Source organism: Patagioenas fasciata, chromosome 4 (genome assembly GCF_037038585.1).
Source record: "Patagioenas fasciata isolate bPatFas1 chromosome 4, bPatFas1.hap1, whole genome shotgun sequence".
Taxonomy (NCBI): Eukaryota; Metazoa; Chordata; class Aves; order Columbiformes; family Columbidae; genus Patagioenas; species Patagioenas fasciata.
Window position 1 is genome coordinate 75,618,786 of NC_092523.1, and position 60,948 is coordinate 75,679,733.

Sequence of the window (60,948 nt, forward strand, 5' to 3'; positions counted from 1 at the left end):
TTACACATCAGCTCTGAAATTAATCCTCTTGGTCTAACTGGATCTGAAGGAGTCTAACATGGAATAATTTACATGCTGAGGGGCTGAATGAGATGTGTAGCAAGAAAGAAAGCAATCAGAAGGAGGTAAGAAGATAGAAATTAAAGTAAGTGATAGCTTACTTATATGGGATAGCTTGCTTTAGGTGCAATATTTCAGATTCACTTAGATTTGTATGTGAATTTGGTCCTTACTGTCTGAGGGAGAAAGCAAGACCACATCATTATTTCCTGTTGCTGGATGACAGATGTAACAATATCGACATTTTTTTTAATTCCTGTATACCTGATTGTAGAAGGAGTTATGAAATTGATACAATTCTTCGTTTATTTTCAAATTGTATACTGGGAAAACAATGCGGTCTCATAGATATGAATAGAAATAATTGCAGCCTGTTAAATTAGGAAACATGCTTTCAAATCTTCATATAATATCTAGAGGAAGGAGGCTCTTGACTTGAATGGTAAAGGTCTGAAGATGGTCAGAGCGAGTCATAGAGCTAAGTGGGGATCCCAGTAACAGATTAACAATAATGCAAATGTTGCTGCAGAGGGACCACTCAGCTGCTCTAGCTCAGGAGCTGCGGCTAGAGCTCAGGCATAAAAATATCTCCCTTTCATTATTGTTTTGAATTATCTGCACAACAACAGCGCTGAAATACCTGCTGCACACTGAGGCCCTTTGTGCGAGCCCGTAAGCAGAGATGATGTAAGCCAAAGCCTGTATTTTTTGCCTTCTGGAGGTCTTTCAGCTGAATTTCGCTTTCATGCAGATGCCGCTCTTTCCTATTTACTCCTTATCTTCACTGGCTATTTCCCCTGCTCCAGTGAACGTAAGCAAGAGATGATTACATGATGACACCAGGGTTCGGTGCTCCAGCTGCCATCCTGGAGTTCTCACGTGCCACCATAAGACTCCTGCGTTCCTGGGAGAAGCGAGGGTGCTCTGGCCTTGAAGCACAGGCCTCTTGGAGATGAGCAGTGAGCCTTTAGCCTCTTCCTTTCTTAAGAGAGCTTGCAGGCTTGGATGGAAGAGCAGGAACCTGACAAGCTCTTTATTAAACTCAGGAATGAGACATTTGGTCCATGCTTTGGTTTTCTTGTATGTTAGACTGATGCTCAGTGTGCCCTGTTCTTGTAGGTCATCTCTGTGTTTTTCACATATACTTGGCAGGCACAATATACTTTCATGGGGAGGATAAAGCAAGCAGGAAAACTAAGCGGAAAAGGCAAAAGTTGGCAAAGGGAGGTTCAGTTTCTCTCAGACTGTCACTGAAACTAATCCCCTCTGAGAAGATCTTGCCAAAGTTATATTCTAAGTTGTGCTTCCAGCTAGAGGCTGCATAGCTTGAGACTCTGTGAAAACTTAAAATACAACTGGGTTACCTTTGACTTGGACCTACTTGACTGTGTGTTGGAGATGCTGTGCCTGTAGCACTTGGAGAATAAAAGGGACTGACTGGGAAATGTGTGGTCCAGAGCCAGGACATGTGGACCGGTGGCACAATAAATACCCACTGAGCACAGGTGAAGAGTGATAACCAGAACCAGTCAGAAACAGGGAAGTGCATGAAACCTGGCCCAGGTTTTTAGCCCCTTGGCAATGCTGAGCTGCTCTGAGAGGGTAGGAGAGAAGCATAAATAAGGTGACTGAGCCTCTCTGCACAATGAGCACCTTCTTGCCCACTGCAGAACTGTTGCCTTCAGCTTGGTCTTATTGTAAGGAGTCTGAGGAATGATTAATAGCAAAGGATACAGGCAACTTCTGACTGATGTTGCTGAAGCACCAGGATCAAGTCTTGTGATAATGCAGGTACTCCTCATTCACTTTACCTGTTTTAGTGACAGCTCTGTGCCAGAGAATCGTGTGGCAGCAAATTTCTACCTGTTACAGACTCACGAAGGATGACTTGTAGGTAGGAGGAACTAAGGTACCCTTTTGTCAACAGAGAAACAGGGAGATGAAAGCAAGAGCATGGCCTGGAAAACGCTGTGTGGTGGGAAAAATTCTTCCCGGAAAGGGTTGTCAGGCATTGGAACAGGCTGCCCAGGGCAGGGGTGGAGCCACCATCCCTGGAGGGGTTTAAAAGGTGTTTAGATGAGGTTCTCAGGGACATGGTTTAGTGCTGGAGTTCAGTTATGGTTGGACTTGATGATCCTGAGCGTCTCTTCCAACTGAAATGATTCTCTGTGGAGGAGGTGGCAAACCTGGCTAAAGCTGGTCTGGGAACAGGAACCAACCACGCTGATGTATCAGCAGGAGGATCAACACTACGAAGTGCATGTCCTTTAATAAGCGAGGAGGGGGAGGAAAAAAGTCATAGTGGCACTAAACTTATTTTAAAATAAGGGACAATTGGAAAGTAATACAGACCCTGGGAAGATGGCTCTTAGAAAGCAGCGAGGGGATAGTGGAAATAAATGCAAATCAGCTGGCCTACATCAGGCATATCCACACGAAGACAATAAAACGACAAACTTAGTGAATCGCTAATCACCGTTTCTCAGAAATCACCGAGAGCTGCAGCAGCTCCAGAGAATGGGGGGGTGAAGGGAAGGTGAAATTCCACCCTGAGCCTGGCGGGGCCAAGCAATTAAAGCCCAGTCAATCCAGCAGCAGTCCTCCGGGAAATAACACAGCAAGCAAACAGAGGAAAGAAAAATCTTTAAGGAAAGAGGAAATGATGAATGGTGGGGGTGGGGGCAGCCCTGCGCAGCTCTCCTCGAGGGGACAGGAGCCGTGCAAAGTGAAATCCTGAAAGTTCGGATTGGAACCCTGGGCTGTGATTCGTGGCTCCACGTTCTCTGGGCAATTCGGAAGGGTAGTGTAGGGGCAAGCTTTGAATGGGTGTATCTGCCAGGTGCACCTTGGTTTTGTGGTGGGGAACAAATCTTGTGGTTGGCAGGGAGGGGATGGTAAATTCCACTTTGAGAGTTAATAAGATGTTTAAACATTAATAGTAATAAATATTAATATATACTGTATAAAACCATACCAGTAGCGCTGTGCCAGTTAGGATCTAAATAAACACAGAAAAAAGGGGCGCGGAGAGTTCAGGGGACAAAATAAGTGATAAGGGTTTGGAATGTATTTTAATTTCTTCCTGTAGCTAGCCTATCTTTCAGATGTTTCCCTGATGTTATCTCTTATCAAAACATCAGCTTTACACAGCAAGGGCTAGGTTTTCAGTTAGAGTCTTCCTCTAAGTAACCCAAGGATCTGCCCCAGAAAGCCTCGCAGTTTAACCACTGGCAAAACCCAGAATGTCTCTGCAGAGCATTTAAGCTTTGTCAGGGCCTTCCCAAAAACTTCTTACTGAAATAGTGAATTCTGGTTCTGTATGGCTGAGGATGCATTTGTAGTTAGACCTAGAACATGGTGAGAATTGGATGTGGCTGAAAATAGGGGTCCTTTTTGGTCAGGTTTGATTTTTAAGCTGGATCAGGATTTGGGTTTATTTGTGCCATTGCATGACTGCTGTCCCAGCGAGAGGGGACAAGTGGGACCAAAGACCTGGAAGGGGACAGGGTGCAATTTCCCAGCTGGCATCAGCAAAGACTCTGTCAGCGTAAGGTGACGGTGTAGTTATGAGTCTGGTTACTGTTGCATGTAAATGCTTTCAGGATTCATGTTATTGAAGTCAGGCCAGGCAACAGTTTCAGTTTGCTTGGTTTTACTTTTTGCTCTTGCAGGATGTTAGCTTTTTTAGGGTTTATTTATTTTTTCCCCATGAATGTGGCTCTGAATGGCTGCAATTCAAATGCAACAAAACCTGAGTGATGCAGCAAGTATAACAAAGGAAGAAATACCAAGAAAGCTGAATAGCTGGAAAATAAGAGTGGGAAAAGTAATAAAAATGAGGATCAGATTGGAAAAAAAATACAGAACACTTGGTGTGAGGACAGAGCGCTTGGGAAGAGAGGAAAGGCACAGAGAGCTCAGAGGTTTCTAGCAGGTGTTGAGCCTGATGCACACATCCTTTGCACAGCAGCAAGTGGCTAAGCAGGGAGAATACAAAGAAGCATGACTGACATAAGCACAGTCACCATGCCAATGAGCACAAGTGCCTGTATGTATTAATAGGCCAGAGGGAAGATGTGAATGCAACAGGAATGCCAGCTACTGGAGGTGAGGTCTGTCATCTGCAATATATGGACGTAGGGTGAGAATTTGACATCCAATTGCACCACTCATTCTCTCTGGGGAAAAAGGGCTGTTCAGGCATTTTGGAAATGTGCCTCCCAAGGACAGCTGTGTACTCTACGATCCAAGCAGGGGATGGTGCGGTGGGACTGTGTAACGTGCAGCTAACATCGCAAAAATGCCCGACAGTCCTGAGCCTGCGCTGCAGCTGGGGACAGATGTTAAGAGCGTGTAATCAGGGTGGCCTTTGCGGACTGGGATGGCAGAGCAGCCACAACCAGAAGCCTCCACAAGCTCCAGCTCTCTCCAGGGCACCGCAGCAGGGAGCCTGGGCTGCTGTGGCTCCTGGAGGGGCTGAGCCCAGCTAGCCCTTGTCGCTCAGGGGGCACAGCTCAGATTTAAACTCTTTAAACAGACAGATTTAAACTCTTGCTTTGTGCTTTCCCTTATTTCTAAAATGTAGGGATAGATGAGAACACACCCCCTCTTTCCTGTCCTTCACTGGATGCCTAGGTACTTTTCCCCGTTTCTTTGGCCGTGTAGCCTGTCTCTCCCTGTGGATTATCCTGGCCCCGCTAATCACCGAGCACGGTAAACATGCAAATGGCCTGTGGTGTGTTGCTGGGGAGAGCTATTCTCGTTGTTGATTGACAGCTGGGCCTCCGCTGGCACACTGGTTTTCATAGTATGAGGGTGAATGGGTGTGTAGATAAACAGTCGAGCTTTTGTAAAGGTTTCGGAAGCTATTGTGTGTGTCTGTGCGTGTACCCACGCATGGACGTCTGCTGCACTCCACGTGGGAGACCGCGCTGCTCACTGAATGCCTGCGATTTCTGCTTTAACTGTGGCTCTTCGTTTAGTGCTGGGGCTTTTCATCCCTTCCCTTTGGCGTTAATTTGCTCATGCTCAGTAAATGGACTCTCAGTTTTATGCCCCTTGCCTGCGTCATTTCTGTGCTTTGCACAATATTGGCAAAGCCATTGGCTTATTGAGATTGTAGTAGAAATGCCTCACCTAATTTCATCTTCTTATTCAGTCTTCCTACCTGTCTATGGCTGCTTCTGGTTGGGAAACAACTGCCTCCGAGTTTTTCTCCCCAGTCAGCCTTCCAGCCCTTTTATTCCCTTGCAAAAGCCTCTCTGCTGTGTTTGCACACACATTATGTAGCACCTCGTGGCTGGAACTAATCTGACAAGTGCAAATGTGAAAACTAGATAGTTCCTGAGATATTTAGGGGCAAACCCAGTAACTTTGTCCTCTTTTAATATTTCTGTTTCTTTGGGGGAATTCCTGGCTTTGGTTACAAACACCTGAAGAAGTCCTCGGTGGAATTTTTAGTTGTTCATTTTTTAACAGGTTTCTGCAGGTCTTTGTGATCCCTATCTTCGTTCTCTTTTCTTTGTAGAGATGGATAAGGAAAACTTGCAGGAATTTGTTTTCGAAAATGCCCTGCCAAAAAAAGTGGTGAGATATATGCTGGCATCATAGCAAGTAGTGAAGGAAGGAATTTAGTAGGCTGGCGGAATTTTCTAAAGCTCTGCTAAACATTTCACATTTTATGATTCTTAATGACAAATGGTGATTTTGAATATTCATGAATTTTTCCCTGGGTTAATGTCATAACCTTTTCAGTAAAAAGGCTCTTTTCACTGGTAATAACTACCTTTCAATTTATTTATGCCTTTTTTTTTTTTTTAACAGAGATACACCCCAAATTAACATTCAAAGTTCAAGAAAGTAATTTTGTATATTTGTTTGCTTGGGGGTCGCAGGGTGGAAAATATATTTTTAAAGTTTTATCATGTATCTTTATTGAGACAATGTGGCTCTTTACTTTCAGACTCTTGGGTTTTTATCTTGGTATTTTGAGAGTACTGGAAAAGGCATCTCAGTTCAGCTTTACTGAGGAGACAATTCAGCATACAGGATGAAGAAATTGTTTGTCTTTTCGAGCATGAAGAATTTACCTGTCTTTGTTTTCCTGGTTATTCTGGGCATTAATTTAGTATTTTATCAATACACACCTTATATCCTTTCTCCCGGTCAGTATTCACTTTTCTCTTCCCTTTTTCCTGCCTATGATTGTATCCAGTGCCTTGCAGTCATTACGTCTTACTTTGCTGCACTGCATTGGATGTGTCCTTCATCTGTCCATAAGCCTAATTTATTCAAATCATTTTAAATTTGCTTGCTCCGTGCACCATTTTACACTTGTGTGCTATCAGCAAAAAAAATTCACTTTAAGAATTATATCCTCTGCAGGCCATTTATATAGAAGTTGAGCAAAAGTGGGGATGATGCTGAAATTTGGGAGTGCTGCCTTGTTCCGGTCCCTCTAGTCACCCTGAACCGTGCGGTTTTGCTGATGCTCTGCTTCTTGTCCTGCAGATAATTTTGAAGCCTTTTGCTATTTCTCTTTTTCTATAGTGTGCTCTACTGATTCTATAGATCAGTCTCTTCGTGGGATGTGACTCCAGTGAATCTCTTCCATCTGGATAAATCATGCCCATCGCTTCACTTTTGCCTCTCGGTTGAGGAAAGTACTGAAAGAACTTAGAGCGCGTTAGACAGACGTGATTTGAATCCGTCTGCCTCTCCTTCCTTTCCCTGTTTCTACATGTTGCATAACCCCGTCCCATATTAATGTTTCCAATATCCGTTCTGTGGCTGCAGTTGGGATTACTGGTGAGTGGATTCCTAAATCCTCCCTTCATTTAAATAAGAAAAAAAAAGATGTGGTTTCTTTCTTTTTTTTTTTAACATTAATATTTTTAAAAAGTAAAGCTGGAGTAGCTACCTTCTAGGCACATCTAGATTTACCTTCCTCAGGAAGCTATCAAGCAGTATTACTAAAGGTTTGCCAATTTCCCTTGCTATTTCCTTCCAAATTCAGAGATGCAGTTAATCTAAGTCTCGGGCCCTGTCAACTTTTAATAGTTCTAATTAACCAACTACCTGTCCAGATTGGATCATAAAGCCTTTTAACATTTCATTTCTTTTCCCCCTTCAAGAAAATGGATCCTTGTTTCCGGGATGTGACCTTCAGCTTCTTCTGTAAATACCCAGGCAAAGGATATTAATTCAGGCTCAGTGTAGCATCAGTCTCATCTGTCACAGACTTCTTGCTCATTCCCTTTTGTGGCCCCACTGATTCCTTCGCTAGTCCTCTGTTTTTCATACATCAGATGAAAGATCTCCACTGAATTTCTTCACATCCTTGCCATTTTTTAAAAAGCATTTGCTACTCCAGCGTTTCCTGCCAGTGTTTATAATTGCTCCATTTCGAATGCAATGTCATCGGCAGACCTGCTAAGTAATATAATAATAACACAATAGACGAAACTGAAACCGTGGTAGGGGCCCGAGTGGCGAACTTGTCTGGAACTGGATATGTTGAAGTGGAAGTGGCTCTAGTTTTACAGCGTGTGGCGTGAGACCAGAATCTGGCCTTGTACATGAAATAGCTCATAAATTACCCGAGGCTTTTTAGTACGGCCCAGCAGCGATGCTGCCTGGTGTTAAGCGCTCTAAACAATATTTTGTAGGGTGCGTTCACGAGGAAACCTGAAAGTTGCCAGAACACCTTTTGGAGGAAAGCTTATATTTCCTCAGGAAAAAATAATAATCTGACTTTGTTCTGAAATATATCCCTTTTTCTTCCAAGAAGGCTATTATTACGGTATGTCTATGCTAGATTTTTCGTGGCAGCTCTGTCCATTTTTATGTTGGATTACATGGCCGTGTTTGATGTACTGTGTTACGCTCCATCCCACTGTTGTTACAAGCTTGAATCCCCACCTGATAAACTTTTTCCTTCTTTGCACGAAGGTGTTACACCTTGCAGACCTGCTGTGAGACTCTGGGTGCACAGGGAGGGCCTGGAGGGTGGGAAGGACATTTCTGGTGTGCGAGCCAGGTGACTCCCGACAGCTCTGTGACCCGGAAAGCACCTTCCAGAGGCAGCTAAAACACAAACAGGCCGCTGAGCTGGCAGGCATTGCTCGCCTGCTTTTACAGATCATTAAGCAGATCAAGAGAGGGCAGAGGCAACGTGAAACTACCATAGTTTATCTCCGAGGTCTCCGTAGCCTGCTCGAGACGCTCTGTGCGCAGGTTTGCCAACTGGCTGCAGAGCGCACACCACCTGTCCCAGTGCTTTGTGAGCAGTGAGAGGTTTCAGGGCACAGCTATTGCTCCAGACAGACACAGCAGCTCCTACCTCTGCACCCTGTTTTGGAGAGTACCTACACCATGTAGCTGGAGTAGAGAACGTCTCTGCAAAAGCTGTTTTAGCTTAACAGTCACTACTCCTACCTTTTTTTTTTTATACCTTAATGTCCTAAATCATATGCTCTATGTTGCTTAATACCACATCTGGCATTCTTCCCTTCCTTGCCGGTTTATGTACACATTAAATTAGAAAGTGGTCCTGTACCAGATCAAGCTTTGCTTCCTCCGCTCAATGTAATCCAGTCTGAGGTCTATATAATTAAACTCTCCCACTGTCGCTGCCATAGTCATTCTGCATGTTTTGCTTCTTATATGCTGTACCTGGTCAAGCTGTGCACAACACATTCCTTTTAGTACATCTCCAGTGTAGGGTAATCCATATAATTCTGCTACAACCTAGTTTATTCCTGGCTTTGATTTTCAACATGGGCCAGATTCTCTTTTGGGAACATGGCTAAGACTCTGCAGCTGTGGGAATGGGAGAGAGGGACAGAGAGTGGTCCATGCTTTGACAAACAACCATCACTTTTTAAATAGCATGCATAAAGAGAATTTACAAAACTGTGGAATCAGGCTCAAGACATTTGCCTGTGTCCTTTCGTCTGTTTTAAGTCCTGGTGAGCGATAGTCTCATACTATGTCCTAAGGATGATCAGAACAATTTGTTAGGCTGGGCCAGCTCTATTAGAGGGCTCTAGAAGTGAAATAGGAGGGGAGGGAAAATCAGAAATGCATTGCCAATACACTGAGCACAAAGTCTGCTTAGGCCTAGCCAAGGCTTTCTCAATTTAAATTCAAAATTTTTGCAATTTTGTTTCAAAATAGAAATAAGGTGGTGTACTACTGTACACAGTTGTTTTCCCAGCTAAGCCTTTTCAGTTAGCAAAAGTGTAAATAGTGTAAAATGTGATGTCACTTGAGAAAAAAAAAGCCGATCCTCTTTGTCCTGTTCTGTAGCGGCAATACCACTAAACAGCATTAGAGATTTAAGTATGCTGGTGTATCTCAGCACGACTTGCTCCCAACTTATTCTGAAAAAGAAATACAGAAAATTTGATTTCATTTGTTTTGAATTTTGCTGTATGTGAGTAAGTCTTGTTCTCACCCAGTGTAGGTGTTTTTTAGTGTCTACAGGGTGCTAAATATCGGTATTTATGTTAAAGTGCAAGCATTGCCTGGTTGTACTTTCACACATCACTTGCTGTTTCTTTCCCACATGGGAAGGCACGCTGCTGTGTTTGTAGTTTGGTTTGATGAAGGTGGTTAGGGGCCCGTGTAAGCAACAGCAGCATTTTGCCTCAAGAACTGATACTATTTAGAGGCCAAAATAACAAGCAGAATTCCCTAAGATGGGAGTATATTGTGTTTGGTCAGGATTCCCGAGGAAGGAAGTACTTTGAATGTTGTTTGTGTAGAAATGACATCGCGAGACCTCTCTGTGTGGCTCACGCTGGAACCCTGGGTAGACAAGGAATCCACACCAGTGCCTGCCTGTTCTGCTGCCCCAGCCAGGGACACTCATGAGGTCCTGGTTGTTTTCTGCTACTCAGCTCAACACTGAGATTGGCAGAAATGCCTTTTTTTTTCCAGCTAAAGTGCCTTCTCAGGGAGTCCCTTGTGTCCTTCTTCCCCAGCAGCAGCCAGCCCATCGAATCACCCAAACCTCTTTGCTCACAGAACAGAGCCAGCTGCCTCGATACCTTTTTCTCGCTCTTGCTGTCACACTTCCCAGCCACCCTGGGAAGCTGGCAGACGAAGCTGAGACCCAAACATGTAATTTGCAACGCGCAATTTGTGTTGCATCATACCTAGCTGGAGCTCTGATTCCTGGAGTACCCAGAATATATCTACAAATAGATCATGTTGTGTCAAAAATCAAATGGAAGGTGATATAATTGTGGCCTATATAATTAGAAAGCAAGAATCAGAATGTCTAACTAATGGCAACACCTGGAATACCTGCACAAAAACCTAATCAAAATCCAGGGAAGCTTATAAATGGCTGTTTCTGCCCCTTTAAAAAACTGCTCAGAATATTGCAAATTACACTTTGATCACACTTCTGCTGGTGTAAAGCACATCCAAATCAAGCATAATACAATAATCTGACTTTTCCAGAAGGTCACATCCACTTAAACATACAAAGTGGCACACAGTAGGTTTTTCTAAAGGTAGACACCTACCTATAAAATCATGGTGAATCCAAGTTTAATAAAGTTTGCTTGATGTTATGGAGCCTACAAGGCTGTCAGAGGTACAGGGAAGGAGGAGGAGGGAGAAGCAGCTTTAGGGCTGTGTGGAAACAAAACCTTTCTTCTCTCCTTTTAAATATTTCTGCTCAGCCCTGATTGAACATAGGATGAAAAGCCGCTGTCTTGAGATTTGAGGAAAACAAAGGATTTCTGTTTCCACTATTACATTGAAAAGTTCTTTACTGCATGAAAGGTCATCCCTTCTAAACTTCCGCAGACTTGTGGCTTAGGTTTTGGAGGAATACAGCTGCTGGTACCATGGAAATCTGTTATCACGAAGATGTGGTATCTCAGAATAGTCCATGTGGTTGGGAACACTCACTCTGTGTTCTTTGTATCAATTTTACATTGTATCTTGAGTGAAATATTTGGAAAATGAGGTTTTAGCTTTTAAAGGTACTGTGGCAGCGTAGAAGGGTGGTGTGTTTTAACCCCAATTCTCTGTTATTACGCAGTAAGGATGGCAGAGCCATGGCCTGAGGTGTTGTACTGAGGCTGGCAGTCATGATGCCAAGAGGAGCAATGGGCTCTTCCAGAATTGGGCCCTATGATTTGACATTGCTTTTGAGCTGATGTTTCTCTCTATTATCTGGCTTGTCAAAAACAGCCCTAGCATCCATTAGAGCTTGTCATGACAATTGTTTGAAGAAAAAAAGAAAAACTTCCAGAAAACATTCTTCTGTCAAAATACAGCATTTTACAAAAATACAGAGTGTTTAATGGAAGTGTGTTGGTTTCAATGAAAATTTCTCAGGGAAAAGTCCTCAAGGCTAGGCTGGAATTTTTAGGAAAGAAAGAGAACGGCTACCTGGGGCACTGGTGACCCCATGTAGTGTCCAGCCTGGGTGCAGACATCTGGGTGCTCATCTGCCTCGCTACGGCCTCTTCCACTTTCTGTCAGTCTTGTCCAGAGGTGTGGTGGTGTGTGAATAGTTCACCATTCATTCCTGGTATCTACCATGGGGGACAGAGGCCAACGTCCCAGCAGGGCAGTTAATTTAAACTCAGTCCTGTGGTGGATATGTCCAAGTGCCCCTCTTAACTCTTTCACTTTTAAAAACGTTTGACTGAAATTAAGCTCTGAAACTGGGCTTTTCCTCCTGTTGATGTAACAAAATTGTTATATTCCTGACATTACTTCTTAAGTACATTGTCCATCAAGTAAAACCAAAACAGGCTGTAGTCCAGTAGGTGCTAGATCCAGTCATGCACGGTTTATATGCACACTTTACTAGCAGTCAGGGTGAAGGTTTTATGTTTTCGGATGAGCAATGGGGGAAATTAGGCCTACCAAGGACTATCTTCATTTGTGCTCATGTGCTTTTCTCCACAATTTGGAAGTAAAAGAAGTGAAAGCCTAAAGTTGTCGTTCATTTTGGAGACAGGAAGGAGTGGATTGAAGTCAATGCCAGGTTCTGGCTGCTGCTATGTTTGAGTTGCCTAGCATGCTAATGAAAATAATATTATAATTAATATTGCATAGTTGTGCTTTCACCCACATTTTCAGGTCAGGAGCACCCTTGTACTCTCACTCCATTATGTATCAAAGTGTATATAAGCAGGACTGTGATCTGCCTGCTCCTCGCCTCATTTTGTGCTGTTTGTTCTTTCAAGCAGTTGGGAAGAGACGTGCAGGCTCTTCTTGGGCCCTGCTGTCCTAAGGGGCTGCTCCATGGGCAGCTCATACAGCAGCAGTGATCTCTGCTTGGTCCTCTGCTTCCTCCCTTCATGGCCAACCACAGCCTGTCCTGCAGGAGGGATTTCCAAGAGAGTCAAGTATCACAGGCAGCACTTAAACACGGAATCAAAGAGTCACCTTTAGATGTTTCCGTTGAAGTTGTTTTCAAAGAGAAATACAAAGAAGCAAACTCAGCTCTCCCTGATACATCTGATGCCACTCTACTCAAGTCAAAAGCTAAAACCAACATAAACCCTAGAAATTTTATTTCCTGGGCTCAGAAAACAAGAGTCAACAAAGGGCCTGGTCTCAGACTGTGATCCAGGTGCTGAAAGAAGCGGAGAATCGGGACAAGTTTTGTTCCAGATACTTTTCCATATACAGGAGAGCCATATAGACTTGAAGCATTAGTTCACATTTGTAGGAGATCTTTTATTCTGTGTTCAGATGTCCCAGCCTAGCAACATGCAGACCTTCCAAGTGTCTCACCTTGGAAAGCTCAACTGTCAAAGAAAGGCATCTTACCAGATGTCCCAGTCTGAATGACAGCCTGTCCCCAAACCCTGTTTGCTCGACCTGTTGTGATGAAGTGGGTGGAACGATTTGTACAGGCAAGTTGCCTGAATGGCTTTCGAATGGAAATTAAAAACTGCTGTCTTGCACATTGGATGGTTGAAACTATGGTGAACTGATATGCCAGAGTTCCTGTTGTACCTCCATGTAGCAGATACGATCTAGTTTGGGCCAATGATATAGGAGAGATTTTTTTTAATTTACAAATGATTTCTTTGTAGCTGTAATGATTTCTTTGTAATTGTATGAATCTGAACACAAATGAGATAAGGTTTTTGTTTATTCAAAATAAGAAAAGATCTATAGTGTTAATGTGTTCCAACTAAAAATCTCCAGTAATCTATTATTATATCGTTAAAATATTTTGAACTAAATTGGTTATAATATTTTTATGAAAGGCTGGTCTGTGAAGGCAGTAGTTTCCTACTACATGCAATATAAAACATTTCACATGCATGAAAAACTAGCGTACCAAATTTCACGCTATAAATAAGGCAACTGTAAAATGTAAATGCTTAGGAAACACCAGCAAAATTCAGCCAACAAAGCAGGGATCAGAAATTTATACCCTCGTTACTGGTAATTACAGTCACATTCTTTACTGAACTGTATTCCCAGCCAACACATAAAAGTGTCCTGATGCATTACCTGCTCAGAACGCAGCCACCCCAGCACACGTGTGCCAGAAAACGGATCCGCGGCTCCGTGGCCGTGTTAGCACATGGAGCTCGGCATGCGCTGCTGTAAATGTATCTGTCTACCTTTTAAGCAAAGTAGCTGAAAGTCCCTCAGGGTGTTCTTACGAAATGTAAATTCACTGACTTGGAGACCTCAGCAAAAAAATCGCTGCTTTTAGTGGATGGCGGTTTAACACTTTCCTGTCCGTAAGAAAGTGAGGAAAGAGAAATGCAGTCCCATGGTTCTTTTTACTTACATTCAGTGTTTGTCTGTTTTCTTCTTTAGCAGTTTATAAAAGTAACCTGTTGGTTTTTTTGATGGTGGTGGTGGGTTTTTCTGGAGTACGTGGTTTTTTTGCATGTGTGGTTTTTGTTTTTTGTTTTTTTTTTTTCAGAAATAAGCAATAAATTCTTAATGCTCTTGTGACAGATCAATCTCAACCTGTCAATAATTCATATTTGATACTTCCGCTATTTAAGTTAAGAAGGAATTGTGAGGAAAGATGAGCTTTGTGTTGGGTTCAGATTGACGTCCCCTGCTAAGGCTGTTAATATGCCTTAGAGGTAAAAAACGCACACATGTGGGAGCTTAACTTCATGAGTTGTCTTCTTGCAAGTATTTTGACAGTAGGGCATGAACCACATGCTCTTTCTTTGAATGGTGCGCACACACACTTCATTAATGTGTCTTAAAAAGTCCAGCTAACTAGGTTCAGACGCATGAAGATACCCATCCAGAGTGGCAAGCACTTGCGTGTTTGGTTTCGGTGGAACTGTAGCAGTTCTTTGTATCTGAAAATCGGGTCCTTTTCCATGTAGAGTGGGCTGCCAAGTGCCACCTGTCCACTTCTAAGGCCACTCGGCTGTAGCCATGAAGCCAAGCCAAAGCACAGGTGCCCTTGGGAAGGGAGCTTGTTGCCTGGAAGATTGCTGTGGCTTGAGCACCTTCTTCAGGAGTCAGTCATTCAAGCCTTAAATTATTTTGGTAGTTCTTGATGGGCTGACAAGCCCATGACCTGTTACAAAGAAGGTACTACTCTCCCCAGAGCAGTCAGATGAGCTGAAGTCCACACTAGCCAAATCCTGGATGCTCTCAGCTTGGAAAACAGGGTATCTAAGACAAATCATGGAAGTTGGAACCCAAAAGCTTTGCTCTTGATCGTTCTAAGCGCTTTGAGGCTTAAAAAAATAAGCATTAAGGATATTTAGTGCATTATAAAGATTTCTACATGCCTTTCTCAGGTGAAAAGACCCGCTGTCCTAGCAGTGTTTGTCAACTTTTTTTGGCAATTTGAGCATCCCTAAACATTCCCCAGTGGACAGGCAGACACTCTGGGTAGCAGGTCTACATCTCCTTACAAAAGGCTTCCTTTCTCTGTTAATTTTTTTGTCCTATTGGAAGTAGTTAATGGAAAACCACCAGTCTTAATGCATTTCAGTAAGCTGATTCTCTTTGTGATCTTTAAATGGTAACACTAAAACAACCTTGAGTTTTAAATCATAGTGACACTCTATGTAAAAATGTACTCTGGGTTTCCTGTATATATTGCTAGTGATGTAAACAGTCAGCTTTCTTCCATTTAGAAGTTACAGTGCTGCTTTTCTTTGTCCAGTTCTCCAAATTTGACTGGACTCTGGTGGCCACATCTCTGCTCTTTTTGTTTTTCATCACCATCTCTTTTTTAAGATGAAGTAAACTATTTCATAGACTTGCTAATTAATATTGGTTACTTCCTGTCCTACGGGTTGTACAAACATAGTGGAAGAAAAGATCCCTTCCCTGATGATCTGATACCAGAAGGAGCAGATGGAGATGTACTAACACAGGTCTTGCACGTCACTGATGTTGTTGGTAGATTTTGGCTGGTGGGGCTGATTGCACAAGCTAGCAGAAAATGTCATTGGTAATGCGCAAATTGAAGAAGTTTATTCAGAGCTAGATGATGGATGTGTACAGAAGCCAGGGAGGCCTTCTTCATGATGCACTAAGGGAACAGGTCACGCTCATCCTGTTCTCAGGGCTGTGTATAAACTGCTTCGCAAAGCTTAAAGGGTATGTCATAGGGGTAAAGAAAGGATGTAGTCCTGCTCACCCCCTGGGGAAGAGGGAGGAGAAAAGCCACCTGAGCACCAGAGTTATATCACGTATTCTTCCTGATGTGCAGTCAAGTCTTAATTTCTCTGGGCCAGTGTGGTCCTGCAACTGTCTTCCTTGAACTAATCACAGCTGGTTTCTCAACACAAGCAAACTCTTAGGGAAACTTGCTTCTCTCTCCTGTGAATGCATGCAAGAAACAAAGTGCCTTTTTTTTTTTTACATAGTCACATTTCAGATTAGAACTAGATGATATAAGCACAAGACACATCATTACCTAGGAGAATCCGTTAATACCTGTAATCAATAAACAGGTACAGGGCTGTTTCTTATATTACAGTTACAAAACAATGCATAGTGTTTGCTAACTGCTGTTCACTTCTGAATACTGCATGTTACTAGCTCGTTAATTACTGCCACAGTTTGCACAAATTATTCCGTAATTAATTGGCCTCTAAAACGCTCTACCATTCTGCTGTAGCTCCTTCACTTTTGGGAAGTGTTACTCAACATCCTATTTTTTATACCAGTTTTTCATACGAGCTTCGCCAAAGGTCTTCAAACATGTCATCTTGGCAGATGAAAACGTGACTTAGGAATGGCCACAAGTAATATGTGAAAAGTTGTAGAAGCAATGAAATATCACCATTGAATGCAAAATTAATGTGGTGTTCCTACATCATGAATTCTTCCTACCAAACTATAACCAGGAAATAGTGTAAAAAGTTTGAATGCACACTACTTAATAATTTATGTAGTAATTCAGGAATCGGTTCAAGTCTTAGACTAATTTATTTGTATCCATTTCAACAATACAACTGACATAATGGTATAAAATAATAACCTATACAAACCCAGCATCCTTCACTAGCATGGATCCCGAAGTAAAAGCATCAGTTGTGGAAATGAAGCCACCACTTCAGACACCTGTGCCAGATATATTACAGACCCAGTCGTCCCCAGTGCCTCTGGTGAGCCAGTTATGAACTGCAGGGATTCAGCATCATAGGTGAGTGGGCCAGTCTCAGTTAGGAAAGAAGCATCTTCTCAACAGAGAGTTGCAGAGAGAGAGAGGCAGGCAGAGATGTAATTATTTAGGTGGTACATAGCTCTTTATCATCTCTTAATGACTGAAAGTACTGGGTGTGATTTTAAGTCTCATATGAAAAGAAGCAACACAAATAGTAAATAGCATAAGCCCTGCTTCACAGGGCTCAGTTTCCAAAAGCCAGTCTCATAGTGCCAGTCCATGCTCAACATGCAGGGCTCCTGGAAAAACATTAACATTGATATAAGTGGTTACATGGGAGCAGAAATCTAAAAACCTAGTCCCAGCTGCACGGGGTGCAAGGCCTTTGGGAAATTCCAGTCGATACCTGGATTGTAAAGAGAGAGATCACACAACGGCCTTGGAGTAAATCAGTGTTATGAATTGTTAATCTACACCCACTATCCAGCCAAAAGAAATAAAATGAAAGCTCTCGGTGTCTTACACTGGTGCAAAGCCGTAATCAGAAGGCAAACTTTTCAAGGAGAACAAATTCTTCCCAGGCACAAACCTCTACAGCCCATAGTGATGAGGGTTGCAAAGTACTTCCATGAAAACGAGCTCCTAAGTCATCCCTGCCATGTAGTAGACACAGTCATGGATTTTTATTAGAGAAAATGATTCTGATCTATATATTCATTTGAAAAATAGATGGTGATGGAGGAGATCAGTATGTGGTGGCTGCACTTAGTGGTAACTGAAGATTAGTACAATTTGATGTGGTTTGGGTGCCTTGATGAGAGTTGAAGATTAACAGGTATGTGCAAAATGAAACAAAATGACAAGCATAGCTAGCATGTCATCTACTTTCTGGACTCAGAAGGCCTAAATGGACACTGGAACTGAAGGACTCGCCTGTAAAGGTGATCTTCCAGAATAAAAAGTGATCCATGTTACACAGTTAAATGTGGTAAAAGATTGTATGGTTGCATGTTCGGCTCCTGCAAATACATTAGTGTACTTTGATCTCCAGGGTTGCCAGGCCAGCTTCTGCCTTTGTTAAATCAGATGCTTTTTTTGATGAATCTGCAGGGGATGTGGTGGGTTGTTGAGCATTACACTGAGCTAAAACTACTGAGACAAGCAATTGTGGACCATCTAAGCTGAAGAGCATTAACAATTGAGCTTTGGTGGCAGTATTTGATAAAAGAAAGATACATTATCCTAACTTTGCTGAAAGGGCTGCCAATGTAGAGTGTTGGATGTGACTCTGAGGAGAGTACGAATGTGAGCTCAGATTAGATGAGTAAAATGAGAAGGAAGTTAATATTCAATTAAATATGAAAATGGTTGAACTGTAGGTTTAGCCTGGAAGTTAGAGATCTGAATTTTTGCATAGTAACAGAAATTTTACCAGCTATTTGATGAGTGTATTGTTACACGTGAACACGTTTGATTAGAAACCCATGGCCAGCAGTGACAGGCACAAGACAGAACTACTGAGGAATGCAGAATCGACTGGCCTGTATTAATACCATGACAGCAAATACAGCTAAGCTATCAAGATAGTAGAAAGGCTTTCTAGCTCTAATACAAATTCCTAAATTGTTTTGGCACTAAACTCAGAATTGCAGAGGCAGACGCAAAGGATGACTCTGAACATGATAGGAACGCAAATAGCTGCTTTTGCTGAAACATGGAAACGCTCTCCTTAGTACTAAATGGAAAAACATGATTTGGGGAGACATCAGTAAAAAAGCCGAGTGTTGTCAGGTGAGAAAATGAGGTCAAAGTGAAAGAAATATTCTTCTTTCTAATGTTTAAGGAGGCAGAACCAAAGCTGAGTTTCAAACTGGCAGAAAAAAATTGAGGGAGATAAAATGTTGCAGGAATCTGGCTGAGACTGCAGCTAAATCAAAGAGGTAGGAATTAATGATCTACCCTGAGGTATAATACACATGGCATAGTATAGGTGGCCCAGCAGAAGCAGCAAATCAAGCTTAGTGTGAGGTTTGGAATCAGGAAAACTGAAAAAAAAGGGAAAAATAAAATCCATTTATTGCCAAGGGAGGAAAGTTTATAATAAATGGGAAGCGAGGTCTAATGCAAAGTGAATACATAGGATTAGCTAGATGTATTGTTTTCTTCTTGAGCAGTATGAGTGAACGCTAATATAGCTTTTATATATATAGAAAAAGTAGCAGGGCTTTGCAGGAAGAGCTTCAATGTTTTATCAAAACGTGGATCTCAACCCAGAACTTCAGGTAAAACACTGCAGTTGTTGCCCCCCTCGCTGAAATGATACTGGGGAGACGCAGTGAGAGCAGCTGGTGCACAGTGCTTTCCTACCAACACACAAACATCTAAATGAAAGCTTTATCTCTCTAATTACTTGCTATGGCTGGTCTAGATGGTACCCCAAACCATGCAATTAATGGTACTCGATCCTCTTTGTCCTTAGGCTGCCATATGTGTGTGGCACTGCAGGACAAAAATGATGATTTTAGGTTGAATGGGGAAGTATCCACCCCCTTCACTGGTGTATGTTAATGCTGTTAGAGGTACACAAATGATACCAAATTCTATTTGATCTACCAGGCGTCATCCCAGGTGTTTTAAAGGGTGGTCATAGTCAGTGGAGGATAACATCAAACAAGAAGCTTTGACATGAGAGTATGACTGAAGTGAAAATGCAGGTTAAATTTGTTGATGCTTTTTACAAATTATAGGAACCAAATCATCTATTTCCTTTCCTCCTACTACCAAATCGAATGATGTACAACTAGAACCAAGCAAACTGTCCTATTAAGGTAGAAACGGCATGTAATCATTAGCATGTAATCATTACTATGTACCTTATATTTTTCTATGCTGTATCAAGCCATGTGTCCACTTTCCCCAGCTGCAACCAGGAGACAGATAACTTCCTAATGAAAGGGAAGCATTACGATACCTGACTTATTGCTGTTATTGAGCCAGCAGACTTCCCTGCTCGCTGAGTCTATTCCACAACCCATGAGATAAATCCTTTTAGGTAAAAAGCACTGGAGGAGTCAAGTGGTATTAGAGACATATGTGTATATGCAGATCCCAATGTATTCCAGATAGTAGCTTCGATGGCAATTCCTCTTCCAAGACAGGGAGTGCAAGAGGTGTTAGAAACTTGCTTTCCTTTGACTCAAATGTGTTTAGACTTCCCAGCAATGCAAGAGGTAACACTTTTTCCCTTGTACAAATCACGTGCAGTACTGACCACTTTGGAGAGGTCTGAATGCATCATCCTTAACAAAGAGAGAAAAGGTGAGAGTTTCAGCCCTTTTGCTCCTCTACACCAGATTAAAAGAAAAGAATGAATTAAAGCCACCCTAAGTATCCTGTATCAGCTGAGATCCCATTCTCCTTGGGGCAGGGATGGAGCTTGGAGTGGCAGGGAAAGTAAAGAGGCACAAGTTTGGGGAGGAGAACCTTAGGAAGTTAATGAAGACTGTAAGACATCCTTAATTACATCATTGACTTCTCCAGCACCCCAGATCAGGGTGCCCTGAAGCTCTAGGACAGCTGCTCACTCTGGAGTAACTCTGATTTTTGTCTGTTTAATTACATTATTGACATAATGGATAATAAATTAGAATCACATAGGGAGGAAACACTCAGGAATTTAAGTTACTTAGAAGAAAGAGAGATTTTTTAAGTATAACAACAAATATAAAATTTAAAGTGTAATATTGTTCTTTATTAATTCAATAAGTGAAAATGTAACAAGGAGAAACAAATATTTGAAATGCTGTCTTGAAAACTCTGGACTCATTGAATGATATGAGTTGTGGAAACCTAAAAACTACAGAGAAAATAAACAATAAACAGAGAAAATTCATTCAAACCAGGGGAAACTGTTGAAATAGGAAAAATAGTTCTTCAGGGTATTTTTCTGGGACCCGACTACTTTCTGTGACCAGCATATATTTTTGCCTGTTCTTTTGCTCCCTTTCTCCCTCCTAAAAGTTGTGAAGAATGCATCAGTCACTGCAGAACACACTGTGATTGAATGGGTTGTGAAAGTTACTGAGGAGCTGGGCTAGAGTAATTGCAATAATTATACATTACTGTTAACGTCTTTATTCATCCTGGTGGCAAGATTTACTCGGAGGGAAATGTTAGGGGGAATAAAGAAGGGTGACAGGCTGATCTTTCTTGTCCTCTGGACAGAAGAAAGACCAGTGAGTCAAATCCCGTCCCCCTTTCCTCATGGCCGTGCTCATTTTCTCACCTTCCATAAGGATCTCTAATCCATCCCAGATGCATCTGCCTTTGAAATCCTTTAAAACCCACTTTTTACTGCAATGCTTGAAGAAAACACCTTGCTAAAGGTACCTAGGTGGATTGGTAATTGAGGAGAGCTGGTTTTATTTATAGTTAAAGACATTGTACATAAACCAGACCTAGTGATAACTAAAACTACTTGGATTCACAACTACCCCGTTGTGCATAGTTGCTGTGAACATACGACTGTACTGCTATTACTCCTGTCTTTTCCAGTCTTCCCCTTCTCATTGCTTCCTACCCTTGTTAATCGTATTGCTTCTTAAATTAAGTGTGCTGTAAATCTGATCAGTATTTGAGCTTTGAGTCCTCTGGATCAGTCCCGGACGGTGGTTGGGAAGCCTGTTGTTTCCTGCACGCTCTCTCTTACAGCATCTGGTGCATTGGCCTCCTCGTTGCGAATGGGTCACTGGAGCACCGCGGGTTGGACTAATCTCACCTGGCTTTACCCTTTAACACGTAAATCTGAGCCGAGGGAGATAGATAAGAATCTTTAAGATGCTATTCAGACTTATCTGTGACCTGTATCTGAAGCAGATTATGTTATTGGCAGCTCAAGTTCGGCGTCCCTCAGGACCACTGTGCAAGCAAATGTATGTAAAGGTACACATGTATATGTGTATATTCATTTTTAGGTCTATCCTGGGAAGCAAATATCATTGGGAAACAGTGTTTTGTTAGGAAAAAAAAATGAATGGGTTTGTTGAGTTGGACCAAACGCAGAAGAAGGTCAGGCGAATTAACGATGCTGAAGTGATTGTTGTGGGGTGCAGTGGCCAAGGAAGAATATCAGCCAAAGTGGACAGTGAACTCAATTCTGGAGGCTCAGCATGGGTGTATTTAAGCATGGGGTGCATATATTATCTGTAGACTCATACATCACACTGGAAAGAGCAGGATGCAGACAGATATTTGAAATACAGATTTGATAACAATAGAAATGAAAGATGAGTAACCCTAAAATCCCTAAATATAAAAAGACATTTATCATGGCTACAGCAGGAAGTGAACCACAGGAATGCAGATAGAATTATACACGGTGATGAATTTCATATGGTAGGAAAATGCGGGAGCTTAGTACCTCTGTCAGTGTGTGAAAACATACATCCCTTAAACATCCATTTCTTTTACGTACTCCGCAGGTCTGCTGTGACACCACTGTTTTATAGCGTGGCACAAATGGGAAGCTCGAGTGCTCCTGTTTTTTTGAACTTTCTCTTTGTCCACAGTGGATTTCACAGTAGTGGGTTTTAGCAGCTGAGGTTCTCTAAGACAGGAGAAGGAATGATGGGTGGAAAAACAAAAAGCTAATTCTGAGACAGAATTTAACAAAGAGAAAGGCTAAAAAACTCCAGTCATTAAAGTCAAAATATTTAGAAGCATTCCCAAAGGACACATTTAATTTCTGATTCAGAACAAGACTAATGTACCACTTAACCTACAAGTTTACATGAGACTTAAATGATACGCAGTAGGAACTCTCATCAAAGAGATACAAAGCTCTAAAACTTGCAGCGTGAACTGAATGGTACATGAAGACGTTCATATTTTTGAGGTAAACATGTTACTGGTGTTCTCAGTACCATGCTTTTAAAGATACAAAATGAACACCTATTTTAGGCGACTATTTATTCACTCATACTAGTGCTTTAGAAATAACATAGACATTTAAAAATCATAACACCCGCAATTCGTCTAGGAGTACTAAAAGAAAATAATGTATTGTTAAACAAAATGATCAGTGTCTGAGGTCTTTGACAAGTGTAAAAACAACGCTCTTTCACAGGCAGCACTATTAAATAATTATTAATTTGCAGTAATAGTGGGGTTCAGGTTCTCCAACTATCCTGTGAAAACATCCGCAAAAATATTGAGCAGGTATTTATTTGGTGACAATACTAATCCTAGGTGACAGACAGTGTTCTCAAGGCTTTTTTTGTTGACAAAGACAACAATACTGCTTCCTCATAAATAGCTGTATAATGACTACAATCTGCAAAATCCAAAGTCATTAAAAAAATCTACATTCAGAGAACACAGTCCTCACTCTTTCTGAAAGACAGCTTCCTTATTATGACTTTTTCCATTTTGATTGAGCCAGATGCCAACAAATTTATTTTAGGGTCTGTTCTTTAAGAACCGAGAGCAAATTATTAGCAGAAGCCATCAGCAAAATAACAACAGAGTGGAGTTTGCTGTAACAAACTTGAGAAATAATTACCAGGCCCCTTATGCATCTTTACTTTCTCCATGTTTTTGCTGCTGAAGGGTGGGATCATCATTTCCATGCTGATGCCCGGTCACAGCTCCTTATTCATAGCAGGATTTGGTTCAGCACGGCTGCAATCGGAGTGTGGATTCACACTACCTTAATATGCCAACCCCTGGGACTGCAGAATTCTGGCACAGCCTGTGAATTAATCTGGAATAGCATCATTTTGCCCTCAGGACATCAAATACTGCTGACCTCTCATAAATCTGACCCACGTCTTGTGATCAAGGCCAAGAAATAAACATCAGTCTCAAATTAGCGTTCCTCGGTGTCACAACCCCATTACAAGTGGCATAAACAAAATGAAGAAGCAATGCTTTCCCCGTCCCACCTCCCGACTGCCTCCTAGGATGGCTGTGCTCATAAAACAAAGATCATTAAAGAGGACTTTTGTATTAATGATTGAGTGTACATTACAGTAATCAGATAATGGCTGTATTAACTTTCATTAGAGGTCTCAAGAAACCCATCTTTGCTATGCATGATAAACTAATTTCTTCTAAATACTTTGACAATGTTGTTGATTGAAGCCTTAATGCTCACTTTATCTATAAGGGCAATTGTTTTTTGGTCAGTTTATTACTTTGTGTAGCAGCAAACCTGAATGTTAAATAGGCTTGATAGGTGTTAAGGAGAACTCTGCATACTGAGTGATCTGTACCCTGAAGTATTTGTATAGCTTTTATATATACATATATATACTTACTTACAGTCCAGGTATGAAAGAACCCTGTTATTTGATCTCAGTTATCAGCTAAAACATCTTGGACCATTAAGTACCAAGAGTGGTAAAATAATGTTAATTAGCAATGAGCAATTCTGTCGTCCTGCTTAGGATAACGCTTGCAAACTTGGAATCAAGTGGTTACAGAGGAGCGGGGATAACAGAACTTCATGACCAAAGGTAGATTGGTCCTTGTTCAATTGCTCGATAATATCTCCTGGTCTGCCTGTAGCATGTTTTAACAAGATCTCTGTACTCAGGGCCTTGTTGCTCCATTCTGCAGGTGCAGTGTAAAACAGGTGTGTGTCTGCTCAGGGGGGCTAAAGTTACACCCAGAAAGGTTCCCAGCACTAACTGAAACATAATTGTCATTCGGAGCATGCAGCAAGGTGTGTGGGGAATCGGCTGGCACGCCAGCGAGCGAGCGAGAGGTGAGAGGGCTTTCTCTAGGGGCTCATCTAGGCAGCGCAGCGCTGGCTGCCATCATAACAACTCTCTCACTGGCCCGAGAGAGCAGCTTAAAATATTTGTGTGACTGCACGTTTGGATGGGACTGCACAGGAGCGAGAAAGGATCGCTGTTTTGTTGAAACAAGGGAGTTTGCTTGTGTCCCTGGTGGCACCTTCTGTGTTTTGTTCTGCCCAGATTTTCCTGTTAAATCCTCACAATACATTTTATCCATTTTTCTTCTACTGCTTTACCAGCTTTTTTGTTTGCTTTTCAGTATGTTCTCTCTTGTCATTCCAAAGTCCAGTAGCTCACGTCTTGTCACCGTTCTTGGATGTCATGTGCTCTTCTGACTGCCCATTGGTGTCTGGGGTATCATTTCCCTTTCCCAACATCCTCTTTCATGAACATCTGGAGCCGCAGCTGTAAGTAGGTGAATACTGACAAGCATTCATAGAAGTGGGGTGACAGTCACAAACTGATGGAAGCTGGTACTGTGCAAACCTCAGCAGTTACCTATTCTGTGCAATGATACCGGCTGCTGAATGCCCTGCATTACAAAGGAGGTGCTTGTTTGTGGTCCTCTAGATGACGGACACTGTGCTGTCAGCATCCAGCCACTTGTAGCATCTTTTAAAGCACCTGAGGTGTGGAGCAGCCAACTGGCCTCTGCCCCCCTATTTGTGTGTGGATACCTCTGAAATCAGAGAAAGAATCAAGTTCTGGGGACACTGATAGAGGATCAACATTACTTCTCTGGGATCATCTACACTGCAGAGTCCCATTTGTATGCCTTCTGACAATAAAGCCAAGGGCTGATTAACGTGACCTCAGGGGACAGTAGAGGGAAATGACCGTTGACTGCCTCCTGGTACTTATTGTGAGTCAGAGTGATGGTCTGTAGAAGGATGAGAGTGCTTCTGGCAATAAGACCATCTTTGAGTCATGATTGATTGTCACTTTTCCCAATGAAGCCTTAACTGTAAATAATAGTATTGTGTGAAATCAAGTATTTGAAAAACATAAGCTTATTTCAGATGAGCCTGAATCTTAAACAGTGAATATATCACAACAGATGAGAGGAGCAAAGCATTTACAAAAGTAGGTAGTAAAATATACATGTGGATTTTGTTGGAGTGTGAGAACTGAGAAGATAACAGAATCTCTGGCTATTTCAATGAGAAAGTGACCAAAGCTGTGCAACACCACAGCTACAGAGAAATGGCTTTTCTCTAGAGAACAGCCTCACTCAAATTCCCTTCCTATAGGAATCACCTGAAGCAGATACTATTTTTCTTTTGTTTTATGAGGTAGTAAAAAAGTTTGGTTTACTTACAGTTTTGGTTTCAGATGCTTTTCCAGTCCAGCAGAGCCTGGAACAGCTTCATATAACTATCTTGGGTGTCTCAGGGCTCAGTCAATGGTGGGATGAGCTTGATTTTTCACTGGTGTAAGCTAGCAGAGGTTGTTGATCACAGTGATATGCACATGATGTGAAATGAAAATCTGGCTCAAGCTGACTGTCGTTCATCTGAAGCTGATGTTAAACTGGCAAGATTTGGCTTTCTAATGAAATCCTTACTCTCCCTCATTCATTAAATGTGAAAATGGAATTCCCTTATCAAAGACTTAAGTAGAGAGGTAAGGGAAAATCTGTCACTGCCAAGACGTAAACTCAGAAAGCAGCCAAGCCAGAGGGGTAGAAACCTCCAGAATCTTTGCAAGTCACAAACCAAAGGGCTCAAAAGAAAAGAGATGCCTGGGTTGAGTTTATCCATGCAATCCTTACTTTACCAGCTTGATGCACATGCCTGATCAGGCTCTTAATTACCTGATCCCGTACTGGTCTTCCCACAGGATTGTTGTCTCATTTAGTCTGTGGTCCCTTTTCAGTGTTGGTCTTCCTTTGCAAAGTTGCCCCAGCTCCACACACCCACATTCAAGAATTTCTACGGGTTCTCTCTGTGGTACCTGTGTACTTCTCAAACATCAGTCAGCCTCTCCCCACATTATGGAAAGGGGATCATCCTTGTTTTGATAACTTGATAAAAGACATCACTAAATTTGAATGCTCTGTGGCAAATGCTTACCTTTTGCTATTGTCAGATCACTTAGCATTTCCAGTACAGGGCATACATTTACAGAGGGAATCTTTTTCAAAGATCAGCAAAAAAGAGACACTTCAGAGAATTTCCCATTCTGTGCTTCTAACGATTCTCTTACGTGTGAACTCAGTGTTGGGTTTGTTTTTTTCTTATAGCTCAGGAATTAGCTCAGTTTGGCCGAATGAGGTACGTTCACAATGACCAAATTTCAAACTCCTAAGTGCAAAGACGTTAAAACTCCTTAGAAAAGTAGTTCTTAAATAGTTATTATTTTAGCACAGAAAATATGTTTGCTAAGAACAAAGTCTGGAAACCAGCTGAATGGGTGTAGAGACTGAAGACCTCTCCAACCAGGAACTTTTTGTCCAAAGAGGCAAAACTAGCAGCAGTGATACAAACCTTTCTTACTTTTTTGGGGGGATATGCAAGCCCTGAGAGAACAAACACGCTTTCTGAGTAGCTGCCCCAGCGGAGCATTTGCGCGATGCCATTTGACAACAAGAGAATACAGCCCCCTTAGCACCAAGGAGCCCTAAAGCTGATTAGGTGAACGAGTCCGTGCTTGCTGCATACTGGCCAGGGAGTACTTATTCTAAACCTCCTTGTTAGCTGCTGGCATAACATTTCTGGCATGTCATTTGGATTCACACAGGATTTGCAGGGTAAAAGCCACTCCAACCTCCCTCACTCCCCAATAAAGGGCAGTCTTTTAAGAACCAGAAGGAAACGAAACTGTGGCACCGACGCAGGGGCCCATCAGTCATGGAGGAGAGACATCTGGAGATACTGAGGTGGTCTAAACAAAGCCAGGTGTTTTTAGTAGCCAGCTGTCTGGACCCGAGTTTCCGAGCTCTTGGTCTGTGTCCTGTGAGGATTCCAACACTGAGGGCGTGAGGATTGCTGTGGGTTTTCATTTTCCTGGGCACTGCTATTTCTCAGCTGGCAGCATCCCATGGAGCTCAGTGCGGCGACGTTGACTTGCATCAGCGGCGGATCGAGCCCTCTGGGAGTTGGCATAATTGGAGATCAGCAACCTGGACTCCTGCCTGGGAAGCAGCAGGAAAGCGGCTGTACTTGAAGCAGAATCAAACCAGATTCAAAATAATGGGAATATTTAAGCCGTGACAACTGTAGAAAAAAAGGCTCTGCTACATTATTTTAGTAAATATTTGTAGGTGTCTGTAATAGGGGGATAATCACTGCATTTCCTTTCAAACAAAAGCAAGTAGAGCAGTTTTCAGTAGTACTGGATGATAAGCAAGGCATTCTAATAGATGGTTTTAACCTTATTTTTGCTGGCAGATTATGCTTTACAGCAGTTCTCAGGTGTCTTTTCTTACAGCACACAAAAACGAGTTCATGCCTAGTCTTTTCCCTTACTGATGCAAAAACTCCGCAGTAGCTGGCAAGCAGCAAGGTGTCCCTCTTGGACAGGGCGCTGGACTAGGCTGCACGTGTGGAAAGCAGCAGGGGCAGAGGTGAGGGAGGTGTTCAGGAGGTGCCTGGCCACAGCCATGAGAAGGAGAAATGTGCCAGCGGGGAGCTCGGCATCTACAGAGGAAGGGAGGAGAGTGGCCAACGCTGCTGGGAGTCACAGGGATGAACTGCAGCTCAGAGGGGCTGGGACCAGTATCGTGTCAGTGCAAATGCACAACTTTGTCCCAGAGAGTCCATGCAATAATTTGTAGCTCAAAGGATGTTAAGAGAGTTATGAGAGATTCCAGGCAACAGGGTGCATGTGTGCTGTTATTGTGGACAGCGTACAAGACATTTCTGTGTGTTTCCGTGTGTTTCTTGCACCAGTGAACTAAAAACAAAATTGGTTTGGGAACTTTGAGGAAGATCATGCATCTCTTCTTCAGCTTACCCCATCCCAGAAGGGGAAGACCATACATTCAGATGCCCACAAGACTAGTGCTAGAAGAAGAGCTGTGCCAGAAATGTGTCTCTTCTCCAGGGTGGAAAACAGCTGAGCTATCTTTTCCATTTCTGTCAAGGGTTGAGGCACAAAGCTGGGGACAGGCAGAGGAACGTGGTCCTGATTGAAAACCTACCACTCCCAATGATAAGCTGAGGGGAGCAGAGGCAGGTGCCTTTCCAGTGCTCATCACAGCCCTTCTGAGATGAAGGCCCGTGCCCCAAGGGTAAACTGCTCAGGACACCTGCCAGGAGCACCCAGGGCAGAGCCGGAGCCACAGCACATGCGGTCAGGGACATTTTGGAGCTCTGGGCCCCAGCAGAAGGGTGCGCAAATGCAGCAACCGGGCGAGAGTCCAGCCCTCACAGTGGATCCATGGGCTTTAGGAGCCCTAAGAAAACAGCACATGTAAGGAAGGAGTAGTAATATTAGAAAAAAAACCCAGGTAGCAGTCTGTAATGAACTGCTGCATTCCCCAAGGGCTTGTTTCACCTCCTTTTCCTAATTCTGGCACAGTGTTTATAATGCTGATGGATCAGGATAGGTTTACAGCGGCCAGTTCGCAGGTACGCACTGGAGCCAGTCAGAGAATGAGCAGAACAGAAAGTGAATTTCAGTGTGTTTCTTTATTTTTTTTTTCAACTATATTTCAGAACAAGCCTGATATTTACAAAGGCAGGGCAGCTCCCATGTTCACAATGTTGCAATGTACAGCTCTTGCTGCATTCCTGCTAAAAATGAAATAGGAATGGTTTCTGGATGAAAAACAGAGCCTGTGATTTTTAACTTTCCGTCCCTTCCTTCAAAGCACAGATTATGGTGAAAAGGACAATCTGGAATTGCTTTCTTAAGACTTGTCATGAGAAAGTTGTAGCTGGAAGGTTGGCTACCTCACCAATAAACACCAGTACATTTTCCACTCTTCAGTCCTCCTTGGCTCCCAGGCTCAACGCAGACTGCAAGATAAAACAGATTCGTATCTGAAAACAAAACAAAAAAACCTCTCCTGAACGAAAGGTTTCAGAGAAAACCTGTCTGAATTGGTTCCACACTTCTTCCCCAATACCAGAAAAGTGTACAAGTTTTCCAAGCTGAAGCAGAAAGGTTATATATGGCCCCGTAATTTAATTGACGCGACAATTAAAAAATATATGAAATGGACTTCCTTATGCGTGAGAAAAGATTATCAGGATGTTCCCCTTTTCCTCTTTTAGATTATTAAAAATGTAACTCCTTCAAGAGTAATAAATTAACTCGGAAGGGATTGCTTAAGTGAGACCTGGGTTGTGATTAAAGGAAGTTTGGAGTTCAGGAGGAGTCTGTGTTTGAAGAACGTCCTCAGTGTTTGGAGTATCACATATGGCTTTTGACAACTAATTTGGGAGGAAAGTGGTAGGGAACGAAACTCAACAGGAAAAGCGCTTGCTTTTTGTCACTTTGTGACATTATCGAAACATCGTTTCCCCTCATTTGTATTTTTTCCCCTGTAAGTTTGTATTAAAATGTATCAAAACAGAAAAGACTTTGAAAAAGGCAGCGGAACTGTCATGAGGGATAACACTAGCTAGTCGGGAGGTTACGCTTTATTATGTAAATACATGTTTGGGGGTATTTTAAAATGCATATCTTGTGGTTAAAGGCAGATTATTAGTTTGGTAAACTACCGGTTCCAAAAAAAGCATACCGATCCATATCGTGAGTGCCAGTGGTGTGACTTGGTGGAGATCTGTGAGCTACCCGATCGACCATAACTGACCCTGTTCTGTACTGATCGGTCTCACTTGTTGGAGTATTAACCACAAGGCTGCTGGTCCTTGTCAAAGTACGCTGCCGAAATCCACATCTTCTCACTGCTCCTGGGAAAAAGCTCCTGCGCCACTTTCCCATGGGTAATTCCCTAGCGCTGAGCACCCTGAGCTTGAATTCAGATTGGAGCGGAAGGAAATAAAACTTGGGTCTGCAAATAAAGCCTTCATTTACTTACATATAAAGCCAATGAAATGGTACAACTTTCCCTTTTTTTCCCTGTAATTTACAAAGGGCTAAAATGATTTCCCTGGCAGAAACATCCAGTTCTTAACTGCTTAGTGTCCGCTCTGGCTGCACCAAACTGCAGTGGTGACTCTGTATGTGCCAGCAGAGGTACCAAGAGGAGCTGGATGAGGATCTTGCAATGCGTACTTTATTCAGTGACTATAGGCCCATTTTTTGTGTTTGCAGGAACTCTGGGGAAGGCAAGTGGATTCGGTTGTTTTTTTTTTTTTTTTTTACATTTAGTTGTTGAAGTTCTTTCAGGAACTGCTGTGTGTTTGCGTGCCATACCTGCATGAGTGGCTTGTCGAGAGAAGCATTTTGACAGCTGAGGTGTAGGGTATGTGTGGTCTGCATGGACAGGTGCCCCCACCTCCTGCTCTCTGTCACAAACATCCTTGCAGGCAAATGTTTGGAAAGCGCTTCCAGTGATCACCAAGACACTTCTGTAATATCCACGATTCGGCTGGCTCCATTTCACCTAAATATGCCTGAAGTCTGCCACACCTCATACAAAATAATAGTAAAAATAATAAGGGGGTGGGGGTGTAGTCTTTAGGAATACAAAAAAGGGATTGAATCACAGAATGTTAGAAACTGGAAGGGACCTCAAAAGATTATTTAGTCCAGTCCCCCCGCCGGAGCAGGAACACCCAGATGAGGTTACACAGGAAGGTGTCCAGGCGGGTTTTGAATGTCTCCAGAGGAAGAGACTCCACAACCCCCTGGGCAGCCTTCACTGTGAAGAAGTTTCTTCTCAAATTTAAATGGAGCCTTCTGTGTTCCAGTTTATACCCATTACCGCTTGTCCTATCATTGGTTGTCAGCGAGAAGAGCCTGGCTCCAACCTCGTGACACTCACCCTTTACATATTTATAACCATTAATGAGGTCACCCCTCAGTCTCCTCTTCTCCAAGCTCAAGAGCCCCAGCTCCCTCAGCCTTTCCTCATGTGGGAGATGCTCCACTCCCTTCAGCATCATCGTTGCTCTGCGCTGGACTCTCTCAATCAGTTAAAAAAGAAGAAGCTGCGCGGCCGTGCGCTGGGTTGCGCACAGACGCGGTAACGCCGGCTTTGGCGAGGCGGCAGGACCCGCTCCCCACTGCAAACTTCCCGGGGCACAAACTTTCCCGGCCCGCCGGCCCGCGGGGGAGCGTGAGAGGGCGAAGCGGGGGCGCGCCCTCCCCTCCGCCCCTTCCCTCCCCTCTGCGGCGCGGCGCAGCCCCGCCCCGCCGGCAGCCCCGCACCGGGCGGCCGCCGGCCGCAGCGCCCCGCAGAGCCGCGCCGGGCAGAGCCGCGCCGGGGGAGGGGGCGGGAGCGGGGGCGGCCCCCGCGCTGCGCTGCGGCCCGTGCGCGCCTCTCGGCGGCGGCGGCACCGCCTGGCGCTCGGCGGCGGGTGTCCGCATCCCTGCGTCCTCCCCGCGCTCCCTCACCTCGGCGGCGATCGCCTCCCGCCCGCCCCCGCCCTCCCCTCCCCCGCACCGCCACACACACGCACTCCCGGCGCTGTGTGCGAGGGCGGGCGCCGGGAGACGAGCGGCGAGCAGAGGAGACCACCGCGCACACGCACACACACACTCCCTCTGTGCCTGCTCCTTCCTCGCCCCCCGCCGCCTCCCCTGCTCCCCCCCCTCCTCCTCCTCCTTTCTCTGCAACGAGCGAGAGAGGGAGAAGGGGGAAAAAAGCCACTTACAGGTATTTGTTTAGTGGATCGGCGCCTTCATTTATTCCCCCCGCCCCCCCTCATCCTCCCCACCGCCCCTCGCAGTTTGTTTACAAGTATCAAAGTTGTAATTGAGGAGCTGCCAAGGCACATCTGGATATTCTTCTTCTTCTTTGTGTTAGGGACTGATGTGCAACTAATTAAAGGCAGACAGGCTGGTAGCGTCTGCACACTCAAGCCCCCCCAAATAAAGAGCCTGGTAAGTGACTGGTTTGCTTTTTTTCTCCTCTCCTTTCCCCCATTTTCCGTCTTTTTCTTTTTTTTGTTTTTTTTTTTTCTTTTTAGGAGGTGTGTGTGGTTTGGTTTTTGTTTGTTTTATTTAATTTTGTGGTTTTGTCGGGGGCGTTTTTTTTTTTTTCCTTGTCCTCTGGGATTGTAAAAGTAGATTAATGCTAGACTTGGGCAATAAAAGGCGCCGCTATATTAATTTATTAATTAATCTGCACCCGCCCCTCCTCCTGAATGTTAAATATGACCTTTGATCTCTCTGTCTTTGGTAGAGCAGACATGCAATATTGAACATGTACAGTCACATTTGGCTTGAGCAGGGACAGAATCTCGAACCCCGGCTAGCTATTTCTATTTATTTATTTCATTCGTGGAAATGAGGGCGATAGTTAAGGGGGGTGAGGGCAGAAATCAATAACTGCGTCTCGGGTACCCTTTTCATGCTCCGGAGATGCATCGATTAAACAATAATGACCCGGTTGGTGGTCACCATCATTTTCTCACTCCTGGTGGCAATAAATCCCGAGAGGGGGCTGCGGGCAGAGAAAAGGTAGCCAGCGAGGGAAGCTTTTGTGGAGAGAAGCCACTTTAAAGCTGGAGGGAATAGGGCAAGAAAATGCGTATGTTACTAGATTTACAGCATAAAGAGCTGAACGCTAACGTTTTATTCCTTACCAGATGCCTGGCTTTCCTACACACGGCTGGCAAAACTAGTTTTATTGAGTAGTTGTTTTCGAGGACATGCGGCTAGGTTTTCCTATCTGGAAACGGGAGAGGGTTGGTGGGGTTTTTTTGTTCTTTTTCTTTTTTTGCTATATGCAAATCCTTCGCATCCCTCCACAAGACGACGCTTAGCCTAGAGCTTTCCGGGGCAGCCTTTGTATTGCCACCAGACCTCTGAAGGCAGCGAGAGTCTGGGTTTTTCCCTGACGTGGAAACACAGAGGTGGCTCCTGCGGGCTCGGGGTCTTTTTTTTACCAATGGAAAGACGCCCGCCAGTCCCTAACGCAGCCCAGGGTAAGGTTTCTTCTGTAGATTTACGCTCCCTTCATCTGGATTTGTTTACATAAAGCCTGCTTTTTAGTGCACGACGTTGGGGGAAGACCAAGTTTTTGCACTCGGTAGGTTGGGCTGCAAACGGTTCATTAATCTAATTATGGTCGTAATTACCGTAATTGATAACCATTTTGAACTAAACATACCGGAGTCTGGAAACTAGACGTAGCCTCACGAGTGTCTCCGAAGTGAGCGTTTCGGATCGACAGCCCTACATCAGAAAAGATGCTGGAAATATCTAAACTATTTAGGTAGAGCATCTGGAAAACAAAGAGGCAGTGTTCATAAACTGAGGGCTTTTTAAGTTATGTTTATGTTTTGCTTTAGTTCGTGCAGGCTGCCATAATGTACCTTCCTCATTGCCATAAACTAAAATACCCCCCTTCACCTCCCGGGGGGGTGGGGGCGGTGGGAAATAAAACGAGCACCGCGTCCTTACCCCCCTCCTAAACTTTGCTAAGCCTGAAGCAGAAAAGCCATCTTTCCCCGGCGAGGGCTGGTTCAGCAGGTACAGCGACGTGCCCTCCCGACCGTTCCCGGGTTGTCTCTCCCGCGAAGCCCCGCAGAGGGGCTGTCCCCGTGTCGCTGTGTGCCCCCCCCTCCGCGAACCCTCCCTGCGCAGCCCTCGGCGGTGGCGGGGAATCCTCCCGAGAGGTTGGGGATAAATACTCCGTCTTTAGTACAGCTGCAGGCGCCGGGATCGCAAGCTGTGAAATTGCCTGCCTTAAGTATTGTATTTTATTATTTATTTATTTTTTAACCTAGCCCCGCTTTCCCCCGCGGCCCTCAGACGTCCCCCCCGCCCCCCTCCGCAGCGGGGAGGGCCGGGGGGGCCGGTGCTGCCGCGACCAGCGCCCGGCGGAGCCAGCTGTGCCGGCAGGCAGCTAATGACCGCCGGGCGCAAAGGACACCGTGGCAGCTGGCGGCTCCCTCCCCCCGCCTCCCTCTCTCACTCTCTTTTTTTTAATTATTCCTTTTATTTATTTTCTTCCCCCGCCTTTTCATTTTCCCCGGTGGCGATGGTAGGTGGCCAGCTCCCTCTCCCTATGTCGTGTGTGTCCGTCCCCCCTCCCACACGCCCCGCGGTGTCGCCGGCTTGTCCCGGGACGGGGTTTGCTCCGTCCGGGCTGCCTCCTCTGCCCGCGGGTACGGCGGTGTGTGCCCCCCTCCTTACCCCCCCGTGTCACCGGGTGGCCGTTGGGGCCGTTAGCGCCCCCCGCGCGCGCGCACCCCCTCGGAAATGACTTTCTGTGTTTCAGCTGCGGCAGCTCCCGTGAGGATGCAGGAGGAGCGGCTGCCCGGCCAGGCACAGACCGCGGGAATGCGCCCGGAGGAGGAGGAGGATTAAGCGACCCCCCCCGCCCCGTCCCTCTCCCCTCGGCCCCCAATCCCCCCACCCCATCCCTCCCCGCCGTCCCCCCCGGCCACCATGAACACCAACGTGTGTGTGGAGAGCGGCCCCAACCCCGAGGCGCCGGGGCTGCCCAAGGACAGCCACCTGCCCGAGGGGGCCCTCAACAGCCTTGTGGATTACAACTCGGAGATGGAGAGGTACCGCTCCTTCGCCACCTTCTACAAGACCAACGGCGGCGCCTTCCCCCAGGCGGCCAAGATCGCCCGCATCACCACCCCCATCTTCCCCAGCGCCGCCGCCGCCGCCGCCGCCCGCATCGGCATGTCCCCCTGGAACTGCGACACCGCCACGGCCGCCGCCGCCACCGCCATGCTCTGGGGCAGCGGCGGCGGCGGCGGCGCGGCGGGCGGCGCGAGGAAGCCCTCCTCCGCCGCTGCCGCCGCCTCCGCCTCCGCGGCCGCCGCCGCCGCCTCCTCGCTGCACGCCGGCAGGGGCGGCATGCACCACCGGAGCGACTCGCAGCGGCTGGGCAAGCCCGGCTGCCCGCCGGCCGAGCAGCCCGCCCTGCCCATGGCGAACGGCAACTTCCTCTCCACGCTCTCCCCCGAGCACTGCCGGCCGCTGGCCGGGGAGTGCATGAACAAGCTCAAGTGCGGCGCCGCCGAAGCCGAGATCATGAACCTCCCGGAGCGCGTCGGCACCTTCTCGGCCATCCCGGCGCTGGGCGGCCTCTCCCTGCCCCCCGGGGTCATCGTCATGACGGCCCTGCACTCCCCCGCCGCGGCCTCGGCCGCCGTCACAGACAGCGCCTTCCAGATCGCCAACCTGGCGGACTGCCCGCAGAGCCACGCCTCGGCCTCGCCCGCCTCCGCCCTGGGCGCCGCCGCCGGCGCGGGGGGCGGCGGAGGCGGCGGCGGCGGAGGAGGAGGAGGTGGTGGCGGAGGCGGAGGGGGGGCCGGCGGCGGCGGGGCCGGGGCGGGCAACCCCGCCAAGAAGAAGCGGAAACGCTGCGGGGTGTGCGTGCCCTGCAAGCGGCTCATCAACTGTGGAGTCTGCAGCAGTTGCAGGAACCGCAAAACGGGACACCAGATCTGCAAATTTAGGAAATGTGAAGAGCTTAAGAAAAAACCGGGCACTTCGCTAGAGGTCAGAGGAGATGATTTCTTTTTCCCCAGCCTCCCGCCGTCCCTCCTCAACCCCCTGCCCCCTCCCCTCCAGTGCTTCTTGTCTAGCTTCAAGATGCAGCATCCCTTTTCCGAGGCCTCCTTCAGGCTCTGAGGGTGCGGGCAAGGCCCCCCCCGCGGCGCTGCCGCGCCGCCCGCCCCCTCTCCGCCCCGCAGGGAAGAGAAACGCCGCCCCGCCGGGCTCGGTGCTGGCCGCGGCCCCCGGCCCCACCGAGGAGGGACGGAGAGCCGCCCCCGCGGGCCCCCCCGTCGCGGGTCCCCCCGCCTTTCCGACCCGGAGGCCGGCCGAGGGGCGCCGGCCCCCGCCCCGCCAGATCGTGGCTGTTACGAGACGCTGCTCGCCTGGTTTACCTGCCGTGCAATAAGACTGCTGGCTGTCTCTGGTTTCTTTTTTTTCTTTTTTCTTTTTTTTTTTTTTCTTTTTTAGTGTTTATTTTGTTTGCTTTGTTTTGGTTTCTTTTTTTAATGGCGATCATGACGGTTTGGGGCGGTTTGCAGGGACAGGGAGGTGGGACAGTGGAAGTTTCAGCTGAACGCCTGGCTCCCGCCGTCGGAAGTTCAGGGGGAGGTGATGGCGAGTTCATCTCCAGGGTGACTGGCAGCAGTTTGTCCAAGACAGACAACTGGCCGCAGAGCCCAGTGCTTGGTGAAACGTGCCCAAGTAACCCCTTTAGGCAGTATCTTTTATGAAATAATCCACTCACGATGTATAAAACACAATGGAAAAATAGCACAGGTATGACTGAACTGATTTCTGACCGAACTGTACATACGGTTGTTTTCACGACTTGTCCGCAGAGCTGACAATTTATAGCATTTCCCAACGGTTTTCAGGTTTGCCAGACATAGGAGAGACAGGCAGGTCCCATGTCGCAGACATTTCGGTTGGTGTCTCAGGGACGACAGACAATGGGAACCCAAATACACAACCAGGAGGAAAACGGCAATTGGTTGATACTATTAAGGAAACAAGTGAGAGGAAAGACTAGTAATCATACTTAATCCCTTGTCATTATTAAAATTATAGTGTTGCTGTGTAGACGCACATATCAGATGCGTCTGAAGGTGTTGAGGATGATGGATTTAGTACAGAGGAGCAGCCTGTTCTGGGTGCCATCAAGATTTGTAGTCGCAGAAATTAGCAACTAAGTGAGAAATTGTAGCTTCCCTCTGTCTGTGTGTGTGTTCGTGTGTGTGCAGAGCAGTGGATTCCCCAGCTCATTGCTTGTGGGAGTTCTCTCCAAGAAGAGGTGGGATGGGAGATTCCAGGGAAAAAGCAACACCAAGAGCCCATTAATTTGATCTGTGTTAAATACATGGGGATAATGATGATGGTGTTGATACTGCCATGGGATAAAAGCAGCATTTGGGGGTTTAATTGACATTTGGCTGATACAATTAACTCTTTCATAACCATCCTCATCAAGCCAACTAATTAATTCGTCCTTGCAAGAGTGAACAGTCCTTGCTTAAAGTTTGATTTATAGTTCTGCATCCTCTTGACTGTTTTTTGTGAGCGTACGGTGACCCAGCATCACTAACACAAAAACCAGGAGGGACTTCCCTCGCGCTAGAAACTAGATTGGGCTTTCAGCTCTTGGTTTTCTCAAGAATATACCCTTGTTGGTTTCGTAGCAAGTTAGCAAAGAAGATACCTAATGCCCCTGTCTGTTAATGATGGATTATAATGTTGAGTACATCCTCAAAGAGACTTCTCTGACCAGAGATGTGGAGAATCTCCCCCGTACCACCCAGCACTGGGGGTGCCTTTGTGCACCAGGTTCCCTCATTAGGCTTGCAAACCAGGATGCTGCTGGGATTTAATGTTTGTGATAAATGATAGGTTCTGATGGTTTATCGATTCGTGCAGAAAGCGAGCTATCTCTGGAAGAAACGAATTTGTACGTTATCAGATCTTCCCGTGGGTTTCTGTGCATCTCTGAGCGCGTTTCCAGAACTTCCTCACTCCTGACAGAGGTGTTCCGCAGCCCTAAAAACTGCTCAGGCGTGTTATGAGAATGCCGCCCGTTAAAATTGTTTAACCACTGTGACTAGTAAAAACCATGGTTTTATTAGCCACTTGTGTACTCTTATAACCACCTGCCTTCGGTTCTTTTCTTCATTCTCTCTCTCCCCACCGCTGCTCCTGTTTGTGCTCCGCCAGATATGTAAACACAAAAGCTCCTCTGCTGCTCTACCATTACTTGAAGGAAGCAGGTTTCTCTTTCCAGCTGTGGAGCTGTCAATAAGGCATCACTTCTCTGCAGGTTGTGACCCATCACAAAGTTGGTCATGGGATATGGCTGATTTCTTTACAGGAATGTGTTTTTTCAGTAGGAGAGGAAGAGTGCCCAAACTGAGTAACTTTCTTATATGGTTGTTTTTCTTATGTCATCTTTCTTTTTTTGTTGTTTCGTCGCAAGTTTAAATTATCTAATAAAGAGTGACAGCAGTGCTCTGGCTGTAAGGCCACCAGCTGGAAGGGCGTCCAAGTGACAGGGCTTACAGGAGGGCACTGCAGCGGTGGTGGGGGGTGGGCCAGGGCAGCCTCCCTGCGGGGTGAGATTTTGGGGCTGGTTTGTGGAAGCGTTACCCACATCACCTGGGTAGGCGTGGAACCAAGGAAATGCGATGAGAATGGAGGGACTCCCGGTCCACTACACACTTGTCAGATTTGTGAATTGCACCCGACAGTGGCTGCAAGTTGTGGAGATGATTCAAGGCAGGGGGCGGAACTGTGTTTAAAGATGAAATAAACAGAAAATGAGAATAATAATAAACTGTAAACTGGGTGATCCCACAGAAACCATTTCTCTCTTTTTCCTTTAAATCGCTGCTTCTGCTGGTGCGATGAAGGCATACTAACTCACAAGGTTGGTACATGGAGCTGAAGACAGATTCACATCAATGCTTTCCAGGCCCTGACCCTTGCATTTTTAATGGAATGCTTCCCTCCCAGCATTTTTTTTAAACATTTGAATGATTTTTTCCTATTTTTCTTGTACTATTTTCACCTTTAAAGTGTCCCAATGCTCTAGTATTTTTCATAGAATGTTATTATTACTAGGAAATTTTATGTATGGTAAAAATAAATCTATAAAAATAAGATTGACGTCACGTTGCACGCTGCCTACTTGTGTATGTATATTCTGTATTTGTTCAGATTTACAGATGGGGTTTAAAGAGACATAATCTTTATTTACCCATAGAGATGGTATACGCGTCTATAACTTTTGTAAGTTATGAAGATTAGGAGCCCGGCATTACTTTGCATGCCCTCCTCTTTGGCGTAAACCATCCCAATTCAGCGTATGAATCTCAGTTGACCCACTTCTCGTTTGCATTAGTGTAGCAGCAAAGTCAGGCAGAGGGGCTGACTCGCGTTGAAAGGGTCCGAAGGATTTGACCCAAATGTAGAACATGTGCTGTTTGGCCATGCTGTCATCATAGCCGGTGCCGCTTGTTTTATTCGCTACAGCCACGCTAATTGATATGTGCACTATTAAAGTAAAAGTTTGCATACCAACCTGAAGTAGTAAATACCAGCATCCCAATCCACGGCACCTCGCTGAGTTGCGTTTCAAGCCCGCGGGATTTTGGGATGGCCTTAGCCAAGGATAGGGTCACGGTGATTGATTTCAACAGGAACGGCGCCTGAGCTGGAAAATCTTAACACCATATGGCATTGCCACAGGGGAGAGAGGCTGCGCTGGCAACCTCCGAACTCGCACTTTGTGTCGTGGTAGCGCACGCGAGCGCTGTTAAGGGAAGACTGCTGAGCTCTGTGGATAGGGGTCAATTAGCAGGGGCCTCAGAGGAAGCAATTTCCCTGCCGTCTATCTAGCTTTAAATTACATGCATAAGTTAAGCGGCGGCAGGATGGATTTGAGTAGCGTGAGGGGGAACTGAAAAGCTTGATAAGGAGCAGGCGGCTAACTGGGAGGTGGAAAGAAAGACCACCTTGTAGCCCATGTTGCCGTTCTGCGCTGAAACGTTGCTGTAGGGCAGTATTTTTCTGCCTCGTAGCCCTCCATCTGGCTGCGGCTCCCCATGCGTTAAACACTGTGCAAGCTGGCAAAAGAGCAGTCCCTGTCCCTGGGCATTTACAGCTGGAGCAAGAACTGTGACCTGTCCTGAGTGCAATTCATGTTGGCTATCGGCTGTAAAGCCCCGATCAGCTCTAAATGCCTTTTTTTCTGCCCGGGTGCTCTTGTTTTTCTGTCCCCAGGCCTGAATCCCCAGGGAGGGTGTCTGGGGCCGGCAGTGGCTGCTGGAACTACGTGAGAGCCCTCGCCTGGTGACTGTGGGACTCTTGCGTGGGACTTCTGCCACGGGGCACGATCCTGCGGTGATGGCGTTGGCAATGAGCAGAGGAGGCAAGAGGCAGGGCGAGATTTGACGTTTGTTGAGTGTTTTGCGAGGGTTTTTGTCACTTTCATGCAGATTTTGCACGTCTGGGATAAACATAAGTTTGGCCATGAGTTTTCCTTTTGACCTCTGGAGGTTCTTGGGGACAGTGCAAGGCCTCCTGCTGCCACCTCCAGCAGACACCAGGGCAGCTGCAGGTGCCTTTGCTCACCAATGCCTCATCTCCACTGCTCGGAAATCTCGTTGAAGCTATCACATCTGGCAAGGTGGGAATGCATTGCGATTAGTGGGAGACACGGGGTTGAGGAAGACATTGGGAGCCCAGTGGAGTAGAGTTTTTGGTCTCCTTACAGTTCTGGCAAATTATTATTGCAAGGGATAGCCTCTGAAATGGAGTTGGATGTTGTAATCTGTTTTACTGTTCCATATATTGTTTCCCTTTCCTTGTGTGATACTTACAAAGCAAAGTGCCCAAACCCCGTGACATTAGCGTTCAATTTAGAATATATGTTATGTAAACTGCTGTTTGATATAGTGTAGTTGGTTAAAGGAGGGCAAAAATGAAGCTTCCCCTGTCTAAGGAAATCTCTTTGTGGTGGGATTTGGTATTGGACTGAACGGAATTTCAAGGAATTCAGCAACCTCGTAGGCCAGTCAAGGGCTTAACAGCCTCCTTCATACAAACACTGCTTTCTGCTTGCATTGGAAATTGCTTGCTTTAAATCACTGAAGTATGATTGTTTGCCACTGAAATTGTCCATATGGTAAGAGAGGTTGACTGGTTGTGGCTGCTCCGCGTTTTGATTGCACTGTATAGTTCTTTGAACATTTTTCTAAGTACCAATCTAGGTTATACAGTGGGGACATCAGGATTCTGCACCAGACTTTGGTCTTCAATGTCGTGACTGATTGTTTAGTCTTTTTTTTAAGGTGACATAATGAAATCTCTGTGTATTGTTTAGGCTGGACAAGTTGCATGTGCTGTGAGAAAGATGATGAATAAAGCCATGTTTTCTTTTTCCTAGAGCAGGAATTAGCTTAATAAGTACCTTTTTCCCCCCCAAAAAAAAGAATTATCTAAGTCAATTTGGACTATATATTTCAGTTAGCAGTGCATAAAACCATCATGACTTGGACTTCTATACAAGCTACAATACTTACAAAATGTCACGTGCTATATGCATCATGCCTTGTTCATAGGGGGAGACTCGTTTAAGCTGTTAGATATGCGAATATCATATACAACTCATTTGGGGTGGCTAATGTAAATAACAGTCTCAGTTTTTGTCTGCTTGTACGTGTGTATTCATATTATTGGTTTTTTTGTGCCACTTTCCACAGAATTCTGTTTGCTAAGTTGACACCTAACACCTTGGTCACTTGGAGGATGAATTAGTATGTGGTCCCTTTTGAAGAGCAACATCTTACTACATTTTTGGTTTTAAAAGAAATGTGCTCTAGAGAGTTAAATAAAAGACAGATATTCATTTCTGTATGCTGTCATATACTTGGTACATAGATATGGCCGAGAACAGGTCTTTCCCAAATATCCTAAAAATTTGTATCTGTAAAAAGAAAACTGGTAGTCTCCTGGCTTTTAACATGCTTGTGTTTTAAGGGTTAGGCTTGGTGAAATATTTCTAAGCAGGCAAACTTAGAATCTACACCTTAAAGTCTCATCAAATACAGCATAATCCTTTTGATCACTGGTTGCAATGGGAAGCAGCTGCTGGTTGTGTAGGGAAAGGCTTTAATATAAGCTTTTTGGATGTACCCAAGTGAGTTAGTAGCAATAAGAAAGTAACTCATGTCACCATAAGAAAGTCCCTGGGACTTGGCCTGGGTTGCCAACAATTCCTCAGTCACCAATGATGTGCTTAAAAATTTCTATCAGATACCTTGTCTGCCGAGGAGCACCACCACCCGAGAACAGCATTTCTGTGCTTCTGTGGTGTCTGTATATTTTGATAGCTCATCTACTTCAAATGATCGCGTTGAACAGCAATGTCTTGAAGCGTGCGGTTTCATTTGACACTTTTTTGCTATTTGGGAACCCAGCTTGCTGTGTCTGTCTTCTCTCTTCTTTTGGGTACCTCTATTGTTTCCCACAGTCGTATCTTATTCAGTCACATGCAAACACCTGTCCTGAAATTGAATTATTCTGCGGCCTAAAGTCATCCTCCATTTCAGCATCCTGCGCTTTCTGTTTGTTATGTTGCACCGTACTTTAGGTGCGACAGCCATTTAATAACGTTGAAGCCTTCACTCTGCAGGGGCTAAAAAGATCCCAGCAGGCTTGTTAACTTCTACTCTCAGACTTGATGGGGAATATTTTCTTCTCCCTGGAACTCCTAGGCATCCTCTTAATTAACACTATAAAAATGCATAGCCAGGTATTTGTGAAACCTGTTGAATTTTTTTGCAGTTTTCTGGAGTTTCTCCATCCCTTCCTGTTTAACCAGACGCTCCACTGGCAAGTGAGAAATGAGAACATAAAAGGAATAAGGCAACCGGGGTCACGCTCGGTACTGCGTTCTTGGTGGGCAGCAAACTCATCAAATGCCTTTCTCTTACCCACCATAGGGTTTTATTCTTTCTCCTGCTCTAGTCAGTATTCTCCTTTATCTCAGTCTCTGAAGTGTTGGGCATTTTAAAACTTTGTGCCTCTCCTGTCTCAGGACAGTATTCCTTTCAGTTGCAGACTGCTGTGGCCATGGTCTCTGTTGTACTTCTATCTAGGATCACCATTAGCTGGTATCAGACTTCATTTGACCTGGAGTTATTTGTACAGGGATGAGAGAGATTATTCAGTGGTTTAGGAGGTGGAAAAAAATTTGGAGTGAAGGGAGGAAATTAATAAACACTGGAAAATGATGGGAAATCCTGTGGACTTCAGGGTGGATATAAGATCCTCTCGAACAGAGGAGGATGCAAAAGTGGCTGAGGGTTGGTTATAACGTGCAAGGCCTCGTTGTGGGGATGTCTGCCCCTCCGTAGGACAGACTGGGTTACCATGAGGCAGACGGGCCGAGCACTGGAGGTGATCTGCTGGCAGGAAGGGTACAGTGGTAGTGCTAAAAATGGCAGAGGGGTCTCTGCTGGTGAGAAGAAAGCAGATTATAGCTGCTGCTATGAGCAGGGGGTTTGCCATCAGCAATTGAGGTGAGGCAGTTGAAGAGCTCACCAGTAATCGTCTTCCCAGCACTTCTCTGGGGGAAGGCCAAGACTTCATACAACAGAAGGAGACCTCGATGAGGGTAAGCAGGGCTTTCCACATGCCCTTGTTGACAGGGTAATCCAGTTTCTTTAATTCATTTTTAAAATTGACTAGAATTTATGGAGAGAATCTGGGTACTGGGGTGAGCATGTGGTACGAGAGGAGCTGCGTGATCTGAACAAGTTGTTCAAGAGCTGAGGAAATGATAAAGGCATACATACAGACAAGCTGACAAATGTGAAAGAGGGAGGGAACACTTGCAAATGAAAGGCTGAAAACGATGATTCGTTGCACGAGGACTGCTTGGGCTTAGAGGTTTCTTGGGTGGTGTGTACTGCATGTCCTAGGCAAACCAGAGCATGCACAAAGACTTTGCTCCATCATCATAAAAGAAATACCCCAAAATAACTGAGGTTCAGGAACATCCATCCTTCTGCACATCCTAACAGCTGGGTAGGGGTGCAGAGGTGGTGCAGCAACCTTGGCAGCTACAGGCTTGGAGGAGAGCTGAGGAGCTCTAGCCATCCGTGTAGAAGGTACAAGGAGGGCAGAGCGTGATTATCGTGGTGCGGTTAAAGACGTCAGAAGTGGAAAACAAGAGGTGGGGAGTATATGTTTTTAAATATGTGATCTCCAAAGCAAGTGGTATCAGTCCAACAAAGGTTGTTGGTTTTAGAGTGAGCAAAAGAGGAGAAAATATATTTGGAAAGGTCGTGGGTTTGAATAGCTAGCCACCAGGGAGCGGGTGAGAGGGGACTCGGTGACACAAGCTTAGTAATGATGTAAAACCTGTTCCCTTTAAGTGACCAGTTCGTCTGAGCTCAGGGAGGCAGGGATCACAGTTGGCTGGTTCCTTGGAGGCTGATGTAAAATAAATTGGAGGTCGAAGTCCAGCAGAGGTGGCAGTGTCATGAAAATAATCACTGAGACAGGTCTTAATTGTCATTCTTGAAAATTTCAGAAGACATACCCAGGAATGAATGGGTTTGGAGCCATTTACGGTCTTTTAATATTTTCCCCTCCAGTCAGGAATCGTGGTGACCTGCTGTATAAGAGTTTGTGTTGCTGCTCGTCTCCCTGGATCTGATCGGACAATACATGGTGCTCACTGGCTGTGAAAGAGCCAGAGAGCCAAGCTGGTGCCTGTGCCTATAGGTGTCTTAGGCATTGGCTGAAAATCCTCCCTCAGCCCAGGTAACTGAGTACTGCATTTAAGTGAGTTTTTTCTTCTTTTTTTTTTTTTGATTTTTCTTTTTTCCTGCAAGTTTTGCAGAAAAAGAAACAAGCAAGCAGAAGCCAAACATTTAATGGATCTATTTTTCACTGGCTCCTTTATCAACAGTGTATGAAAAATCCCAAAGGACAGAAGCAGTTAGCTAACCAATGAGGCATCATAGCTGATTTTAGGTTCCATGCAGGAGAAAAAGACGCAGAAACCCCAGCAGCTCTAGGGGAAAGAGATTTAAATTTAGGCTTGGTACTGAGAAACGTGCCTCCCTTCTGCTTGGAGACCAGCCCATGAGAGATTACCGAACCCCAGAGCAGCAGTCTGGAGGATGATAGAGATGTCAGTCTGTGAGTGCAAAGACTTGCACCACTGGATGATGAACCAGCAGGGATTTCTCATTAATGGAATGAATGTTAACAAGAGGAATTCTGGTTTGTGAGTTTGTGTGTGGGGGAAGGATAAATGATAGGGACTGATGGATGGTCTTCACAGGGATTTGATTAGGGAGAAGGTGGATGGCAGTGTGTGTGTGTGAGAGACAGGGAGGTGTGTGCACGTGGTGCATCCATTGCAGAAGGCAGGCACACTTCAAGTTGATAATGTCTGACAGAGGAGAAGCAGCAGAAGTAACCAGACAGGTCCTAGGCAAAAGCAGAAGCTGAGCAGTGATGTGGATTTTTCATTTTTAGCGTCTCTTGCATTATAAGGTCTTGGGTTTTATGTTGCGTCGTGGTAACAAACCTGTAGCCAAGAATTTCTCTATAAAACTTTTCCTAGTAACAGAGATTTGTGCTTTATGCTAATAAAACTTTTGGCTGTTTGATCCTAATTCCCACAGTCAGTATGGGAGCACTGAGTGACAGCTTTTCTGACCTGCTTAGCATCAGTCTTGGCTCTCAAGTAACACTATGTTGGAGCTTGTGCCAGCCCCTCTCCATCCCAGAAAAAGCAGGAGACAGACCAGACCTACTGGTTGGGAGGCCAGACATCTAGAACCAACAGAAACAATCCCTCATCCTACCTGCGGCCTTCAGATGCTGATGGGATGCAAAGAATAGATTTAAAAAACAAAGGCAAAGTAGCCACATAAGTTGAATAAACACTCTAGCAGGCTTAGCAGCTCCATCCCCAGGTGCAAGGATAGCTGAAAAACCAAAGGAACTGCAGAAATAGCGGAACTGTAGAAATAGGGAAAGAAACGTGAATCTCTTTGGCGGTGAGATATGAGAGAGCCCTGACCTGAAAACCCAAACCTCCGATGTCTTCTCCGCTGCCTTTGCCAGAAGCCTTTAGGAACCCCTGTCCGAGGCCACAGCGTGGCCAGCTGGCCCCGGCCCCGCTTGCCCGCCGCTGCCAGCCCCACACGCGGGGTGCCAGGCACGGGGAAGCTGTCGGCCAAACCGGCTGCTCCCCTGGGGAGCGAGCGGGACGGCAGAGGTGGAGACTTGGCTCTGTCCCTCAGCTCGCTGGCCAAAAGGGCTGCGCTGGCACAAGGGAGGGAGCGTGCTGGAAGGCGACCGCGGACAGTTGTTCTCAGCTGGGGAAGGATGGGGAGAAGAGATGTTGTTCCTTTCCAGGGCTCTGCCTGCATCCTGGGGTGATGTTCCTGTCCAGGGCTCTGCCTGCATCCTGGGGTGATGTTCCTATCCGGGGCTCTGCCTGCATCCTGGGGTGATGTTCTATCCAGGGCTCTGCCTGCATCCTGGGGTGATGTTCCTATCCAGGGCTCTGCCTGCATCCTGGGGTGATGTTCCTGTCCAGGGCTCTGCCTGCATCCTGGGGTGATGTTCTATCCAGGGCTCTGCCTGCATCCTGGGGTGATGCTTGTGCTTTCCAGCCATGGTGCAAGCAATGCTTTAGTGGCTCAAGTTGCCCCTCTGAAAGGTAGCGTGGCTGGTCTTAGCTGTAGGTGCTCACTGGCATGGAGAAGGGTTCCGTCACTAACATTTCCTGGGACAGAGCTGTTTTTCTTTGACAGCATTAGTCTGGATTCCTTATGATTCCTGATCCTGTATTTGCCATCTGTTTTCCCCAATGGTGATATGCATTTTTTCAGATGAAAAAAGTGAAATTGTTTACCCATTCCCCAAATCTAATATCATATATAAAGTGAAAAAAATTAATATATAAAATAAACCGTGGTGTGTACTGAATGTAAATGAGGAGCATGTTTGCTCGTTCTTTCTCCTGTGGAGAAACACATTACTCCTCAGACTAATCCTATTGATTTAGTTGGGGAGCTACTGCCTGCTGCTGATGCTGAGTCCAGGTGGCAGGATGCATCCCTACAGTGACAGGTCTCTAACTCCCCTATGACTGTGGGCACAAACCCTGTGTTCCCCAGATAGCCCCGCTGAGATCTCCAGATGTTACCTCTGAGCGAGCTGTTGGAGAGAAGCTGGGTTTTCAAAGCATGACCCCGAGTTAGGAGTACATGTGTTTTTAATTTCTGTTTGCAGTGTCCCATGGCAGAGGTTTACTTTTCACTTGGTGGAGCTGGCAGCAGAGAAAGTCAAATGAGTTTCCTAATCTGGTGTGTTCTAAATCTGGTTTGTCTCAAATATGGCCTGAGAGATATGCAGCGCAAGTGGAAAAATAACTGCCAGCACGCAGATGCGTGTCCTCTCAGAGCAAATAAAGCTGACTTTTAAAATAAATATTAAATCTCATCCTTGGTATGAAGGGAGACAGGCCCATAGCTCAGGTATGGGGAGAGATATTTTAAGGTGGGCTGTGGAAGCAGACTCACCACCGAGCTTCTGACCCGGCGTACGTGTCCCGTTTTATCTGCTAAGTCCAATAATAAGCTCGTTATTAGAGGACATCTGTTAGCGCCTGATAACACGTACAGCAAGCAGGAGCGCAGCGTCAGTGGGCAGCGGGGATTTTGGCAGCTGTGGGGAGCGGCAAATGCGTGGACTGTTTCACACCTTGTCCAAAGCTGGCGTGTCCCTCTCCCCCCGCAGCTGCCCCCTTGGTGTCAGCAGTGTGGGACACTCGGGAGTCCCTCCAGGGCAAGGAGCAGAGCAACTGGGAGAAACGTGCCCTGCGCTGGCTCTGCCTTTCCCTTTCCCTTTCCCTTTCCCTTTCCCTTTCCCTTTCCCTTTCCCTTTCCCTTTCCCTTTCCCTTTCCCTCTCCCTCTCCCTCTCCCTCTCCCTCTCCCTCTCCCTCTCCCTCTCCCTCTCCCTCTCCCTCTCCCTCTCCCTCTCCCTCTCCCTCTCCCTCTCCCTCTCCTCTCCTTTCCTTCTCCTCTCCTCCTTCCTCCTTTCTTCCGTGCAATTCACACACCACTTTCTTGCCCCCAAGCCTCCTCTCCTGAAGAAAAGTGTTCAAGGAGACTCTTGTGTGAGCTGAATCTGAGCATCGGGAGGTTTTCCCCAAAGTTGTTGCTGTAGGTAATGTATATTTATGAGCAGAACAAAGTGGGCCACAGATACTTTCAAAGGCTGTTTTCCTCTTCGGGTGGCTCAGTATTTAGGCACGTAAGGAGGGGAGATGCTGTCCAGACTGTGTTCACCAGTGGGGGTAGAGCGTGAGTTTTGGAGCACATGGATTTGCACAAGATTCTGTGCTGTTTATGTGTTAGCAATGCTGTGTGTGTATTTGATGTCATTTCCAGTGTGATCTAGCTGACACCTGAATTAGCTGGTGGCATTGGAAGTACAAGGTGTGACATGAAGGAAAGGCCAGTTTGCTCTCTCGCTGGCAATTGTGTGAGTTTTGTGGCACCGGTGAGGTGTGTAGCCCAGGTTTGCACAGGTGTGAGGAAAGCATTCGGTCACTGGTGTGTGGCCAGTGGTGGTCAGTGTTTGCTGGGCTACTGATTGATCCAAATTGCACTTCACGCGGGGCCACCTGAACTTTCTGGCCACCGTGGAGCACCAGATTTCTCTGTCTCTGATCATACATCTATATATGTACACATATGTGTATATTGAGATATACAAATATATATTTATATAACTTAATGGGCCAAATTTCATGCTATACATCCACTGACCTTTCCTTTGGGAAATACAGGAACATCTACCAGTTTCATTTGTCTTGCCATGTGAATATGAGATTCATTAAGGATAAAGTTCCTTCACTGCTGTCTGTTTCTGTGGTTCTGTAGGTCTTTGTAAAGATGGTCAGGTAGCCCAGATCTTGTTGAACATACCTCAGCTGCTCATACTTTCCCAAAAGGCCTCTGTTGAGCTGGATCATTTCAGCCAGGACTCCTCATGAGGAATGATGAGTGCCACATCTGGACAGCAGTTTGCTATAGCCGTGTGAGTTTGCATCAATGAGAATGGGATTTTTGCTCACGGATCAAACATCAAAGCATTCTTACATAATGCAACATTTTTAACATCAGTAAAGTATTAGGTCATAATTGTGTAGCACCCTGATATGTTTTATTATTGTATTTTATTTCTGAATGTGGTTCACCTGAACCTAAGTGATTCCCTAGCTTTGCAGAAAATAATAATACAGATAACTTACGGTGAGTCCTGGTCATGCAGGTGCGAATTTGGGCTATAGCCCAAGCAACAGCATCCTGCACAGGATCGGCCAGTTTTCCTGATCCCTCGTCTCCATAACAAATCTTTCAGGTGGCTGTGAGACTCAGAGAGCTGAGGAAAAGGGCCTCTCTGGCAGGTTTTGTAGGCATGAGATGGCCAAGGGCTGGGCTGGGCAAGCAGGCGGCCTGTGGGTGAGCCTGGCCCTGTGGGTGAGCCTGGCCCTGTGGGCTCCATCAGTTGGCCCATCACCCCGGGGGGCTGTGGGAGGCATCATTCTTTAATGAATACTTTTGCTGTGAAAATACAGAGCTCAGCTGTCAAAACGGAGTCTCTGGTGAGGAATTTGCAGCCCCTGCCAGCATGTTGTCTTCACGCATTGGCAGTGTGTGCACGCACGCACGTGTGGCAAGGCTCTGCTTTTACATGTCTGCGTGGGGCAGCCAGAACAGATAGATAGGCATCATTTTTTCATTGCTGCTTAACTGAAGTGATTTTCACTCTTCTGTTCCTTTCAGTTGCCTCTTTTACCTCCTCCTCCAAAAATGTAGCGTGCTTGGTTCCCTACATGAATCTGATTTTTCAAGGCAACAATTCTAATTTCAAATGTTTGAGCTACTTCTTTTGCAGTGAAAGCTTGCAAGAAGGGAACAGAAAAGAGAATTTGAAAGTGTGGAGGTCATTTCATCCCGAGTTTGTGCAGGGATAGATTCTCTTGAGCACCACACTTTATGGCATTACCTGCTCGGAGAAGCCGGGGCTGCGGGTTTCTGAGCATCCTCCCAGGAGTGAGCCTGTTGTTTGTCAGCATTTGCACCAGCATGAGCAGTGAAGGCTTTTACAGCAGAACCATGCTGATCAGCTCTGGTTCTGCTCCTCACCACCCCTGCTCGGGCTTCCAGGGGGATCTGTCTTCCCTGTCACTCAGGATAATGATTCCCCGCCAGCAGCACAGAGATCCAGAACCGTGCTGTAATCTTGTCGGGGAGTTTGATTCCCCAACTGGGACTCCTGGATTTATACAGCTGGGTGGTAGATGGTCATTGTACTTAAGCTTATACGTTGGTGTGCTGAACTGCTAAATGGGCTGAAGGGTCTCTTTTTGTCTGGGAATAACCTTGGTTCTTGGAGCGGTAAAATCTATGGATTTCATCGCATAAATTAGTTTAGATTTAGCTTGATCCACCTATTCCATTTTAGAAGCTTTCCTTTTTGTTTAAGCATGGATTAATAATTCATTCCCAAATCAGGGATCAGCACAATGGATATTTAACTGCAAATGTGTATTTTTAATTACAACTTGGTACGTGGATGCAAAATTCCTTATCTTGTAGTTTTTCAAAAGCACACATATTAAACCACAGCTTTGCCCTTCAAAAATATTATTCCTTGTATTTAAAGGTCTGAATGACCTTTTAATCAGACATTGCACCTTTACTTCCAGCTGATATGACAACGTCTGACAGTAACTCAACCTGATGCTGGAAGAAAATAAATAAAGGCCATCTCAGTCACTATGTCTTTAAATCTCTCTGTCTGGCTGTGGTTTTGTGTTTAGGGAGGTGGACCTACAGCGGAGCATTATGTTTAGTTTTCGGGTATTGAGTTTAATACGTCCGCACGCCTGGCTGTTCTTTTGAGGTCAATTTAGCCGTACGATTGTTTCCTGTCATTCTAAACTCCAGCCTCTTCTGCCATCAGCCTCTTTATGAATTATAAATCTGTGCACCTCGCTCTGAGCAGCCATCTTACAGCCCACGCAGAGCGGTGCGGATGGGCTGGCAATCGCGTTAGCGCTCCTCGGCGTACCTGGGGAGGGGGGCTGCTGCGCTTTGTCACCGCTTGTGCTGACGCCAAACACACCTAACGGGGCACAGGGACTGGTAAAGATGGTTCTGGGCGATGCCTACTTTTGGACCGGCGACACAAAGAAAACTCGTACCGACCAGCTCATTGTCTTTGGAAGTTAATTTTCAGATGATTTATTAAAGCCTAATGTTTGTGGAGGGCAAGCGGGTATTGAATTGACCACAGGTTGGAATTCTGGTGACACAGCAGAAGTATTTTTGCCTCTAGTATTTCCATGGGTGATAAACATAACAATAAGAGCTCTCCTTTCATGTGGCTTTTACAATAAGAGGAGCCGTGTACTGCTTGAGTCTGACTATCACAAAATGGGCTAATTTTTCAACAAAAAAATACTTGCTGTACTAATGAGCAGTTCTGTGGAATTCAGCAAGAAACATTCTGTTGTCAAGTACAATGCACGCTGTGTGCTGTAGGGTCCATAGGTTATTGGATTTTGGTGGAAAAATCTGGGAAAATACTTTAAAGGTACTCCCTGAAGCAAAAATGAAAGAATTCCTTCAAAAAGAGATGTGGTATTTATATATGACATGAGCAAAATCAGTGCGCACTCTTTCATTGCAAGTATGTATTTGCAGTTTTCATGAGTTTTGCTTTTAGGGGCATTTCATTGGATGCGATGCTACTATTTGTGGGCAGTTCTTAATAAAACAAGTACTGGAAGGGAGCTGGGACTGACTAACACAGAATCACCCCAGGGCTTGCTCTCACCTCCCCGGTTGGCCCATAGTCATTAGCTCTGGAGCAGAGACGTGTGGGTCTAGATTCAGGGGTTCAAGGGCACTTTCATTATCTTTTGACTTTGAAGGAAATTGAGGGCAAGACACGGCTCACAGAAATGACACAGCCCGTGCAGGCCCAGCGCCTTCGTCTCTCATGTGTGTTGCACTTTAAAGCCGTGAAGGGAATTTGCCTGTACTCAAGCGTGTGTGGAGACACCTAAATGCAAGAGGATATCATTTTCTGGGGGACAACAGGTGGGGGAAGAAGGGAGGTAGACTGATTCTATGTAATTCAAGGTCCAGCACATGTGCAAAAGAAAGTATGAGGGCAGCCCCCCAAGTCAGTAGGATGTTTCCCCTCGCTGAAATGAACTCAAGGATGTGCTTAAGTGCTTTCTGCATTGCAACCTAAACGTGGAATGAGGGGACCAGCCTGAGGTTTGGAAATGCCACTCCGTGCTCCCAAGGCATCCGTAGACACAGCACGCTTTCCGAATGACGGAGCAATACCTTTGTTATTCCCCTGTCAAAAGAAGTGTTCTTGCCAAAGCACGTTTAACCTACAGTCCCACCAAGCCATAACTTTACGTCCACTCTACCAAGGCACAGGCAGAAACCATTGTAAAACCGTGTGGTTATTCTAAAAGCACTGTCTGTTTTCCAAGAGGTTTTTTTTCTAGCAATGTTTACATTTCCATGACTACCTTGTTTAACTAACTAAGGAGAAGACAGAATATTAGGTGTGTTATATACTGAGTACGATGTATCGTGTATGATCCTAAAATGGTGTGTGTTTGGAGAAAGGATGTTTCTATGAATTGTCAAGCAATGTGAGGCATCGTGTTGTTCCTAGATAACTGAAAGTATGCCTAAAATGTAAAGGAAAAGAACAACTAGAAGAACTCAAGTATGCCAATGCTGCAAAAGAAAGCTTAACTTGTTTTCTTGCTTTTTTTTTAGAGAACACCTGTTCCCAGCGCTGAAGCATTCCGATGGTTCTTTTAAGCAGTAGTGTATCTTATTTTCAAGGCAGTCCGAAGTGAATGGCAAGCTAAAGTCTTGTTTTAAGAAACTGCTTAGTCCACCATTGAAGAATATACTCAGACACTATTTTCATTTATGTATAGGGGTTTCCTCAAAAGCAAAAAGACAAAAATCTGGGAGCCTGAGGAATTGGCCAGCTTCTTCACATTCAGTACACTGATTCTTTCTTTGATGTAACTTAGCTATACTAGTGAAGTTGTTGTCTATTTTTAAAGTGGCTGTAAAAAAAACAAAAAAAAAAGAAGTTTGGGTAAACCCCTGCTATAAAGTCATGTATCTTTGAAAAGTAACATATCTATACTTCATTTTCAAATATATGTGTTTCAGTACTGTAAACTGTACAGATAGCCGCTTGTATTTTGTGTGTTTAGACACAAGGAGACAATCATGTCTGAGCATCTATGGAGATTAACGGTTTGTACACAACGGTGTGGTTCTGCGAGTTAAATCCGGAGCAATAAATTCTAGCTTTAACTATTATTTTGCTAGTTGTTTAGCAGCAGCAGCAACAGCAGCACTGTTTTACCATGCGTCCTTCCATACAGACTTGATGCCAAGTTTTCCAAGATAAAAAGATTGCGATGCATCTAGCAATTACCTTCCATTGTGGTGGTGTAAGAGAGGAAGACATAACATTCAAAATTAATCCTTCAAGCACTATATTAGAGTAGTGGTTTGTGCACTTGCATTGCTTCCAAAGGAGCTTTACAGAGGGATATCTCTCCAAAAATGATGTCTGGTGTCTGACTCGCTTTTCAATGTGCTCTGAGGTGGAGTTCCCAGCATAGGCGGACATGCAAAACCAGTCATCTGTATAAAGGTGGTTCTAGGATGCAAAACAAAGTGAGTACGAGACCTTAGAAAAATGGTTACTCAGCCTAATTACCCTTCACCTATGAGTTCTTATGTAATGTTTTCAGCAATCGAGTATTTTATAGAGTGAAATGCCATATTTTTGGTCCTAATGGAGCTCTTCACAGTTAAGTGAGTTTTGACAGTTGGACTGGTTTGGGTGTTCATTTGAGAACCCAGATATTTTTGCAGTATAAAAATGAACTTTTTTTTAAAAAAAAAAAAGATGTTTAAAAGAAGGACCGCTTTTCCCCACACGTTTCTTGGTCCACTGATCTCGGCTTTGCTGAATGGCTGGTCCCTTGGGCCCCAGAAGAATGATTTGCTGTTCTTCTTGCTCCAGCTGCGCGGAGGAAATGTCTGCTCCTCGAAAAGGCAGCGCACGGAGGGCTGTAACTCACATGTAAAAATATGGAGGATACTGAACACAGGGATACTTATTATCAGTTGATCATCATTTTTTTATTGCTTGGCTTCATCATACCCCTCATGAGTGAGAAGGCCATCCCATCAAAGCAAGCAGATGCTGTTGTGCCATATTTTTGATAGATTTATCATTTTATACAAGATAGGACTACCAGTAGTTTCACAGACAAGGTGCTGGGCATGGAAATAACCATTTATTGATGCACAGCATGTACAAATCTCCTATTGTTTCAACATTTGCTCAGTTTTCAGCCTTTGGCCCCTGGTCTCACACTCACTTGTTGAAGCACAGGGGATGCTGGGGATGGTGCAGGAACAGCGCAGGCAGGGGACATGCTGGTTTTGGTGGGGGTGTTTGCTCACAGGACTTGTGGGTGATGGGAATGGCCCAGAAAGCAAAGGGCTGGAGGGGGCGCAACGTCCCGAGGCCACATGTGTGTGTCAGCGGGGCCGGGCAGAGCTGGGTAGCCGGGGTGACTGGAGGAGCGTGGGCAGGCTGGGCCCACACCTGCGTCCTCAACATAGGGTCCATGTACGTGTTGACGTATTTGCGCTATACAGCATGTACACGATTTCAGAGATGGAACGTCACACTTGAAACGCTTCTATCGTGCTGCCCCTCTTACAGTTTGTAAGAGGTCCTCAATCGAGTACTCATACAATGCCCATTCAATGAGCTTTACCTCTGTTCATATGGCAGCTATGTATGGATTTTATTTTGCGTTGGAGACATTTTGGTTAGGGCCTCTGTTACTGACTACTAGACCAATACAAGTTCTGTAAGGTCTTCTCTACCAAAACTGAAGCCTTATTTGCACATCTGGCTGGTAGGCTTGCCTTGATTTTTTGGAAAATTGTGATTGCTCTTGCAGTAGCAGAGACAAAATTAAGTTCAGGCTACATTAGGTGTACAAAGATATTCATAGCAATGTACTTAACTGTCTAATACCCTAATGTTGCATGTCTTGATGTGGTTTCTTTTTTGTTTTGTCGTTTTGTTTTAAAGAACTGATGGATCTGTATATTGTAATTGTGGTGTTTTACATGTCAATTCAAAATTGTTAAACAAGCAAACCTGTTAATTATGGAAAATGAACAAGAGTTGGTTTTTCTTTGCTTTACCTTTATGGTTTTCATTTCGGATGTTGTTCCTTTGCACCATCGCATTTTGCTGAAACAGTATTTATATGATGTAGTGCGCATAGAGCATTTTAAGTAGTGATGTTTGAAGAAGGAAATCCCTTTTCTGGCCTGTCTCTCTGCACCCCAGCCCTATCCCCCCACCCTGTTTATACACCTTTGTCAATCGGATTATTGTCAAGTTCTAATAACCAAATCTGTGCTTTTCGCAAGGTCCAAACCCACTTTAAACTATGAGAATTTGTATTCTTTTATGTCTTTCATTCTCACGACGAAAAAAAAGCAGAACATACTTTTGCCGTCTTCTAGGTGTGAGCACTAAGCCTAATGGAAGCATTTTTGGCATACCCCAGATAAACTTATGAAAAATGGTGAGGCTGAAAGGGAGGCACATGTTCCCATTCTGTCAATTAATAACAGACCCTCCCTACGAGGGGAAATAACTCCCTTTTGTACAGAACCCCTGGTATGTAAGTCCTCCAATTAACGTTAAAGAATATTAAGTCTTTAAATGGGCTATATCTGTAATCAAATAACGAAGAAAGAAAGTAGCTAAATGAACATACCATTCAGGGTCGAATGCATTCAGCAAAAAGCAGTAGTGGGTCTTTGATCATGGTTAGATGCATAGTGATATCAAACAGTGGGTTCTCATGTAACAGCTAAATGTTTCAGATTTTGTTTTTATTAAATTTGGCAGTTTCACGCTGAGCTCTACTGTATTCTTAGTGAAGAAAAGACAGCTCCTATGTTAGAAAGTACTCCATTTTCACAATTGCAGGGAACTAAGAGAGTTTTTTTCGGAAACATGGGCCACAGAAATGTACTCCTTTCACAGTGTTCTCCTCTTTCTGAACTGTGCAGTTATCTATTAAATTTTCTAATAGATATTTGTGTAAGGTGTATGTATGCTTGTGCAATTATGGAAAAAAAAAAAAAACAGTTTTGGAAAACAGTGTATTTATGAAAAAAATAATCACTTATGGGGCATGTACAAAACTGTATAAAAACATTCAATTTGCCCAGTAAAGTTGTTTTTGTGATATTTCTGTGTTGTTGAATAAAGGACTTTAGTATTCAAAATATCTCTCTTTTTCCATAAACAGGTTTTGTTTGTGGGATCTTAAACAAAGAAAATCTCTTTTCAAAAAGAATCCTCGAAATGAGCGAGAAGGTCCAAATGCTGACCTGTCTTGTGTAGGGGAATGAATGCTTATGAAGTGACGGTACGGTAGCCACAAAAGTAACTCCTCCTCAATTGGCAATCGATGGAAACCCCGTAAGTTGTAGACCTGACGGTAACATTGCGCTCTGGATTTTTCTAAGATAGCAGAAAAAAGTACCATCTTTCTACGACTAGGAATGTTATGTTGAGATTTTGAGGCTATGAAAAGGTTAGCGAAGTAGGAGCTAGACGGATTGCAAGAAAAGCCTTCAACCCTTTAATGCCGACCTCTGTTGTATAAAAAGAGTGGACTAGTGAGGGTGATGTGATAAATTAGCAGTTAGCTTCATAGGGAAAGGCATACAGAAGTGAAATCTTATTTATAACTCTTGCAACTAACAGTAGTCCTGAGATCAGATCGTGCCGTTGCTGTTGGAGTATTTGGGATTGTGAATACGGTTTGTGAGAGAATGGCAATAGTATCTTCCTCTTTATTTTACCGCTTCTCAGTTCAAAGTTCCGCTCTTTACCTGCTTCATAAACTACACATAGCAAAGGAAACGATTTCCTCTTGCTGTTCTATTTCCCCATGCTACTTACCAACATTAAAGCAACTTCAGATAGGTAGGAAAGTTTGTGACTGTGCACGTCACCTGATTTTGGTGAAATTCGGAATGTCATTTTTCTGCGAATATTCCCATAATAAACAGAATGTCTGCTCTTAGGTGCCAAAACAGGATTTTGAAAGGGTTTGAAACATGAGGTAGGTCCTTTGATCTGTGAGATCCTTCAATGCCAACTGATTTTCCGGGGGGAAGCCTCAGCGTATCCTTTTGTTTTTTAAAGAAAGCAACAGAAGTGAAAGGAATAGAAGTGGATTTTCCACTGATCCTGTCTGCTCTCATCAAAATCCGTAAGGATATATGTTCTTAGGAGACATAGACCGCTCATTAGACAATGCCAAGAGTGAACCTTGAGGTCTGTTTGAAGAGGAGGAAAAGGGCTGCCAAGTTGCTCAGGCATAGTCAGTGATCTCTCCAGATTAAATATAGAATTCACAGGGAGGAAATACACTCGTTTCATGAGATGGTCGATTTGGAAGCGGGAAGAGGTCTCTGAGTTCCTATTCCTTTAATGCTTTCTCTTTCAACTTCTTCTTCCCCTCGAGTATTGTTTTATACTAGTCTGAATGAAAAACGTCCCTCAGGTCCACAGAAATACTCGCCCCAGATATGAACCTTGCAGTTTAAAACTACCTCTAGCTTTTTATAGCTTTTATTTTTTAATTAAAAAAAAAAAAATCTAAAAAAAACCCTGACAACAAAGCCAAAACTGACAAACTCATTACTGAGCCTATTAAGAGGCAAGAAAATACCTTTTTGTGTGGAAGCACAGTTCTTCTAGGCTGTATTGGACTCAATTTGGTTTTGCCACTGGCCGTTTCAGTGCTCTCTTATATTTCTCAAAGGAACAAGTCTGAAATTATGAGCGGTCTACTGATATGGGGCAATGTGCCTTCTGAGAGGCTCTAGTCCTCCCCAGATTCCCATGGGCTTTACTAGATAGTTCATGAAATTGGAGGATATTATATAGGTGACTTAGTTATAAGTTCTACCTTACTTTGCTGTAAGGATCTGCTCAGTCACCAGTGTACTGTGAGCATGGATAGATCACCCCAAAATCTACAGAGGATAGAAAAACACCTTCTTGGTAATAACCGCAGAACATACAATAAACTTGGAGACCACTGGAACTATCTGAGGAAAGAAAGGTGCAGTTCAGCATCAGCAAAGACGTCAGAATCTGCTCCCACCATAGCTTTGTTTCCATTTGCCATTTTGTTTTTACGGTGGACAGGCTTGGCTGGGTAGCTGCGTCCTTCAGAAAGGTGGTTTTGCCTGAGATAGGCAGAGGAAGGAAATACAGGTAGCAAATTGTAATCTTGCAAGACGAGGATCTAGACTGCCCAAAGAGGCTGCGATGTTCGGCAAGTACTTCCATCGTTCTTTTAAGCTTTCAAACGATATTTAAAGATTGTTGCGTTATTCTTAATTTAATAAACAGAAATAGTTTGTCATGCTACTGCCCATTTCCTCAAAAAGAGTTTTTAGAAATTAACCTTAACGACTTAATTTCCCAATAAACTTTGAAGTCACTTCTTAGTCTATTGTGGCTTCTCTGTAAGAGAAGATGCTGCCACTGCGGGTTCATTGGCCTGTATAAGGCCTCTTTGACTTGCAGAATCGAGGATCTTCGCTAGGAGATAATTCAACAGAATTGTTGTAGAAAGATCTGGGGGTGTCATGATGTCAGCCAGAGCCCGGATTAATCAGTCAGTGCGGTTCTCCCCAGCTTGGTTTATGATGTGGATAAGCATCCTATATCTGAGAAGAAAACACCTTTCTTTCCTTAGTCCTTTAAACCTGCTCCCTTTACAGAGTTAATACCACTAGCCCTCTGTGCTTCTTCAGGAAAAAAGCAAAACTTTAGAAGAAATACATCTCTTTGGCTAGACATTTTCCTTTGGGAAGAGGGACAGAAGAGTTAGCCCAGGTCAGAAACTCCTGCTGCTTGCCCAGATCTGCTAACTTGGCTGCTCACTGCATCAGATGTAGCTTGTGAGTAAAGTTCATAGCTCAGCTTGGCAATCAACACAATCCTACAGAAGATCAACACCAAAGCAAACGGGACCCAGTGAGGGATGTCCCTACCACATGTGAGACACACACAAGTTTGTGCCAGATGCCCCAAACCCCTTCCCCTGCTGTATATATGTGAATCTGGGTCAGGTTTGCTGTGCCCAGGAGAGAAGTGAACCTCCCCAGATCTGAGGAGCAGGTAGCACGCTGGAAGGCTTTTAAGAGAGAAAGTTTACACGCCCAGACAGTGACTAAAACGTCTCAACCCTCATGTCTTGCATTAACTTCTGATTTCTAGCTGTGAGTGTCTGAGGCCACCAGGCTTTAGGAGAAGTAGCCGAACTGTTGAGTGTACTTAGTCTCTTATGTACCTACATTTGAATAGTCACACCCAGAGATTGGTAGTGAATTTGACCAGCTGATGCGTTGACTGAGAATATACTGTTTAATGCAAAATTATAGCAACCATCTTTCAACCTGGTTTTGGAGAATTAGTGGGTAACTAACCTGATCTAAAGAAATCTGTCACCCATATTAGGAACTGTGAACTAATTATTGCTTTCTGATGTTCCGCTCTTACTTGTTTTGCCTTTTTATCCTGATTGTTTGCATTCCTAGGACTGATTTGCCTTTTTGATGCAATGCCATGTGATCTGCTGATTAATTTTTGTGAGCAATCATAAACTCCAACCTATGGCTGACTCGGTATATTTTATGCTACGCTCCATAAACATTCATTCATTTCTTATGATTACTGTGTGGAAACAGACTTTTACAGGCTAATAAACTTGGATTTGAACTGGATGAAGAGTTTCCTTGTGTCACTTCTTTCTTGTTTTTAAGAAAAAAAAGAAATGAAGGTAAAGGTGCAAACCTCGACTTGATTTAACTAGGTCTCTGTTGTTATCTCCGCAGGTGCTAGCAGTAGTAAACTTGGAAATACTAATAGCAAAACCTTGTTCTTGGGCTGATTTCGTTCACAGCGAGGAACACTCCTAGTTGAAAATAAAACACGCTTTCAGCATTTAGCGCTGGGAGAGAGGGGGAAGGGAAATAGGGGTTATTCTTTAATTGGTTACTCCGGTGTCTTCTCTCCCATAGACCTGCTGCCTTGAACACACTGACATGCACAGAGCAGCTTCCAGCTGAGACCAATTAAGCCGAGCGTTTCCCTCGGGTGCGGCTGCTCGCAGTCAGTGTGTCGGGGCAGCGACAGCCGCAGCGCGGGCGGGCAGGCGACCTCTCAGCACCCTCCCGCACCCCCGGCACCCGACGCTTCCCGACCCGCGATGCACGCCAGGAGCCCGGTCAGACGCGGCTCTGTGAGCCGTGGAGGTGGTTTGCTCTCTTAGACGGCTAGTTCAAACTCAGACAGCGTGGAGGTGCTGAGAGTAAGTGTAGTAAACAGGAGGAATAGGAATTCTCGTGTCTTAGCTGTTTAAGGCATCTCAATAGATGAATAAGCTGGCAGTAATTGGTAACCCTTTAAATGGTCTCTTCAAGGAGACTGTTGGAATGGAATAGCATTTCTGCAGGGAAAGGCAGCGAGGCCAGAAATAGGCTGGTGCCATGCCTGCACACAGCTACCTATAGTCCTGTGATGTAAAGAAGTCAGCATCCTTTCCATATGTCAATCTGTTGTGTGTGACAAACATTACACATAAAAATTTTTTTTTTCAGGTTGTTCGGGCCACCACTGGAGGCTCAGGGCACACACGTGATCTTAATCTCACCAAAAAG

At 44.9% G+C, this 60,948-nt stretch overlaps 1 protein-coding gene across 4 annotated transcripts; it reads left to right on the forward strand.

The window, feature by feature from the left end:
- Positions 1–31,871: 31,871 nt before the first annotated feature.
- Positions 31,872–60,012, forward strand: CXXC4 (CXXC finger protein 4). Of its 4 annotated transcripts, none has more exons than XR_011738932.1 (4): positions 31,872–32,188; positions 32,339–32,415; positions 34,760–48,247; positions 52,903–60,012. XR_011738932.1 is itself a non-coding variant. In XM_065836615.2 (4 exons), the coding sequence occupies exons 3-4, from the start codon at positions 34,930–34,932 to the stop codon at positions 52,945–52,947; spliced, it is 1,116 nt and encodes a 371-aa protein (XP_065692687.2). In that variant the 5' UTR covers positions 31,878–32,188; positions 32,339–32,415; positions 34,760–34,929; the 3' UTR covers positions 52,948–60,012. The 4 variants fall into 4 exon arrangements, 1 of the variants encoding a protein (XP_065692687.2); XR_011738931.1 differs by having other exon boundaries at positions 34,760–48,243; XM_065836615.2 differs by having other exon boundaries at positions 31,878–32,188; positions 34,760–36,000.
- Positions 60,013–60,948: the final 936 nt, after the last annotated feature.

Excerpts from the sequence above, each read along its gene's own strand:
- CXXC4 (XM_065836615.2), top strand. The coding sequence starts at position 34,930 with ATGAACACCAACGTGTGTGTGGAGAGCGGCCCCAACCCCGAGGCGCCG. Across the intron at positions 36,001-52,902 it reads AACCGGGCACTTCGCTAGAG|AGAACACCTGTTCCCAGCGC; the intron begins GTCAGAGGAGAT and ends CTTTTTTTTTAG.